Source organism: Salvia miltiorrhiza, chromosome 8 (assembly GCF_028751815.1).
Source record: "Salvia miltiorrhiza cultivar Shanhuang (shh) chromosome 8, IMPLAD_Smil_shh, whole genome shotgun sequence".
In the NCBI taxonomy this organism is placed as follows: domain Eukaryota; kingdom Viridiplantae; phylum Streptophyta; class Magnoliopsida; order Lamiales; family Lamiaceae; genus Salvia; species Salvia miltiorrhiza.
In genome coordinates, this window is record NC_080394.1 from 28411918 (window position 1) to 28483609 (window position 71692).

General features: G+C 35.7%; 6 protein-coding genes, 1 long non-coding RNA gene and 1 other non-coding gene across 12 annotated transcripts in view; 1 reads left to right on the forward strand and 7 right to left on the reverse strand.

The window, feature by feature from the left end:
• LOC130997469 (uncharacterized) overlaps positions 1-2427 on the forward strand; it is a 3679-nt gene extending 1252 nt beyond the window's left edge. The window contains exons 4-10 of one of the 2 annotated variants that reach the window (XM_057922782.1): positions 356-442; positions 707-763; positions 1124-1216; positions 1708-1780; positions 1858-1933; positions 2039-2129; positions 2200-2427. In XM_057922782.1, the coding sequence (XP_057778765.1) occupies positions 356-442; positions 707-763; positions 1124-1216; positions 1708-1780; positions 1858-1933; positions 2039-2129; positions 2200-2322 (600 nt within the window). In that variant the 3' untranslated portion in view covers positions 2323-2427. Of the gene's footprint in view, positions 1-355; positions 443-706; positions 764-1123; positions 1217-1707; positions 1781-1857; positions 1934-2038 lie in introns of both variants that reach the window. The other variant, XM_057922781.1, reaches the window with a different exon arrangement.
• A 1453-nt stretch (positions 2428-3880) lies between these two features.
• LOC130997471 (putative pectinesterase/pectinesterase inhibitor 22) lies at positions 3881-5863 on the reverse strand. Its single transcript, XM_057922783.1, has 2 exons — positions 4766-5863; positions 3881-4688 (listed from the first exon to the last, which is right to left on the reverse strand). Exons 1-2 carry the CDS (start codon positions 5715-5717, stop codon positions 4018-4020), a joined length of 1623 nt encoding a protein of 540 aa, XP_057778766.1. The 5' UTR covers positions 5718-5863; the 3' UTR covers positions 3881-4017.
• Positions 5864-13103: 7240 nt separating this feature from the next.
• LOC130997472 (glycine-rich domain-containing protein 1) lies at positions 13104-17241 on the reverse strand. 4 transcript variants are annotated; one of them, XM_057922784.1, is made up of 8 exons: positions 16903-17237; positions 16555-16669; positions 16069-16452; positions 15203-15463; positions 14313-14833; positions 14103-14233; positions 13829-13989; positions 13104-13769 (listed from the first exon to the last, which is right to left on the reverse strand). In XM_057922784.1, exons 1-8 carry the CDS (start codon positions 17070-17072, stop codon positions 13227-13229), a joined length of 2286 nt encoding a protein of 761 aa, XP_057778767.1. In that variant the 5' UTR covers positions 17073-17237; the 3' UTR covers positions 13104-13226. The 4 variants fall into 4 exon arrangements, 3 of the variants coding, with proteins under 3 accessions (XP_057778767.1, XP_057778768.1, XP_057778770.1); XM_057922785.1 differs by having other exon boundaries at positions 13104-13763; positions 16903-17234; XR_009093098.1 differs by having other exon boundaries at positions 13631-13769; positions 13829-13994; positions 16903-17241.
• A 255-nt stretch (positions 17242-17496) lies between these two features.
• Positions 17497-18273, reverse strand: LOC130998278 (exocyst complex component EXO70B1-like). The gene has a single exon (XM_057923710.1). The coding sequence runs from the start codon at positions 18271-18273 to the stop codon at positions 17497-17499; it is 777 nt and encodes a 258-aa protein (XP_057779693.1).
• A 17861-nt stretch (positions 18274-36134) lies between these two features.
• On the reverse strand, positions 36135-36696 carry LOC130997473 (uncharacterized). Its single transcript, XR_009093099.1, has 2 exons — positions 36641-36696; positions 36135-36550 (listed from the first exon to the last, which is right to left on the reverse strand). It is a non-coding gene; the product is annotated as an uncharacterized LOC130997473 (long non-coding RNA).
• Positions 36428-36534, reverse strand: LOC131002069 (small nucleolar RNA snoR69Y). Its single transcript, XR_009094149.1, has one exon. It is a non-coding gene; the product is annotated as a small nucleolar RNA snoR69Y (small nucleolar RNA).
• An 8128-nt stretch (positions 36697-44824) lies between the features above and the next one.
• Positions 44825-46754, reverse strand: LOC130997474 (F-box protein PP2-B15-like). Its single transcript, XM_057922788.1, has 3 exons — positions 46404-46754; positions 45626-45744; positions 44825-45542 (listed from the first exon to the last, which is right to left on the reverse strand). The coding sequence occupies exons 1-3, from the start codon at positions 46653-46655 to the stop codon at positions 45122-45124; spliced, it is 792 nt and encodes a 263-aa protein (XP_057778771.1). The 5' UTR covers positions 46656-46754; the 3' UTR covers positions 44825-45121.
• A 5825-nt stretch (positions 46755-52579) lies between these two features.
• Positions 52580-56087, reverse strand: LOC130997475 (uncharacterized). The gene is made up of 8 exons (XM_057922789.1): positions 55611-56087; positions 55443-55509; positions 55097-55136; positions 54865-54997; positions 54422-54493; positions 53931-54011; positions 53151-53212; positions 52580-53074 (listed from the first exon to the last, which is right to left on the reverse strand). Exons 1-8 carry the CDS (start codon positions 55893-55895, stop codon positions 52999-53001), a joined length of 816 nt encoding a protein of 271 aa, XP_057778772.1. The 5' UTR covers positions 55896-56087; the 3' UTR covers positions 52580-52998.
• Positions 56088-71692: the final 15605 nt, after the last annotated feature.

The following is a 71692-nucleotide window of genomic DNA, read 5'->3' on the forward strand; positions in this document are numbered from 1 at the left end:
AATTATGGCCTTAAGATTTCAGGTCTTTTTACATCTTGTAACTAGATTTACACTAGTGATCATGATGCTGCTGTTTTCAAAGTGAATGTCTACTGTTATTTCCCTGAAGTTCTTCGTTTGAATTGCCTTTTCTTTCATTGCTAAAGCTGAGGTGATTATTTTTTTCTCTCAGAGATATGCTAAATTAGATAAAATAATGATTTGTTGTGGATATTTTGATGCGCGGTGGAATCAGTAGTTTCTAAACCATGCATAACAGAAGTTTGATCGAGTATATTTTTGCTTTTTAATAGATTTCAAGTTGTGTTTTCCCCTTTGGATTGAGATGTTGATACTGTTTGTCCTATTTTCGCAGGATGGTGATGTAATATCTGTTGTGAAAGCCGGAATGCTGAGATTCTCAAAACCAAACAAGTATTGGGTTGAAAGCTCCCACAAACGGGTGAGTTAGATAGTAGTTTCTAGAAATTGTAAACACATATTAAGAACTGGTTTGCGTTATATGTTTGATTTCAAACATTTCATCTGCACATCAATCGTTGAACACGTAAAATATAACCTGGTTTAGATGTTTCCAAGTTTTTTTTCTTTGTTTTTTGTTTGTTTGTTTATTTAGGCCAGTAGTCGCTTTTGGTTCTCTAAGAATTTGGCTAATGTCTATGTAGAACTGTTTAATGTTTCTAATTCAATTCATTCATTTCTACAGTATGTGCCTAGTGCTGGGGATAATGTTCTTGGTATAGTGGTTGATGCAAGGTCTGATGTAAGTACTCTTGATCCGGAATGACCTGTTATAAAGATGGCCATTGCATTTAAATTTCTCACTACTTTGTAATGCATATTATTTTTAGATTGTGTTAATTTTGCTTCCATGTCACTGGATACCACGTGATATAATTCAAATTGGTTCATTTAGTAGGATGCAGATTTTTCTGTTATCTACTTTGGTGGTAGCCTGGTAGGCTGCTGATGGGGCTATGTTTCATATTGATTTGGGTCTTGATTGTTGTTGTTTCAAGTATAGCTAGCTTGTATATGCTAGTTCACTCTTGTTTGTTAATTTAGACGTTCATTATATAATTGTGTGTTTGGTATCTCTAATAATTGTTATGTGATGTAACAGAATTTTTTTGTGGATATAAAAGGTCCCATGCTAGCCTTTCTGCCAGTGCTTGCTTTTGAAGGTGGAACCAGGAGAAATATTCCCAAGTTTGAGGTTAATACCTCTACTCTACATAAGTTTGCATGCACTCTGGATCTGCTAACGTGCACGACTAGTGTACTTCAAAATTATGAATTGGGATGACGGTGCCTTTGATGATTTATATCCCATCTAATACTTTATTGTATACGGTAATGATTAAATCAAAATATCTTAGAAGAGTGGTATTCTAGCATTTTTATTTTGGGATATGAACACGTAAATCAAGGGGTTGTCTGAACATGGTTTTTTTGTAAATGGATATATCTAATTTTCTTGTCTCCGTTCTTCAGCCTTCTCCCATCTCTCTGTTCCACAGGCACAATAAGATTACTATTGAGACAAATAGATGATATATGCATTCACATTGTTCAAGAATGTTCACACTTTTGTTTCAAATGTGTAATTTTGAGATATATGTTCTACATTGATTCTGTGTTTTTTGTTATACTTGTCTGGATGCCTTGTACATGGCTGACTTGTCAGACCTTTGGTTTCATTTGCAGATGGGCACTTTGTTGTATGTCCGAGTTGTCAAGGCAGATACCGGCATGAACCCTGAGTTGTCCTGCATGGATGGTTGGTCTATTGACTTTGCTTCTTTACTTCTTTGCTGCCTCTTTCTTTCTTAATAAGAAGTTGCTTCTGCTCTGTAGCCACTGGGAAAGCGGCAGAGTATGGTCCCCTTAAAGACGGGTTCATGTTTGAAACGTCAACTGGATTATCAAGAACGTATGACATTACTCTCCATTAAAAGAAAAATGCACTAATCTTCTATTGAGTGCTTAACCACTACACCAGTGGATCTCGCTGACTTTGTGTTTGCTTGCTCTATAGGTTGCTGAGCTCTCCAACTAGTCCTGTTCTTGAGACTCTTGGGAAAAAGATTGCTTTTGAGATTGCAGTTGGCTTGAATGGCAGGGTTTGGGTAAGCCTCATGTTTATTTATGTCGCTCTTATAAACTTTTATCCACTTCATGTATTTGTTATTTGTTTAGGTGAATGCTTCTACTCCATCAATTATTGTACTAGTTTCAAATACAATCATACAAACGGAGTCGATGAGCCCTACACAACAAAAAATCAGGGTGGAAAGCTTGCTCCAGAAAATGCAGCAATGAACGAAAATGCACATCATATGATTTTGCCTTAATTTTTTTAACGTTGGATCATCTATGTTGTTTTGAATTTGATTTAGGTTAATCATACTTAATTTTAACATGAAATAGGATACAAGTACACAGAGGTATAAAATAAAAATAGAGGTCTTAAAAGGTTTCGGTAATAGATATTAATTAATTAAAATAGTAGAAGAGAATATAACTAATTTATAACTCCGGAAGTAGTAGGCATTCAGCATTCTATAGAATTCATAATAAAAGGGTTATTGGTAAATAAATATGCCAATTTTGGACCAATTTTAATTTTTAAGTGTTAAAAAATATATATAAACTTATTGATTTTAGTAATTTTAGCACATATTTTATTTCACTCAAATTGAAACTGATGTGGCATGTTGAAATGTTGATATGGACATTTAGATGTTTACAAAGATGACATCGTGTACATATTATCTATATGTTTTTTTTTTAAATAAAAAAAATATATATTTCTATGTTCAAATTTGATAGAATCGAGAGATATGATTGTTGTTTATAAAATTAGGTGATGGTTGGTATATAAGAATGGAATTAGAAGGCAATGAAATGGATTTTAGAATGGAATGACAATGACAATGGAATATTATTATTATTATTATTATTATTATTATTAGGGTTAAGTATCAAATTCCCCCTATCAATGGTGTCCCTATCGAATATAGGATTCTATAGTTAAGGTAAGCGTTGTTTACAACCTCAACGTGGTAAAATCGCACTAAATAACCCTGCATTTTAACGGCGGTTAACACTATTAGATTTTTTTTTACTTTTTTATTATTATTTTTTTTAATGGCGGTTACGGCCGTCCGCGACCCCACACACCACCTCCGCCTTCACCCTTCGTACCAGCAAGGCCTCACCGCAAATGTCAAATCTCGCTCACCCCTTTCTCACGTTGAATTCCACCCTTAGAAATGTGCTGAAAATCCTCATTTTCCTCAAATCGGCGCTCTCCATCGATCTGTGCCCCAACATAGTCCTCTTAGCGCAGCAGAAACCATCCACCACCGCCGCGCCGATATCTCCCTCCCGAGCCGATACCAGCGGCGTCTTATTCACCGTCGAAAAACCATGCTGTCTCGCCGCACCTGTTTTCCATCGGCCCCCGTCTTAATCACTTTTATTAAAATTCGTGTCACTTTCTCTTACGATTATTTTTACAGTATAAAGGGAGTATATAACATAAATATTTTTTTGGGAACCTTAATAACTTATTTGTAATCCATTTAATTATTTATGTTTTTATTTTTTCATATTTAATTAGCATATTATTTAATGTCGTTAGTTTTTATTGCTATTATTAGTTTTAGAAATTTTGAAATTGAAGATATTATTCCCTCTTTCCCATTTCAATTGGCACACTTACTTTTTCGTTTGTCCCATTTAAATTGACACTTTCTTAAAATAGTATATAGTCCTTATTGTCTTTACCCACATAAAATAAGTGGATCTCACTTATTTTACACTCTTAACCCTTTATTCTTAATCTCCGTGCCCATCTCAAAAGTGTCAATTGATGTGGGACGAAATTTTAACTAATATTACATGACTTAAAATATGTATTTAACAATCATGGAAAAAGAATTTGCTAGGCAATTTGCATTGCATCTACACATTATTTACGTAGAATCATTACAATTAATAGCGACGGCATTACTAATTGGATAAGCCGGACGAAAATTTGACGCCGGTAGCAGGCAACCACGCCATCCCATCAAGAAACCGACCGACCGTAAAGAAAGCGGCGGTGGCCGCATCCCTTATTATATGGTACCCCGGCCACCGCACCCGGCCTGAAAGCGCCGCCCCGGGTCCGTAATTCCGGTACTCACCGTACCAGAGAGTGGACAAGGCGAAATCCCCATACCACTCGAGCCAGCCCCTGGGCTGCACCATCGAGCTCATGTAGGTGTTGATGTACACAGTCCGCGAATACTGCTTCCACGGCCGGCCCAGATAGGTGGGGCGCGTCGCGTACACGTAGCTGTCCTGGATGGTGAACCCCGTGCTCTGGTGCGGGTCCTTCCTCCCCTGCGCCGTGATCGTCACCTTCTGCAGCGGCAGCGGCTCCCTCGTGAAGATCTTGCACTTCTGCAGCACGGCCGCCCCGTTCCCGAAGATGAAGTCGATGGTGCCCGAGATGCTGCACTCCCGGTAGAACTGCCGGAGTGAGTGGGCGTAGAGGGTGTCTTGATACCCCTCCATGCTGCACCGGAAGAAGGCCGATTGGTCCGAGTCCACGCGCAGGGCCACTCCTTGGTGGTTCTCTGGCCCCGCCGTGTTGCGGAATGTCATGTCCCTTGCGATGAATCCCTTCCCCGATACCGCTGCAATATAATATATATGATCATCGCACGAGAGTAAAACTAGTATTTTGTTAAAATTTCATTAGAAATTAATTTACCAACGGTGGCCGTCCGAAACGTAGTCCATCCCTGCATGAAGTTGCGGCCGCCGGTGATGACAGTCTGGCCGATACCATCTCCGACAAGCATAATATTAGTCTTCTTCTTCTTCATGTCGATATTCTCACGGTAAACCCCTTTTTTCACGTAGATCACATACCTACGGTTGCTATGATCCGGGGCCTCCAAAATCGCCTGGCCGATGGACCGGTACTGGCCGGTGCCGTCCAACGCCACGACGGAATCGACGTGCATCCCGGCTGGGCCGGAGACGAGGAGGTCCTTATCGCCGTCGGTCATCCATTCGGGGAAACCTGGCCTTGGTAATAAATGATCAGTTGCATTCTTCTCCGGCGGCGGTTTGAACGGCAGGCCGTGCATCTGCGTGTAGAGAGTGAGCACATTGCCGATGAGCTGCGTCACCTGCGCGAGGCTGCCGCGCACGAAGCGTTGGAGGCGGCGGTCGGTGCCCTCGAAGCCTTCGAGGCAGGTGTCCTGGTTGCTGAGGGCGGCGCTCAGCCAGGCCTTGAGGTTCCCGTCGGAGTGAGGGGTTTTGTGGCCGGCGTGGATGGCGTTCATCTCCGACAAGGACCACGCCAGCTCCGACACCGAGAAGTCGAGGAGCTCCTTGCAGTCCTCCACGGCCAGCTGCTCGCGGTAGGTTATGGAGAGGGTGTTGAACGCCGTGATCTTGTCAATGGCCGACCGCGCCTTGTCGATGGAGTTCCGCAGGGCGGCTCTGAGGACGGAGACGGCGGGGCTGCCGCGGCCGTCCACGTGGGATTGGAGGCTCGACAGGCATGAGTCTTGGTTGTTGATCTTGTCGCAAGCACCAACCATGAGGGTTTCGAGGGTTTGGTTTTGATCGAATACTAATCCATGTGAGAGAAAGTGCGAGGAAGATTGTAGTATCATGGAAAGAATCAGAAAATAATATGGGAAATTGGCCATTGGTAAAAATTTTGATATGCAGAGATGGGTGATTGTTTTTGTTGGAGGCGATGTATATTTATGTTGTGTGAGGAATGAATGATGGGATTGCTTGTCATGGATGAAAATAGAGGGAAAGGAATTTTGAGTAGATGTGTTGATACAAAATATACTTTAATTTTCTTTCTGGCAAAGTTGGAGTTTATGCTATCTTTTACTAAATGTGAAAAATTGATTCTCTTGAGATCAAAAGATGTGGACTATCATAATTAATTAATCTTGTCTGATTTGCTAAGGAATTAATTGTATGTTGAAGTGAGATGGGATTCTAAAGTGACTATCAAAGTCTTTTGATTTTGTCGGCGTTCTTACAGTGTGCTAGTGTATCAAGTGATCCACAAATGGTGCATCCCTCCAACTTAAAAGTTAAAACATGATACGATAAATAAATTAAAAAGAAAAATAAAACTTAAGCAGGAGGTAAAAAAAGTTCTTTAGGCCACTTTTTTATCCCACTTTCCGTTCTAATAGAAAGATTACGTTGTTTCAACAAATTAATTGAGATTTTAGTAATTATCTCTTGGCTATGCTCATATATGACACATTACAAGAAACCGGTCGGATACGGATAAAAAATTCTGCCCGTAATATCACATATTTCATTGGTAAGGAGAAATTCCGTCAATAAAATCAAAATTTCTATCGTAAAATCAAATCTTCCGTCGTAAATTCCGTCGATATCTGACTTATTTTCTTGTAGTGACGTGGTAATTTATAGGTTAATACTTTAATTATGAAAAATAATGTATAGCATAAAATAGCCTTGTTTTATAAAATTTGATTTGTTTATTATATCCTCATATATACTTAATTAATTTAAAGTTAATTATGTAATTTAATACTCCATCCGTACCAACTTTTAGTATCCATTTGAGAGTGACACATGTTTTAATAAAGTGGTTAGGTATGTTGTGAGTGGAATAAAGGTCTCACATTTTATGTGAGTGTTAAAATAATAAAAGTGGAGTAAATGTCTCACCTACTTTTACTAAAAATAGAAATGGATACTAAAATGTAGGATATCCAAAAAAGGAAAGTTAGATACTAAAAGCTGGGACAAAGGGAGTATATTATACATATAATAAATCTAAAATATATTAGGGTTTATGTTTTATATTTTAATAGTTATCTAAGTAGTATAGTATCCAAAATCGGGACTCTTCACCACATAACATAAGTTACTATTCTTTATCTGTAAATTTTAGTAATTTAGAATTACAATACAAAGAATTACTTTATGGTTTTATTAGAAGTTTAATTTTGCTAGAATTCTTGAAATTAAAATTAGTTATATGTAAATGAAACCTAAAAATAGACAGCGAAGCGCAACTCAATTGGTAAAACGCTCCCCTCCAATCAATAGATCGAAGGTTTGAGTCACTAAGGTGAGAAAGGGAGAACCATTATTGATCCCTGAAAAAAAAAAGATGAAACTTAGAAAATGAAAAATGATGGCAAAATTAGGTGATTCTTAATTAATTAAAATTAATTTTTTATATCAAAATTTAGATATTTTTTTTCCAATTTTATGAATTTTATAACATTATACGTTTCAAAGTTCATCCCATATTAGTTCGGAAAAATACATTAAAATAATAAATATTATTATAAAATAAAATAAAATATATATTTTCACTCATAAAATATTACTCTCTCCGTTCTAAACGAAATGTCTTGTTTTCCTTTTTGGGCTGTCCCAAACGAAATGTCCTGTTTTCTTTTTTGGCAATACACTCTCTCTCTATATTTAATATTTAAATAATTTCTATCAACCAACTTTATCTACTTTATACACATTTCTTAATCTCCTTGCCGAAAAGAAATAGGACATTTCGTTTGGGAGGAGGGAGTACAATTCTCTTTTACGTGCGAATACACGTCATTCATGCTGTTAACTTTAAATGAGAAAAACTTTGATTGTGACCAAATTATTTAATCAGGAAACATTAATTTGTATGCAATCATCATTTAAATTGCAATTAATCGTTTCTATCACAACACAATTTGAATAAGTGGATTAGAGAAAGTGACATCCACGTGGGTTGATCACCCGAAAAATTAGACAGAAAAGTTTATTACCTCTCCGGGTACGAAACCTTATTCAAGCTAACTAATTTCACTTATTTCTTAAAGCTAACTAGACATAATACTAAATATGACATGCAGAAAATTAAAGAATATCAAAACACATCATGCTCACATTACTTTATTGCTCAAGGTATTACACATAATTCTTTTGGAAGAATATAGAAAAAGCTCATGCCCACTTACTTTATTGCCTAAGCTAATCACATTTTTTCTTTGAGTTTTAATTTGTCATCTTAATTAATTATTTGAATTACTTTTCAATACACCGTATTTGTTGTTGGCTCCTGATCCAAAATAAATCGGTTATATTTAGTTTGGAGAGTTGGGAACTATTCGAAGTGTATAATAGGGTTTCTTTAGTTTAGTTTTTTCCTAACAAATCCTAATAACCGCGAATTCTTACAAACATGAATATCCTACTTCAATTCCATTCACAATTTCAATAATTATTAGACGACAATAATCGGTATACCTAAACCATACATCTTTTGGGTCGCATAAGGAAGGGAAAACTCCATTTATCACCTTATATTTCAATATTTGTTTTAACATAATAAAAAATCTAAATAAATAGTACTCCCTCCGTCCCAATAATGAAGACACACTTTCCTTATTGGGACGTCCCAATAATAAAGACACACTTCTAAATAAGGAAATAATTAGGGCTTAAGAATATCTAATTAATTGCACCTTAATTAAGGTATAAATATGTTACAAAAAAACCCTAATTTCTAAACACATCTCTCACTCTCTTCATCTCCCTCCTTCTCTCCTCCCCTTCTCGGCCAAGTCGCCGCCGGCGAGCCATGGCCACCGCCGAGCACCACTCCGCCGAGCACCCCACGTCCACCGTCGAGCCACCTGCAAGTCTCCTGACTCTTCCTCTGCCACCAGACCCGCCTCCTTCAGAAATCCCGGCGAGCGCAGCGGTCATCGACCGCCACCGTCTGTACCGCCGCGTCTCCACCTCCGGCGAAGTTAAGCCACACCTTTGGTCATCTTCAGCCCCCATTATTCTTCACCACCGCCGCGTCTCCACCACCTCCGTCGAATTCTTCAGCCCCCATTATTCAGAAACTTTTTGTCTCGCCTCTATCTCTCCGCCCTCTCCGAGCACAAAATCGACGGCCTCGTTCGCACCACCTGCAGTTCCATTTTTTGGTCATCTTTTTGGTTCGATTTTGAGTTTCATTTTTTGGTTAACATTTTGAGTTCGATTTTGAGTTCGATTCTGAGTTTCATTTTTTAGTTCGATTTTCTGGGTTTTCTTTTGGGTTCGATTTTGAGTTCGAAATTGGGTTTGATTCTGGGTTCTCTTTTGGCCACCACGTTGGCGGTGTTGGCAGGCGGTTCTCAGTGATAGTGGAGCACGGGATGTTCATCGGGCTGGCGAGCTCGGTGATCGTCGCCGGCGTTGATGGCGTGACGGTGAAGACGAAGAAGAAGGGGGGCAGGGGAGCTCGGTGATTGTCTGATTGTCAAAAATGACTAAAATTAAAATAAAAAAACAATTAAATTAATTAAAATATTCTAAAATAATGAATTTATAAATTTAAATTTTCAGTTGACATTTAATATAAAATAAAAAGAAATCACTAAATATTTACTAATCAAATACACTAATAAAGTGGACCACACTACTTTATTCTCTAATCTACCTCACCTTAATCTCCGTGCTCAAATGAAGTGTGTCTTCATTATTGGGACGGAGGGAGTATAAATTTTCGGACATCACCTAATTCTTTGGGGAAATGGATTATTTTATATCTAAGGCACCTTTAGGAGTGGATAAATATATTATTATTATTCAAATTGAATAAGATATAAAAATTATGATCCCTAATTTAAGTGATAAATTTATATCTTATTATATTATCTCTCTATTTAGAGGGATTAAAAAACAAATAATTGTCACCATCTTCGAGATCATTGTGGTAGGCGTCTACAAACTATGGTAGTTAACCACTATTGATATTGGTTTGGGATGCACGGATTCGCGCAAAATCACCCCCGTGCAGTATCCGATTCGCGCGGGGGGCGGGTGCGGGCGCGATTCGCGTGGGATTCGCACGGGATTCGCCACCTGGCGAATCCCCCCAAAAATCAAAAAAAAAAAAATTTGGATTCGCGAATCGGGTGCGCCAACCTCGCGAATCCGGTGGTTGGCTTCAATATGCCGCTGCGGTGGTCGGATTTCAGAGGGCGGCGGCGGTAGGGGCGGCGACCTCCTGCCGTTGTTCAATCGGTGTGAGACGTCGATTCCTGAAACGACGCTTGATTCCGCCGGGGAAGAAGAACGAGGGAGGTGGCGCGGAGAGGCGGCGCTTCAAACGACGGCGGCTCACCTTGATTCCGCCGGGGAAGAAGAACGAGGGAGGTGGCGCGGGCTGGCTGTGAGTGTGGGTGTGCGACAGAGGGAAAGAGAGAGAGAGAGAGGTCAGAGAGAAGAGAGAGCGGCTGTGAGAGAGAGAGTGTGCGTGTGAGTGTGTGTGGCTGAGTGTGTGTGAGTGAGTGTGTTTAGTGTGTGTATTAGGTTAAAAGAGAATTTGGGCTTGGGCCTTTGATTTATTAATGGATTTGGGCTTCTAGTTTTATTAAAAAGGAATTTGATGGACTACAAAATTTGGGCCTTTAATAAATTTTAATTCTTTATATATATATATATATATATATATATATATATATATATATAACATACGTATCCTTCACGAATCGCACCCTATAATTTTTCAAAAACCCGTATCCCTGCACCCGAATCGTATCGCTCCCGCACCCGCCCCCTCGCACCTATGCAATCTATGGTAGACCGTATTACATGTTTCTGTTATTGTGTGTTGATACATTCAGTTTATCATTATGTAGATATATATTCAATGAGGAAGGCCTAAATGTAAGAAAGAAGAGAGAAGTAATCTCATCCGTTGATCTTATCTAATTTAACGGACATGATTTGTTCACGCCATGTTCAACGGATTTTTTCGTTGAACATATGGGGGGTCGAAACCCATAACCCCCAAAAATATTGTATATGTTCACGAATGTTCAACGAAAAAATCCGTTGAACATGGCGTGAACAAATCATGTCCGTTAGATTAGATAAGATCAACGGATGAGATTACTTCTCTCTTCTTTTTTACATTTAGGCCTTTTTCATTGAACCTAACCCTATATATATATATATATATATATATATATATATTTTTTTTTCCCGAATGCTTTGTAATTTCTTTTTGCAGCATTTAGAAACTTTAGGTTTTGCGAAGCAGTTGTTGTTGATAAGGATCTTTCTTAAAGATTCTCAAAAGATCTGGGGATCGATTTAGCTTCGTTTCTTCAGTACGTATTCGTTTGCTAGGAAATATTCACTCGGTTGCATAGTAACATATACTATAAGATTTCTCCTCTTTTTTCACTCTTATTTACATAGTTTTCTCATAAGCATTCTAAGTGTTTGTCACTCTTTTGTTTTTCAATAGTAGAGTTGTAATTTTTGTTATGGGAACTTTTAGAGAGTTTATCTTTGTTTTGTTGTTGGGATTGGGTGGTGACTATTGTACTCACTTTCAAGCAGCGTGTGGTGTATATGTTGCTAGTTTTCATCGTTGATAGAGTCTTAAAAAGTTACATAGGATTTTGATTCAGCAATCATTATAAATTTTTTGTAATTCAATTTCAGATAGTGAAAAATTTCCTCTGAACAAGGCTCCTCGGACATAAATATGTTTACATTGTGTGCGTGTGTTTATTTATTTTGATAGAAAATTTTCTTCGAGTAGGATGAAATATTTTCTCGAGCAGCTCATTTTCTGTTAGATAATAATATTAACTTTGGGTATTCGTGTGAAAATATTTTTCAACATTTTCTTATCTTGTCATCTCTAGTAAACATATATGATAAAAAAAAATGAAAGAAAGAATGTGTGGTGGATTGAAGGGCACGAGTTTTAATAAAAAAATTGTAAAATGTGATTTTAATGTTAAAGGGTAATATTTGACCCACCAAATTGTAAAAGTAAATGGTGAGTATTTTGTAAATATTGAGTGTGAATGTGGTTTAAAGTATAAATGAGATTTCTAAAAGAAAAAAAAAACACACAATCTTTGTGGACGGACAAAAATAGTACTCCCTCCGTCCCGTTAATAATGGCACGTTTTTCTTTTTGGATTGTCCCGCTATTGATGGCACGTTTCCTATTTTGAAAAAAATAAGGGAGTGATTAATGTTAATTAAAATCCTAATTAAATGATAAAACCTAATCTCTCTCTCTCACTTGAACTCTCTTCCGATTACTCTCTCTCTCATGCTACACCCTCGCAGCCTCTCCTCCTCCACGGCGACGGCGCACCGCCTCCGCGTCCACCCACCCTCCTCCGCTGACTTCCCTCTGCCAGTCGTTGGAGAAAGCCTTCTCCTTCCTCTGGCCTCCCCTCGCGCTGCCGCCTCGCGCTCCCACCTCCACCCGTCGCGCCACCACCTCACGCTATCCTCGTCGCCGCCGCCCTCCCACCTCTAATTCTCCAGCCAACAGCAGTATTAAGTTTCCACCGCTTCGTTCCCCCAAACCTTAGATCCCTAAACCCCTTCCTTTAATTCTTTCTCTAATTCTCCAGATCTGGTGAGGTGAGGGTAGCTATGGAAATTAGACCTTTTCAATTCCGTTGAAGACCAATACCCCTCCGACTACAAGAGCGGCGTTTTCGGTGGCGAAAACGAGCAGCAACTGCTCATAAATTCCGGCGACGATAAGGCCAGAATTGGCGGTGGAGAAGCGATTCATGGGATAATGTTGATATTTTGTTCAGTTAATAATGTTGATGTTTTGTTCAATTCACCCTGATCAATTTCTTAAATTTCTTGAATGTAGTGAATTTCTTGATTTTCTTTGTTAGTTGCTAGTTCAAGAAAGGCACAAATAAGGTGAAGGGACGGCGGCGGTCTGGCCGGCGACGGTGGCAACAGATATATGGAGGACCAAAGGCCTCCTTTATCATATTTAAGATTCAATTAAACATGTGGGACCATATCACTTTTCTTCTAATATCACTCTCCTTAATATCCGTGCCGAAAAGAAACGTGACATTATTAACGGGACGAACGGAGTAATAAAACACAATCTTTGTGAACAGAGAGAGTAATATATTCTCATATTTTTTTATTCATCATTTTTCAATAAAAATTTCACAATCAAAATAAATGCCCTCGTTTTTCTTGTAGCGATCTTTCAAGTTGTCAATGTGCAAATTTATCAAAAGACAATCTTAAATCTGAAAAATATTTATTTCTAGGCAGATCAGCTCCTCTACAAGACTTTCAAACAGATTAAATATTACAAAATCACGCAAGGAATAAAAATGAAGGGGAAGAAAAATCTGAATATCTCTCTAAGGAATTATTCCGCTTCTATACAAGGCCTCCCCACCTTCTGCCTGTGAATAATTTGAAGCTGTTGGAGTAACACCTTGATGATCCCTAGCTTGAGATGCCGTAACCAGCTTAGCATTCCAATACCAAGGATGAAGTTTCGGAGACGAAAGCGACGGCGAATACGACGACGGATGCAGCATCACAGATCCCCAGTCCCTATCTCCGATCCTCGCCTCTCCTATCCTCCTCCGCACCAGCAGGCTCCCGACATCCTCCCTTCTCATCTCCGATACGCTCCGGAGTATAGCCGTGCAGACGAGAAGCACGAGGACCGCATCTTCTTCGGGCAACACCTCCACCACGAGAAGCTTCCAGTTGAGAAGAGCAGTAGCTTTCCCAGATGGGGTCTCCTCCGAGTACCTAACCATGGTCACGTACTCATCTTCTTCCTCCGTCCTAACATCTCGTTCAATTCCTTCTCCTTTCACTTCTTGTGTTTCTAGGCCGGACTTCTTGACCTCGTATTGCATATGCCTACCGTGCAAGAGCTTTACCTGCAACTGTCATTGTTGGATTACGTTGCATTATGTTTAAGTTGAGTGGGGGGTTCTGATCTTACCATTGGTTGAGAAGAAGCTTCACTTTGCAGATCAAATCTCAATCCTGAGATAGATTTTGATGAATCCCATTGTATTACCAATTCATTTCCTGTTGAGAATTTCCATGAAGCTTGGAGCCCTTCTTTTGGTTCTTTCGGTGTCGCGGTTCCAACCAATTTCTCTGCTCTAGATGGTACCACGCAACACACGAAAATACATAAACACGAGCAATCCGGATAGGCAATGGTCATTCTGTTATTGAAGCAGACGAAGTAGCGAAGAACAAGTGCATACCAGGAGATCTACCGATTGAGCTGGAGCCGATAACATAAGACCAAGAGCCCTCGCATATCTGTATAACGCGCTCTTCCCATTTCACAGCCTTAGGAGCTTCGCCCCCTCTTCTCCAAAAGCCTCCTCCGACTCTGTTGTGCAAAAAGCTCGATATCAGCTGTCAATTCAGTATAACGTACACAAGTTTCTCAACGAATATGCATTTCTTACCTCATTCGAATAACAAAACACTCCCTGCCTCCATGATCCAAAACAGTACGAGACAACCACCTCCCTTCTTGGGGCCGGTACTGATTCATTTTCAGAATAACATCCGATATCATTGCACCCGAATCATCCGTCACGCGGTCTGGCACACATTTCAGAAAGTAAGGTGCTTGTACCGGTGGAGTTACTGAAGCAACGATCCTTGCTCGTTCATCGATTTCTTTCTCTGATGCGAGAGAGGGCGCACGTAGCAAGTCGTTCCAAGAAAACAGTTTGCTATCTTGCACAGAGCTGCCTTTAGAACAGAAGCCACCACGGTGACGTAGATCAACTATTAATCCTTTGGTTCCGAATTCACAGTAGAGATGCCACGCTTTCTGCCATATTTCTGGCATGAAATCTGATATTGATTTATCCATTTTCAGCTCCCTGTGACACTTTGCTGTTCGAAGACGAAGGAAATCCCTAGAAGGATTTCTTTTTGCTTGCTTGATGTTTGAGATTACTTTTACTGCTATGCACACCTGCAACCACGGATGATTGTATAAGCATCTTTATTAATTCACTCATCTCATAAAATTGGTTTAAAATATGCTATAATCAAGCTAGATTTGGCAAAGATGATTACTTCAAAGCAACTTTGATTCCTAAAAAGCTAAGCCAGCAGTTTGAGATGCATTGAGTATCAAACCGGTTGTAAGATTTTTAATAATAATCTTCAATTTTAGGCTCAGCAGAAATTTGAGTTCAGAAACAATTTATAGATCTATCTTTGTATTCGAATCATTCTTTGATCTTTTCGGTCAGAAAACCACAAGACTTTAGACAGTCCTAGGTAAAATATGAATTGCTGTATTTCACTGTAAAAAAAAAAATTGCCATAATGAACTAACCTCGAACAAGAACCTGGGCACCAAGGACTTGTATTTTGTGTTGACATCGGTATTTGTAACGTCCCAGTAAAAAGGCGGCTCGACAATAGGCCTTGCGATGGCTGCACCACCTGCTTTCTCGTATGGTTGATCAAAAGTTCTCTCCCATAGCATCTTTGTTTCTTCTGTCTCTTCTTCTTTCATATCATCCCCTACCCCGACTATCTTCTGCACGTCCCCCTCCAACTCCTTAATGTCTACTGCATATACCGTTGGATAGCTCTAGTAAATCCAAGTAAAATATATTTGCCATCATTATATTTCTCAAGAACAACCATAACTTGTATATATTCATACACAGATGTGTTGCGCAAAGTATATATGTAAAGGCAAAACTTGACAATATTTCTCATAAACAATAGATGAGATGGATGCCTTTCAAAAGTTTGGATTCAAATTTTTCACTTTCTACTCACAAGGCACAACAAAAAATCTATCTGTTGATCCAAGTACTTCTTGGTATTATTTAGTCATGCATAAGAAAACAAACTAAAACCAACTGCCTAATTTACTCCAACTGATTGTTACAACACAATAAAAGCCATGTACTCTACAAAGTTTCCCTATTATTCCTACAACACAAATAATAAGGATATTTTTTCAATTTTTTCTCCGAAAGCAAATCATGCATATGTTGAAAGAGAACAAACAGAGAGGCAAAAAGCTACAGAAATTAAACATTAAAAACATAACCTTGCAGCAATGAATCTATGCCATCAATGTCACATTAAAATAAGCATTTCTATATCCACAACAACTACACAAAATAATGGGTTACTTTTCTACTTATCGCCAAAATTATCAGAGATCAAGTTGAAGAAAGTGACCTGATGAGTAAGCCACATTAGGTAAACATCTGAGGTGGGCACAATGCAAGAGCATTCATCGCCAAACCTATGAAGCATGTAGATGAAACCTCTGTATCTCTGCTTGGCTGCAACTAAATACACCATCTCACAATAGTAGGGCTCTGCATACATTCTACAAAGATTCCTACATTTTGACACTTGATCTAACAGATCCTCACTGAAACTAGACGAGTAATTTTCCACAATGTCGTCCGCCTCGTTTTCGAAGGGCTCCGATTGGAACTTGTGCTCCCAGATTTTCATGCATCTGTCCAATGCATACTCTTCATTTTCCTCATCAAAAATATTTGGTTTTCCTATGAGTTTTGAGAATCTTGACTCGCAGTAGTCTCTGTAATCGGCCTAAAAACAGTTTAAATCAGATATTAATTAAACAAAATAAAATCATCTCTTGGCAAAAAGGAATGAAAAATAATAATTGCAAGTGAAATCGACATTAATTACCCAATTAAGAGTGTGGCAGAACCAAACCCATTCAACATCAAGAGGTGGAAGAATCATTGGAGGCTTCGAGCCCGTTGTGAGATCAGCAATCAATGGCATCCATATCTCATCGTACCTGCAAAAATAAAAGAATCCCATCAACTTTAACACCTAAAAATCCACAAAAAACTGCAGAGCAACATCAAGAAATGCTAAAAAAATCAATCTTTTTTCACAAAATGGGCCTTCTAACAGTGGGTTTGTGACTAAGCCAGCAAAAGTAACATAATCCCATCAACTCAAACACCTAAAAAACGGCAGAAAAACGTCAAGAAATGCGAAAAATTCAATCTTTATCAGAAAACTGGCCTTCTAATAGCTTCCAAAATAGTGGGTTTGTGATTAAGGCAGTGAGAATCGGAGAGCGATCTGAAAAGAGCGAGATTTCTTCTAGCAGCAGCAACAAGGTCGACGCTGAAGCGCACAGTTTCGTCCTCTGATATCGCGCTGAGTGTTCTCATCGAAGCTGAAGCCGACATTTTCCTCTCTCCTTTTTCACGGACTTTGTTTTGATTGAGCTTCAGACTGGAGTCCCAGATTATTTAAATTTCATTCGTTAATTGAACAACATTTTTTATATTAATAGTGACACAGGTTGCTGTCTGATTCTCGGAGTGGGTGATGGAGACTTTGGTCTATGCGTAGATGCTATAGATTTTCTTTTTGGGTTAATTGCCGGAAAAATCATATACTTTTTGGAAATTTGGTTTTTTTTCATGACAAAAAAAACCTGAACAGAAATCCATGAATTGAACAATTTATTGCATTTTTTCCCCGCGTCTATTTTTCGGTGATCTCCGATGGAGGTCCGATCCAACGTGGCTGCCACCTAACCTTAATTTTCCACCTCACCCTAACACCTAATTTTCCACCTCACCTCAACCCAAAACCCTCACAGCAGCCCTAAGCATCGAAAATTCTCCATCTTCTTGCCACGGCCTCGGCGAATTTGAGGATGTGCTTGGTGATCCCGCAGGTGAGGCCGCGGAAGAGGGTCTCCGGAATGGTGGGGTGGGCCGGGAAGACGGAATCCAAGAGATTCCGCTCGGCCGGAAACTGGTCCTTGGCGAAGGTGGTGAATTTGAGAATCCACAATTCGATGTCCCGCTCGAGCGACTCCCATGGCTTCTTGTGGATGTTGTCGATGCTGAGCTTCTCCAATCCCAGCTGCAGGATGTGCTCCTCCAGCGCGTCTCTTCGCACCACGTAGTAGAGGTGGCAACACTCGTCCTTGTGGCTTCCGGCAAGCATGGCCTTGGATATTCGGATGAGATCGGAGGTGATGTCGGCGTCGTCGGCGGTGTATTCCTCCAGCAGCACCTTCAATTCCCCCTCCAAATACGACATGGCGCGCTGCACCACGCTGCCGGCGCGGTTGATCGTGTAGGCGTACTTGTAATCGGATGCCAAATTGGCCAGCGAATTCGACAGCGACGTCACGCGATCCACGGCGTCCAGGAACCACGCCGCGTCTTCCTCTCTCAGGCGCCTCCATTTCACGTGGCTCTCCATCGAATCGTAGCCGTCCATTTTCTCCTCCACGAGCATCAGGAATTTCTCCATGACGATGGGCACGGCGTCGCCGCCCGACTCCAGCGACGAGATGTAGCGGTCGATTTCATTGGAGATTGTGGGGAGATCGGGCGTTTCTGGGGGTGGCTCCTCTTCTTTGTCGTCCATGGGCGTTGAAGATTTTCTAATTCAACTGTCAAAAAATCATGAAACGATGTCGTTCAATTGCCGGCGATGACACGCTGGAATTCCGATTGCCACCTCAGATTCAATTTCGCCGGAAAATAGACGCGGGGGAAAAATGCAATAAATTGTTCAATTCATGGATTTCTGTTCAGGTTTTTTTTGTCATGGGAAAAAATCAAATTTCGAAAAAGTATATGGTTTTTCCGGCAATTAACCCTTTCTTTTATTACATTTTTATTTTTATTTTTTATTTTTTTAGAAACAGAGATGTTATAGATTTGAAAGAACATTTTATAGGCTATAGGCTCCCTAATATGGGCCCGCTTGAATGGATGTCTCGCACTAGCGGCCTCTTAAAAATTCTCAACATGACTTTTTTTTTTTGTGAAGAAATTATCAACTTGACTTAATAAAAATATTTTCGAGAGAAGCGATCTCTTGCAAATTGCAATACCGTTTTCATAATATGACTATGAGATGGTCTTAGTTACAATAGAATCTATTGTATAATTGAATTGTATTTCCATTTAGATCATAACTCGTATTCTAATTCGAACTCATATTTTAATTCAAAACTTAGTAGTAAATAATATTCCTTCCATCCTACAAATTTTGAGTCACTTTTTTTCGACACGAAAGTTAAGAAAATAGTATTTAGTGTGTTGTGTGTGATAGGTGAAAAAGTGAAAAAATGAATAAAGAGAATTTTTTGCCATATAAGAAAATGACTTAAGATTCGTGGGACGGATGAAGTATTATTTTAGGTGTGGGCCAATTCGATTGTACAGTACATTCGATTGTACCTACATTTTTGTGATATAAAATAAATATTGAATTGTTAGGTGAGATATACTTTGACTGATCTATTTGTATATTGAGGTTGTTGGTGTTTGATAGTGTTAAATTAATTTGAGAAATGAATATATTTTTGATTTTTTTTAAGTAACTTTTGAAAATTCTTTAAGTCAAAGAGATAAATAATTCCTTATCAAGACATATGTAACTCCTTAGTAAATGTCTTGTCTAAAATTGAGGGATTAACCCTTTGATTATGATTCATGAGATGCTTATTGAAGTTTCCCATTGCTTCACATATTCGTAGTAATGGGGTTCGGAAATTACTAGAAACATCTAAAACTCGAGCTTACGGGAAATAGTAAGTTAAAAATTTATTGAAAGTTCAATAATTTATAGTATATATATAATTGTATATAAATTATTAAAATTTTAACAAATTTTTATTTTTCATATCAATTTTAAATTTGTATTAAAATTATTTAATTATTAATTTTTTATGATTTTGCATACTTATTGGACTGTAACGTAGTGACATGGCACAAAAATGTTCACTTTGCATTAATATGATTGAATGAAAAATTTATCCTTATTTCATATCCCCTCAATCCCTAATTATCTAATTGAAATTGAAACGGCAAAAGACAGTCACATTTCAACAAAATATGAGCTTCCATTGATTTCTTTATTTCCTTGGATTCCTTCTCTTTTTTTTTCCCCGCTTCTCTCGCATTCTTTCGTCAGCTTCAAGTCTCTCGCTTTCTCTTGATTTAGTGCCCTATTATTGATTTATGTTCAAATCGACGTTGCTTTATATTATTCGACATATTTAAATACGTAGGATTTCAGACAATCATTTCAGCACAAAGTTTAGCCGAAAAATTGTTGAGTATGTGAAATTAGAAAAATATGAATAATTAAATTATTTTAACATAGATTTTAAAATTGATTGTAAAATAAAAATTTATTGAAAGTTCAATAATTTCCATACAATTAACCTAAGAATTACATAATATTAAATACGAGATAAAAATATTAAAAATAAAATAGCGACTAAATGATGGAGAGGAAGAAAAAAACTCAAAAAGTGAAGTTAAAGAAAAGTGAAGTTAAAAGAAAATTCTAGAGTTTTCAAAAAAAAAAAATCAGATATATAAGGACAAATGATTAGGCTTAATGTTCAATTAATTATGATTGTCTGTGAAAGTTTGACGGGTCAATATCTTTTCTATTGGATTATATATGTTTCAACTCTAGATCTGTTTCATTTTCAAATATTAGATTTAAAAGTTTTCAAGGGAACATTAAACGGTACGAATGTCTACGCACAGTGAAATTCAGGGATCAAACTCCACATTTCTTCCTTCCCTAAAAAAATAGATTTAAAATATACTCATGGGTTAAAAAATATAATTGCAACTCTAATTAAATTAATAATAAGGTTAAGCATACAATCAAAATTTGTGCACTTTGCACTATTTTTATTTCGATAAAGTAAATGACGAGGGGCCTCTCTCTTTCTAAATAGGAAATAAATTAAATTATCTGCTGCCATTAAAGTTTTCAGGATTGTGAGGTGATTCCATGTGGATAACAACTACTAGTATAAGCCAAACGTCAAATTAGGAGAATGCATGATTATGACGTAATTAACAACACCTATATTATGCTTATTGTTTCGTATCCATCTTTTTCCATTGAGCTTTTTGTCCCACCAATAGATCATTTACATATGATATAAGATGAATCAATGCGATATTTGCTTTTGCATAATAGAAGAAGTCCAAGTTTTTTACGTGGACGTTCGCATGGTGCCAATTATTTACACATTTTAATATAATTATATATGAGTAATTTGCATTATGTGGATGATCACATAAAAAATTTATATAAATTTAAAAGAGAGGTCAAACCAAGTATATTAATTTATTTCATTGTTGGTCATCTATGTGCTTTATGATACGTATAGGAAATTTGAATCTCTTAGTGATGAATTATGGGAGGCGTTTGAATATGCTTGCAAGAATGTCTACAAGTTTCAGCGTGAGCTCGCTAGTTTTTTTTTTTTTTTCTGATGATGTAATGATTTGAAAGTCGAAATTCCTTTCTTAACTTCTCGATATTATTGGATTATATTTTATAAATGAATTCTCTTTTTTCCTAAAAAAATTGTTTATTTGTTTTTGGGATGTTCTCTTCTTTCCTAAGCGTGCATATATTATTTGGAGAAGGTTACAAATGCATAAAAGAATATTATCCGATTAATAGTTTGGACAGCTTTAGGATAAGAGTTTTCCATTTATTTCTAAAAAACTTTAAGGTAGAACATTGCTTTAATGTTTCTGTATTAACATGTATTATCCTATACAAGGATGTGACACCTACTAATTACCTATATAGGAAAGTCACTATCGTAGCTTAATTAATTAATATACCTAACTGATTATTTTCGCAACAAAAATGAAACAAACTTCATCACTCTAAATCTAAAATACTACCGATTTCGGAAGATATTTGGAAAATAAGAAAACCTAGGCATTTTTCGAGGTTTTTTCATCGAAGACGACGAAAACGTAGGTGACTATTTCGCGTTCAAGCATAACATTCCAAATAAAAATAATTACATTAATTTTAATAGGCCCTAATTAAATTTGTTGCTTTTACTATTCTGAAATAGTTTTGTAAAATATCATTGTCATTAAACAGCAAGGAACTCACATGAGATCCTCTCTTTGAGGGATTACACAAGATTCTTTTCTTTGTGATTGAAGTTGTGCTTTTACTTTTACTTTTACTTTTACATTTCTAGGTTGAAGTTTGAGAATCTGTAATATTATCAAAAGTTAGATGTAGGTTACTTGATTTCCTCAACTGTAAATTTGTAATTAACCATAGATCATGTGAATCTACATCTTATCATGCATCATGTAAATAGCTATCTATGTTCTTCTCACTTATTTTCGTGTTTGCATTCTAGCTTAAGGATACGATACTTTCTCTATTATTATAAGTGTCCTTTTTTTTTTTGTAAATATCGTCTGATTCTCCCTTCACTGTTCACTATCATACTTTAATTGTATATGTTCAATATATTTGATGAATGTTCAACGAAAAAATCCGTTGAACATGGCGTGAATAAATCATGTCCGTTAGATTAGATAAGATCAACGGATGAGATTACTTCTATCTTCTCTCTTATATTTAGGCTTTCTTCATTGAACTTTGGCCTATATATATATATATATATAGGGTGTGGTTCTAGAGAAAACTACATTATTTGTGAGAACGTGAGAACTATCAAATCCAATGCATTTACTGTAAAAATTAATGCATTCGCTGTTAAAATTAATGCACTCAAAAAAATAAAAAAAAATTGTTCCCTTCAAGATTCGAACCCGGGATCTGCATTCATCCAACAAGATGATGCATCCACCGTAGATCTTGACGATCGAATGGCTAAAAATGGTTCTCTGTTCTTCTTTTATTTAATGGTTCTTTCTTGAACCTCTCCCCATATATATATATATATATATATATATATATATATATATATATATATAGGGAGAGGTTCTAATAAAAACCTCTATTAAAATGAGAACTAAGAACCTAATCTTAGCCTTTTAAATTTTAGATCTATTGGTTGGGATTGATTCTATTTAAATAGCCGTTTTTTTTTTTTTTTGTTTAGTTCCCTTTTTCCGTTTTTTTTATGTTTTTGATTACTAGAAAGATATTTAAGTCTTTGTATATTATTCTTATTTAACTAAATACTCTAAAATAGTGGATTAAGTTGTTAGTGCCGATTTTTTTTTCCTCTTGTTTTTTAATTATTGACTCAATAATAGATAAGACTAAATGTGCAACATACAAATACAACTATGCAATCTAGCAACTGTGTAATCAAGCTAACTGTGCAACATAATAAGGCAAATATGCAATCAAGCAACTATGCACTTAAATTTTTTACTCAATTTCTCAGCAATATCAAACGACAATTTACACGACGCATACAAATTCAGGTGCATTGTGACAAACTAAATTAACGCGTATATATTTCGACATGTGCAACACGCTATATAAACTATGGAATTTCATATCCGAATTTGCAACTCAACACAATAACTATATTAATTTCAGAACAACCCTGCAACACAATCAATCAACTATGCAAGTAAAATTAACTTCAGTTCATAGCAAAATCAAAAAACAATATATACAGCAAAAATAAATTTAGAGGAATTGGGATTAACTATGCAACACACTAAAACAACTATGCAACCACATAAACAATTGTGCATCACATTCCAACAACTATGCAATTACAATTGTTAAGTGTGAAAAACTGCTGGAAAAGTGAAATATTCGGACACCATCGCCGCCGGTTGTGAAACACACAAAATGGAACACCACCGCCTTGTTTATATCGCCAGAGTAAACTCTGAATCGCCGTAGCCGCCCGGATGTGAGGAATGCCTTTCAATTTTGGACAAAACTCCCATAACCGCCTCATTAACTAAGACGCCGACAACTTCACAAAATCGTCGTTGCCGTTGCCAGATTTCACAGAGAACCATCAGTCGTTGCTTCGTCGATCGCCTTTGATGCACAATTTCTCAGATCGTCAGAACCTTACTTGCACAGAAGGTGACACCTTAGTTTTTTGAAACCCTAGGTGAAAGCTTCACAAAATCGCCGCCGCCGCTACCGAATTTCATAGAGATCCACCGGCCGTTGCTTTGTCGACCGCCTCCGATGCACAATTTCTCAAATCGCCGGAACCTTACTTACACAGAAGGCGGCTCATATATGCAACTATGCAATTAACAATTGTTAGAACTAAGCATTCTCAAATAATAACTATCCAAATAAAATGGATATACCCATACAATTGTAAGTCCAACTACTTAATTTTGAATCCCTACTATGCACTTGATTCTTTTAAGTTTTAACTATGCAATTAAAACTGAATCACTATGCATCTAATTTTTTCAATTGTACATCACCAACCCATATATCATCTATGCAATTCAGATAACAAATATGCAAGTACAATATATGCAACTATGCAGTAACAACCCTTACAACTAAGAATTTTCGATCGAAGTTGTGCGATTAAAATATAGTACACCTACACAATATCAAATCCAACTACTCAATTTCAATCACTACTATGCAACTCCTATGCAATTATTCAACTAGAACATTATGCATCTACATTTTTCATTTGTGCAACACAAACAACAACAACTATGCAATTCATATATCTACAATGCAACTATAATATATGCAACTATTAAAGAAATTCCAACACCTATGCAATTACACGATTTATTCAACCAAATTTTAAACACATGGTATATTAAAGAAAATCCAACAATTTATTGGAGTAATAATATCAACATCCACGGTATATTCATCAAGTTATTACAAAAACGAATCAAATGCATAGTTCTCAACAAAGTGTGCAATAAATTCGCTCAACTATGCAATTTAACTTTGCAAATAGGAAGCAATGTAGCAAAATTGATATACCGGATTCCGTGGCAACCTTCTTTTTGAATCGCCAGAAAAAAAAATCAATTTCAGTAAATATTTCCTCCGTCGCCGCCTTGCGCAGATCGCCCCTAAAAACAAACACAACCGCCTAGTTTGAATCGCCGAGGAAAAACCCATTAAGTAAATCGCTTTGCCTCCGCCTCCACCGCCACCTTGAACAGACCGACGCCTAAGTCTCCCCCCCGCTAGAAACCGCCTTCGTCTTGCACAGTTCGACGTCAATCGTCGGAAACTTCGTTGCACAGAATTTGTCGCCGCCCAATAATCCCGCAACCAAGTCGGACCTTTTTCCAGATCGAGGGACCCCTTAAGTAAATAGCTTCGCCTCCGCCACCACCTTGCTCAGATCGGCGCCCAATTCTCCACCGCAACCGCCTTTGTCTTGCACAGTTCGATTCTACGTCCAAAACCTTCGATCGGCGTCTAATTCTCCCAAGTCGATTTTTCCACAGAACTCGATTCTGCCGCCGGAAACTTCGATAGGCGTCCAATTTTCCCAAGTCGGCGGATTTAGGTGCACAGGTGGTTCCTCTAGTTTTAAACCCTAGATAAAAGTTAAAAAGTGAAACTGGATTTGGAATGAGAGAACGTGAGAAATATTTAATTAATGTATTACATTTCTACCCTTTGAATTTCAATTATATTTAAATTAGTAATTAAATTGTGCATCTGTAGTTTAATATCAGCCATCTATTTTTTTTAAATCAATGGTTTAGATATGGTTCCTAGTTTTCATCTTAAGAGGGGTTTCTATATTAACCCCACCCTATATATATATATATATATATATATATATAGAGAGAGAGAGAGAGAGAGAGAGAGAGAGAGAGGTGGGTGCTCAATGGAGAACACTAAATATTCAAAGAATAGAGAACAAATCTCAGCCGTTGATCTTATCTAATTTAACGGTTAGCATTTATTCACGCCATGTTTAACAAATTTTTTTGTTGAACATATAGGGGGTCGAACCCCAAAACCCCCCCAAAAATTAAGTAAAATTTGATGAACGTTCAATGAAATGACTGATATGTTCAATATAATTTGATGAACATGGGCGTGTTCGTATTCTTCATTGAACGTGATCCTATATATATATATATATATATATATATATATATATATATATATATATATATATATATATATATATATTAAGTGTACTTATATCATATCTATTTTTTTGTTTAAAGTCTATATAGATTAGCAATCATTTTTTTTTTATATATAGTATGTATATATATTGAGATATGCGAATACATATATATAATTTTCTAGGAAGACGTGCGTCCATTTTTCTTTAATTGTATGCATAACGTATGTTATTAATATTAACATTTTGTGAAGTTTGACATGATTAGTATTAATTAGATGTCTTTTATTTACATATAATATATACATATATATATGTATTTCTTTTAAATATTTTTATTAGTAAATATAAGTACAAAAAAATATTAAAGTTTATATATATATATATATATATATATATATAGGAATGAGATCATATAGATCCCAATGCTTATAATAGATCCCTAGATCCAAATCTTGACCACACATTTATGACATGTGGCGCATCAAGATGGTGACACGTGGCAAGGAGCTTCCAAGCATTCCAAGGCAAAATCTGGAGGGGTAAAATTGGAATGTAATTTTCGGATTTAATAATTAAAAAATATATTTTTTTTTTTAGATTTTCTCAAAATAAATATATTTTAGATGCATATAGTTTCACACAAAGATGCATAAAGTTTTCACATGAAATGCATAACTTTGAACAGAAAAATGCATTTAATTTTTCCAGTTTTGGTATTTTCACCACCCCGCCCCATACCACCCCCCAATCCAGCCCACACCACCCCCCAACCCTCCCCATTACCACCCCCCAAAAATAGGCATGTTTCACATGCATATAAAATCAAACAAAAATGCATAAAGTTTTCACATAAAAATGCATTAAATTATACAAAAAATGCATTTCATTTTAATAAATCTGGTAGTTTCGCCACCCCACCCCTGCCCCACCCCCACCCCACCCCCCCCACCCCCAATTTTTTTTTTTTTCAAAAACTGATTTTCTGATTGCTGGCCCACCCCCACCCACCCCCCCCAAATTTTTTTTTTTATTTTTTTAAAAACTGATTTTCAAAAAAAAAATTGGGGGGTGGGGTGGGGGGGTCAGTGGTCAGAAAATCAGTTTTTGAGAAAATAAAAAAATAAAAAAAAATAAAAAAATTTGGGTGGGTGGGTGGGTGGGGGGTAGGGGTGGGTCAGTGGTCAGAAAATCAGTTTTTAAAAAAATAAAAAATAAAAAAAAATTTGGGGGGGGGTGGGGGGGTGGGTGGCGGGTGAGTGGGTAGGGGGTGGGTGGGGGTGGGGTTCTGGGGTGGGGTGGTGTTCAGGGGTGTGGGGGGTGGGGTTGGGGTGGGGTGAAATCTTATGCATTTTTATATGAAACTTTATGCATTTTTATATGAAAGTTCATGCATTCTCGTATGAAACTTTATGCATCTAAAATATACCTATTTTGAGAAAATCTAATTTTTTTTTTAATTTCGAAAATTACATTCCAATTTTACCCCTCTGCAGATTTTGCCTTGAAATGCCTTGTCACGTGTCACCATCTTGATGCGCCACATGTCATAAATGTGTGGTCTAGATTTGGATCTACGGATCTATTATAAGCATAGGGATCCACCGGAACCCAATCCTATATACATATATATATATATATATATATATATATGTATATATATATATATATATGGGGCGCGCTCCAGTGAGACCCCCTATTTTTCGTGTAACATGAGTACAATGAATAAGACATATAATACTAATGAACAAAACGTATATCTAATGAACAAGATGTATATACTGATGAAAAATAAAATTTAAAAAATTCGTAATGAATAAGACATATATACTGATGAACATACCCGTATATACTGATGAACAATACAGTATATACTGACGAATAACAAAATTTAAAATATTCTGCTCCCTCCAGGATTCGAACCCTGCGAAAAAAAATCACCCTCCAGATACAATATCAGCCATAGGATTGATAAAATAAACGCACCAGATCGTGTCCTAGATCTCACTAAAATTAGAGGGTCTCATTGGAGCGGCCCCCTATATATATAATCATCTTCATGTGCACTCATCGATTAAATATATTTTAATTATCATTTTATAATTCACTTTAAGCAAGGCGTGCAAGACTTAATCTTTAATTATTTTATGTGTCAAGGAAAAAAAAAGGCGGGGTGATTTTAATTATGCATTTAAGTCATTTATCCTTATTATATGTTCTGCTCAATTAATTATGTGAGATGCAGTTGAGAATAAGCTCATGACATACGGGTTATGTGATTTAGCCTACGGGCTATCAAGAAAATAAGCTCATGACCTACGGGTTATGTGATCCAGCCTATGGGCTATCTTGAGAGTAAGGACATGGCCTACGGGCTATGTCATGAATGTTATAATCATGTATTTTTATTGATGTATTTCATATAATTTGGATAAATGCTCCCCCACTGAGTCTATTATATTCACCCCAAAATAATATTTTTTTCAGGGAACGACTCGGGCGATGAAAGGCGGGACGAGTGATGATGGTCAAGAGATCAAGAATAAACATGTTTTATTTTAATTAGAATAAAGACTCAAGTTTATTATGTTTTTATTTAATATTTTTTCATTGCAAATGAGGTTTGAGTTATTTTAAATGTTCGAATCTTATTTTTTTGGGCAAAGGTGCAGATTGGTCCCTGAACTCGACCCCCTAGAGCGTTGAGTCCCCCCATACTCGAGCAAGGCGCGTTGACCTCCCTGAACTCCCGAGAAAAATGTGCAACTAAACCCACGAGTTTAACGGCGGTTTAACACCGTTAAACGTTTTTTTTTTTTTTTTTTTGGTCACCTTCTCCGCTAGATTCCTTCAATTTTCCGGCGACATTCATCTATCGAAAGGGAAAATCTTGCCGGCGCCACTTCTTCTCCGACGAGCGTCCTACCCCAACCAAATGTGAGGTGTAATCGGAGCAGATCTGCAGCGGCGGCTCTCCCTTGGCCATCCGCTGCCGAAAACGCGAGAGAGAGATGAGGGGGAGGCGAGCGGCGGCGGCGACGCTATTAAAGATGCGAGAGAGAGAGAGAGAGAGAGAGAGAGAGAGAGAACAGATCTGTTGCCGAAAACACGAGAGAGGGATGAGGGGGAGGCGAGCAGCGGTGGCGGCGCTCCATCCTTGGCCGTCCGACACTATCGGAGATGCGAGAGAGAAAGGGAGGACAGATCCGTTATCGAAAATGCGAGAAAGGGATGAGGGGGAGACGAGCGGTGGCGGCGACGTTTCATCCTTGGTCGTCCGCTGTCAGAGATACGAGAGCGAAAGGAAAGACAGATCTGTTGCCGGAAATGCGAGAGAGGGATGAAGGGGAGGCGAGCGGCGGCGGCACTCCATCCTTGGCCGTCCGAGCCGGTGGTTCTCGCCGGAAAATTGAAGGAATCCAACCGGAGAAGATGACCAAAAAATTAAAAAAACAAGAAAAAATGTTTAACGGCGTTAAATCGCCGTTAAACTCGTGGGTTTAGTTACACCTTTTTTCTCGGGAGTTTAGGGAGGTCTACGTGCCTTGACCGAGTATGGGGGGCTGAACACTCTAGGGGGTCGAGTTCAGGAACCAATCTGCACCTTTGCCCTATTTTTTTTTATTCAAAGCATATTTTATTATTTAATAAGGAAATTGGTGCGTCACAACTTACTTTCAAAGCCTTTCGCTAAAGCAATACAAAGTTCAACGTTTCGACGCTTTTTTCGTGTTCTTGTTGCTTTCTGTTACACGTGTGATATTTTTGGGCACAACACAAGGTATTAATCTTTAAATCCTAAATTAATATGTTATACTTCAAATATTTTATACCATAATTCAAACTAATACTCCCTCTGCCCCATTAAAAGTGGTTTGTATTCCATTTTGGGCCGTCCCACTATAAGTGGCCATTTTGGGTCGTCCCCACTATAAGTGGTTTGTTTCCAAAAGTAGAAAAATTTAACCCTTAAAAAAGTATCGGCTCTATCACTTTTAACCAATCTACACATTCTCCTTAAGGTGTGGCAAATAAGCAAAGATGAGAAGGTGAAGGTGAAGGTGACTAAGGTCAATGTGAAGATGGAGAAGGGCGTGGTAAATGAGGCGAAAGTGTAGGCCCATTTTGCGCCATCCCACTATAAATGGCCTGTTTCCGAAAGTAGAAAAATTTAACCCTTAAAAAAGTGTAGGCCCCACCACTTTTAACCAATTTACACATTCTCCTTAAGGTGTGGCAGGAGAAGCGAAGATGAGAAGATGAAGGTGACTAAGGTGAAAGTGAAGATGGAGAAAAGCGTGGTGAATGAGGCGGAGATGAAAGGGGTGAAGTTAGAAAATGAGAAAGTAAAGATGGTGGAAAACGATCGAGATAGAGATGAAAGAGGTGAATATGACGGTGGTAGCCATAAGTGGTGGACATGGAGGTGGTAGTGGTCGTGGGTGAAGGTGGAGGTGAATGTGAAAGAACCATAACAGACAGGTCATTCGGTGGAGGTGGACCATCTTCCATATCTGATTGAGCCTTTGAAAATAGCCTAACCATCTCATCGTATATACCTCTAATCTCCATGGCAAGGTATATCCAAGCGGCTTGGACCTCGCCACGGTAAAATGAGCAAAATACGAGTCCCACAGAGATGATACAGAACTCTCTTTAGAAACTGTCGCTGATAAAGAACTGTCTCCAAAAAATGTGGTTGATAAAGAACTCTCTCCCCAAATCTCTTCATAATATTGCAAATAAATCAAAAGCAAGACCAATGATGGAGAGAATGATACCACCGACAAATCGAAAATTGAGCCCTCACGACCTCTTTTGTTTGACGTGGAATATTGCAAGCAGCCAAGTCACGACTCCGGTGCTCACCAACAAGTAGTCTATCATCGGGCGGGCGATGTCATCATTTCTGCTTAGGCGCCAACCTATGAATTGTAAAACTAAGGAGAGGTACAATTCAAAGGCTTTGATCATTGTTGATCTATCACAGAAATTGAAACATAATCACTTCAACAGGTCATATATAAAACTTTTATAAAGAGGATCAATGTTATCAATACCAACATGTGGTCCAAATAAACTAAGAAAGCAAAAACAAGTAAAATGACATTTGCAGATACAAAAAAAGCCCAAATGCAACAAAGAGGCAAGTTGCATATAAATCATGGATGAAGCAGTCATTATAAGAGTAACATAGTATCAAAATTCAAAATGAAACCATTAAGAATCAAATGCATATAATAAGATGTGGTGAACGTTGTACCATAAGAGTAAATTCTTTCCAAAGGTCATTATTCTCTCTCTTTCCCCTTTCTTACTTTCCTCGTGGCGGTAGAAAAAATATAGGACGAAGAGATAGAAAAGAAAATTACCTATAAAGCATAGTTTAAGGCATGCTACAAACCTCTACCCCACTATTCAACGTATCTACTAAATGTTACATTTGATTCAACATCTTGCCAATAGTGCTAGACCTATAAAGTATAGTTTAAGGCATGCTACAGACCTCTACCCAACTATTCAGCGCAACTACTAAATGTTTCATTTGAGTCAAAAACTGGCCAATGGTGCTAGAACCTATAAAGCATAGTTTAAGATATGCTACATACCCCTACCCAATGCAGTATGACAAAGATGAATACTTCAATAAAAATGCCAGCCACATTTAGGATTGTAAAAGAAATTATAAATTTTATGATTCATGCTCCATGATTAGCCTAACCACACTAAACACCTCTTCGTTTGTGCTCCTAATCTCTGTGGCGGGGTATGTCCAAGCAGCTTGGACCTCAGCATGGTAAAATGAACAACATCCTAGTCCACTACAAATAGTACAAAATTCTATCCAGAAACTGTACCTAACAGGGACACTAATGACTGTTGTGTGTTGCAGTAGTTGTCCAAGTAATGTGATTTTGTTGATCTTGCTGGATTATGTTTAACTTACAAAAATTAATTAATCTAAAGTTTTTCTATTTATTCTTGTAGAGAATGAATCCTTTCGGGTTATATGTGACACTAGTTTCCTAGTAATAGGGCTGCGGTTGAGTATGAATGATCATATCTCAAGAAAGATAATAGACTATCTACTTGAGACAGATGCTATTACTATATGCGTAGTCGTAATATGGGCAACTCTCCACCAGCCGAAGGAGAGTCCGAAGTATTGGGTCGGGTTAATAGGATCTGTTGTGGTATTGTGTGCGAGGGTTGTTCGATTGGTTTTGCTGGTTATTAGTGTGTGTCGTGATACCATTATAGAGAGTGCTTTCATTATTGGGGTGGCATGATATATTCGTACGTGTTTGGAAGCTTTTAAAAAAGGCTGGCAACGTGTGCGAAATGTGATTAAGGATGTTTTGACAAAATGTTGTTTATCACTTGTTTATTCTCCAGTTACATGAGCAATCGAAAATTTATATGAATTTATGCTTGCTGTATTGTGAATACACCTATAAAGAACTTCAAAATTCAATGAGACATGAGTAAGATATTGAGAAATAGTTATATATGTCACGTGGAGGTGAATGAGCAAGATATTGAGCAAGGTGGAGGTGAATGAGAAGGAATCATAACAGACAGGCCATTCGGTGGAGGTGGACCATTTTCCACATATGGTTGAGCCTTTGGAAATAGCCTAACCATCTCATCGTATATACCCATAATCTCCGTGGCGAGGTTTGTCCAAGAGGTTTGGACCTCGCCACAGTAAAATGAGCAAAATACGAGTCTCGTGGAGATGATACAGAATTTCTTCCAGAAACTGTCACTGATAAAGAACTGTCTCCAGAAACTGTGGTTGATAAAGAATTCTCCTTTGCAAGAACTGTCTCCGGTGGTATGGAGAGAATCATACGACCACCGACAAACCAAAAATTGAGCCCCCACGACCTCCTTTGCAAGACGTGGAATGTTGCAACCAACCAAGTCATGACTTTGGTGCCCACCAACAAATAGTTTGTCATCGGGCGGGCAATGCCATCATTTCTGCTTAGGCGCCAACCTATGAATTGTAAAACTAAAAAGAGGTACAATTCAAAGGCCTTGACCATTGTTGATCCATGATTACCCCAACCACCTCTTTGTATGGTGTCTTTGACTTGATCGACTTGTTTAGCTCATATAGTAAGTTCTATTATCAGAATTCATACGAAAACTCTCTTCCATCACATTAAAAGTGGTCTGTATTTCATTTTGGGTCGTCCCACTATAAGTGGCATGTATTCAAAAATAGAAAAATTTAACCCTTAAATACGTGTAATCCCTATCACTTTTAACCAATTTACACCTTCTCCTTAAGGTGATCGAGATAATTGTGGTAGAGAAAGCGAAGATGGCAGTGGTGGTGGAGATGGAGGAGGTTAGGGGTGAGCAAACCCGAACCGGACCCGCCGTACCCGCCCGGACCGACGGGTTCGGTCCGGACCGGACCGACCCATTGTATATGTATGGTCCGGGTCGGGTCTAATTCTTAGGACCGATTTTTTTTCGGTTTGGTCCGGGTCGAGACTCGGTCGAACCCGGACCGACCCATATCATTAAAAATTAATTATTTATTTTATATATTTAATATTTATAATAATATTAATAATATTAAATTTCAAAAATTTCTAAAACCTAAAGGATGAATGATTTTGATTTATGTTTTTTGTTGTGATTGTGGATTGCGAATGATGAAACTATGATATTGATATGTGTTTGTATCGTATTTATTATGTTTTATGTATGAAAATTAAGTGCGAAAACAGGAAAAAAAATAATTTTGGCTTCGGCGGGTCGGACCCGGACCAAACCGGACCCGTTGCTCGGGTTCGGTCCGGGTCCGGGTCGACCCGCACACATTTTTCGGTCCGGGTCGGTCCTTCATTTTAAAATTTTCGGTCCAACAAACCCGGCGGGTCGGTCCGGGTCCGACCCGCTGCACACCCCTAGAGGAGGTGAATATGACGGTGGTGGCCGCAAAGTGGTGGACAGGGAGGTGGTAATGGTCGTGGGCGTGGAGATGTGAAAGAGAGAGAGGACCTAAGGACAGTAGCTGGCCGGCGGCAGTAATTGGCGGCGCGATGGCGGTGGGGCGCGGTTCCGACTACTAGGGTGGGGGGGTTAGGCTGGGGGCTGGTAGCGCGGCGGGGTAGGCTGAAAATGGGGAAGAATGCCTTAATTTTAATTCAGAAATGTCACCGCTAATTGGCGACCCGCGTTCGTAATACCAGTGGTGTGCCACGCCGCCGGTAATTAGTTTAGAATAATAAAGTAATTGATTTAACATATACTGGCGGCAGTGCTACTGGTGATCACCGGTGGCTTCCACGCCGTCGGCATTCTAGCCGGTATTTTTAAAAATCGAGTCATCTTCTCCACCGTCGATGAGCCACCGGTAATTACCGGCGGTGTCGTTGCTGCCGGTAATTATGGCCGGAAATTCCATGGTTTTTGTAGTGATTGTCACTGTGTACACAATTCTCACCATTATATCGATTTCTATTATTTTCTAATATGTATTTCCAGTTTTGCTAATACATTATTTTTTTTGCACTATAGTATAGTTTTTAAAAATAATCAAACAATGTGGTTAGTGTCTGACACTATCCTTACTAGTATTACATTGAGTCATTTTTTTTAATCTTTATTTCTAATTTCACTAATACCTTATAGTAGTACTATTTTTACATTATACTACAGTTTTATAAAATAATCAAATAATATGGTAAATGTGCAACACTACTCTCACCATTATATTGATTTTTATTATTTTTATAGTCTATATTTTGAATTTAACTAACAATACCTTTTATTATCTATTACATTATCATTTTATAAAACAACCAAACAATATGGTAGATTATGATATTATAATACATTATCATAGTAAGTATAGTCAATTTATAATTTATAGTGTTAATTGTACTATTATATTATATTATATATATATAGATACCCTACTATAATATAGTATCATTTTTTTATGATTAATAATGAGCTTGAAAATCGTATAATTAATTAAATATATTCATTCAACATCTCCCACTAAAATATTTTCAAAAAAAATATTATCCATCATCCAAAAATCAGCCAACATTAGTTCAACAAAACAATTTTTGGTGTGGAGTTGGGGTAGAATTTTTGGTTTTGTTAATGATGGAGTTGGGTTTCATAGGTGGATGTCGAATGATGAATCCCCGATGATTTTGTAATCTTCTTGGTACTACTGGTGCCTTATCGTTCTATAATATTTACTTTCCTTATCAAAAAAAAAGTTCAACAAAACAATTGATGCTACTTGTTAATGTTAGTTAAATTTTTTCAACCCCTCGAGAAAAAGTTGAATTTTGTTAGGAACCAATCAATAATCTATTTCTTAAAATAGTTGTTTAGGGGGGGAACCGTTCATTGCAATAGAAATCATTTCCTAAAACAATACTCCCTCCGTCCCCAAAATAAGTTTCTCCTTGGGACGGCACGGATTTTAAGGAAAATGTTAAAGTGTATTGATAGTAGAAAAAAATATGTTATAATTAATATTGGGAGTGATGAAAATGTAAAAAAATGTTATAATTAGTATTGAGAGTGGTGAAAAAGTGAAAAGTAAGAATAAATAAAGTATTATTAGTGATGGGGTAGTTGTCCAAAAATAGAAAGAAAGAAAGAGAAACTTATTTGGGGACATTCCAAAATGGAAAAAGAAATACTTATTTCAGGGACGGAGGGAGTATTATATATTGTTACTATTGTATAGTATAAAAGTAACCCCGATGGTTAAAAATTTAATAATTAATTATTTTAAAATATATAATATATTATAATAATTATTAAATTTGTCTGAATCGAACTGCATTTTTCAAATCGAATCCAAACTGAAAAATAGCAAATTTGAAATTTTTTAAATCAAACCGCATCGTTTTGTCTATGAAAACCAAACCAAACCGCCCAATTTGGTTCGGTTTGGCAGTTCCAATTAGATTTTGCTCAGCCCTAAAAAGGTTTATAGTTAGGATTTATTCATATTGATCCAATTAAATTTTGAAGATTAAATATATGTGACAGAATAGCCAAACTTGCGTGCCATTAATTATGGAGAACAAGCATTAAATATCTGTTTCCTTAATGTCTGGGGAAGAGGAGTCGCTACCACAAGCATAGTCTAAATATGATAGCTGTCATAAACCTTCTCCCCTAAATGTGTTTAATTAGAACATAGAATTATTTTATTCTTTGTTTCTAAACTCAAATATTAACGGATTGGGCCAGTGGAATTTTTTACATAATTGGGCCAGGAATTAAAGCTGCTCCATACAACCAACCCAATAAATTTTAAATTTGGAAAATGAAGCCAAAAATTTCTAGGTTTGATCTCTATAAACCCGCCGCCAAAATCAATCAAAATATCCACAAACAAATGTATAATTACCTTTAGTCTCCATATATTGGAGTATTTAAGAATTTGAAGAAAGCTTCCAACATGTAATTTCCGATGACTATAATTAAAAAGAAAATATAATTGCGGCGCAGATAGGAAAATTGCATTAACTGGTGTGTATAAATTAAATTAAAAATGCAGAAATGAAATTGAAAATGAAAATAAAAACGCATTTGAAAAGGGGAGATTTTTTTACTGGCGATCAAAATAATGGAAAGAGAGTGAAAAATAAAATAATTGATGAAAATTAAAAACAAGATAATGATGAGAAAGAAAAAAATGGAGCGGCTCAGACGAGACGTGAGAAAAGAGTATTGTCCCTGACCTCCATACAAAATGAAGGTCTCATAGAGCTGGGATTAGTAATCTAATCATCACTGCCAAACACCATTTTCTTTCATCTGTAAACAAAAATCTAGATGTTACCTTACACAATTCTAATAATCACTTTGATCAGATGAAAAATATCTATTCTAAACTCGTGGATTTACCACCATGTACAAAAGAGGGGCGAGGGGTGAAGAGGGGGGCTGCACTCTGTGATAGTGAGAAATAGAGATGAGAGCTAGGGTTTTATAGAAGAATCCTTTTAATAAATTAGGTTTTATTCTCATTTTTCAAAATCGAAAATAAACCCTAGGTGACGATAATCTACGTGGGCCGCGAATGAGTTGGCCCAACATATACGCAAATGGACTACAGAGAAGGCTAGGGGTTAAAACATAATGCCAATGAATAAAAATAGTTCAAATTTATTTCAATATACGCAACCAATTAATGCTAGTCACGCACTTTATTTATTAGAAGAAAATTCTTACATGATCGGAGTATTTTGTTGGATGGTTTGTGCGATGCGGAGCTCATTGTATTGGTGAAGCATTTTTGGTGTTGCATACTTGCATGTCATGGAAGATAAAGAAATCATTTCCAATAATAACTTACAATGTTCTTATTGAGGGATTAGACATTGATAATAAAGTCAGAGAAGCAAAAGGTATGTTCGATGATTTTTCATTCAAAGGTTTGCAATCTGATGTAACATATAATATTCTGATTGGTGCATTTTGCGAAGAAGATCAGATAGAGGAGACTAATGTTATGTTCCATGAGCTCCATCCAAAAGTATACAACCCTACATCGTAGCATATACAATCCTTATTGGTGCACTTTTATGAATAGGGGTGGGAATCGGGTCGGGATCGGGTACCCTACTCGAAAAAATCGGGTATCCGATCCTGAATAGGCCGAAAAAATGATATCCGATCCCAAACCCGAATTTTAATCGGGTACCCAAATACCCGAGTCGGGTATTCGGGTACCCTAAATTACCCGGTCAAAATGAAAATTTTCAAAGTCAAACTGTGAATTCAGGTAAATCAAGTATTAGGATGCCCGAATTACCCGATTTGACTTAATAGGGTATTCGGGTACCCTAATACCCGATTTTTTTAAAACAAATCGAAAAAACAACAAAAAACAAAAGAGTCATCTGTAAAAAAATCCAAATAAAATCCAAATCAAAGTTTGTCATCCCTTAATTGTACGTGTGTGTTGCAGCTTGTGTGGCTGAATATTTCAGCAATGAAAATCCAAATCATAGACATCAAGTGGCCAAAGGGTCATCTGTAAAAATAATTTCAGTATAGTAGGGTTCAAACTTGAAAATGATTCTTAATTTTAGTTTTTTAATTAAATTTAATTAAATAATTTAAAATATATTTAATTAAAAAATCGAGTATTTCGAGTATACCCAATACCCAATTTATTTATACCCTTAGTACCCGAACCCGAACCCTAATTTTTCGGGTATCGGGTACCCTATACCCGATTTTTTCGGGTCGGATAATCGAGTACCCTATACCCGAACCCTATCTTCCCACCCCTATTTATGAAGATGGGCAGATAGAGGAGGCTAACGGTTTGATGACACAAATGATAAACAACGGTTGCTTGCCTAATAGTGTGACATACAATTTTATTGTTCGAGGTCTTCTTAAAAGAACAATATGCGTGATGCAATGCCACTTTTGGAAGAGAGAGATTCAAGGGGATTCACACTTGACAAAACTGCATACTCGATGTTGATTGAACTTGTGAAAAGGAAAGGTAGAGATAGTGTTCTATTTGATAAGATTAAGAAACTCGTACCAAATAACCTCTTTTTCATATAGGTGTTATGTGGTGTTTGAAGGTAAAAAAATATTTTAATGGAAAATAATGAAAAAGTACAAGTGTTTATTTGTTTGTTTAATCTCTTTGTTATGATAATTTATCATCATCATCACAGCCGTTGATTTTCAAGAAGTTGAGACAAGGAAACTCACCGTTAAAAGCGCTCCACTCAGGGACGGATCCAGAAATTTTTTATTGTGGGGGCACAAAATATAAACATATATAAATATGAAATACGTTAAAAAAAAATTACTAGTAAATAGAATAAAAATCTACGCATTTTTATTGATGGAAATATTTGCATGATCAACTATCAAAAATCTCTTTTTATATACAATTAAATTATCATTCATTTATTTATCTCTCATCCGATCATATATTCAGTTCTTTATGATATTTATTGCAGAAAATATTTTTTCAAATTAAGTAATACTTATATTTATTGTGGATTGAAGATTTAAGAATTTGCTTATTTATTATACACTTTAATTATATATATATATATATATATATATATATATATATAATTAGTGAAAATAAATAAATAATTTGTGGGGGCACGTGCCCCCATAGCAATACATGTAGATCCGTCTCTGGCTCCACTCGCCTCCCAAGAAAGAGCTGCATGTGTTCTAGCTCGAGCTTGTAAAGAGCCGAGATTGTGGAGATATTTCAGGATGACTCTATATATACTTCCCTTTTTATTCAGTTATAAGTTACTATAACTTAACTATTTATGAAAATATTATAAGTATTGTCAACTTATTATTTTATCTCAATTGCCCTCAATTTAAGAAAGGGTTAACTGTGTTTTGTGTTTCAAACTTTTAATATTTTTCATAAAATATCTCGTCATCCAAATTTCAATAACAAAAAGATTATTCCTGTTCCAAAATTTGAGGTTGATTCTTTTTCCAACTCACTATATGGAACGACTTCGTGTTATTTTATAATATATATATATATATATATATATATATATGAGGGTTAAAATAAAAACACTTCTTAAAATATAAAATAAAAATAATTTTTAGTCCTTAGATCAGCAAGATCTACAGTTGATTCGTAACCCTGTTGGATGAATTCATACGTGTTCTACATAAATTTCGTACATTGAAAAACGTTTTTATTTTTATTTTAAGAAGTGTTTTCACGGTAGCTCTTCCCTATATATATATATATATATATGTAACAAATGTATATATTTTTTCATATAAAGTTCTATATTTTAGTGGGACCCCTTATTCGGTCAATATTTAAATATACTGACTTACTAATTCATTACCAAAAAATATTTTAAATATAGTATTAGCATAAAATTCAAAACCTGAATTTAGGATTTTTTTTTTAAAGACAAACACCCGAAGAGTGAGAGGTTAGACAGATCCTCAACCTGTAAATAAATATCAACCAATATCTCATACATGATGTTGTCAAAAAGTGACAACTCTCAGCAGAAACCACAAGAACCTGAAATTAAGAGTTAACTTTACTTCTCTTTTGTAAAGTCCTATTCTCTTGGATTAGTTGAGCTATTTTATTTTATTTTTATGTTAGACAATTGCTAAACGTACACAATATGTACAATCATAATGCCCTTGAAATTGAATCAAATTTATCTATTTTTATAATTCGGTTCGAATTATGATCATGGCTAAATTACGTACCCTTATTTTGGAAAAAGGTTCCTAAAGATATGTTTTTCCATTTTTTCACTTCAATGATTTTGGGAAGTTGTATATTTATTTGTTTCTTAAACTGTTGCCGATTTATTTTGGAAAAGATATTTATTAATTTTATTATTTTTTTTCTTTCCTTTATCTAAGATACAAATTAAGAATTTAATTAGAAAATATGGTTATACAATGCATTTGTGTTGATGGGCAAAAATGCCCATATTTATAAAAAAAAAATCTTGATTTTATACCCAAATTAAAGTGAATGGTGGAAATTGTCATTTGATGTTGATGGTATTACATGATTTTTTGTATAAAGTCTTACACTATTCTAACACAAATACAATTGTATAAGAAAAGTATAAGAAAAAATAGTTGCTGTCAAAAAAGTAGGTTGTCGTCCGGACTACAACCTACTTTTCCGACCAACAACCTATTTTTTTGTAGTAAATTAATTTTTTCAATCGAAAAAGTAGTATGTCGGTCGAAAAAGTAGGTTGTCGTTGGGCTGCTCAGATGACAACCTACTTTACTGACAACAAGCTATTTTTGTCTCTACAAGTACATTGATTGAGACATTATGGATAATTTAGTCAATTTAGACATAACCATAATAATTTTATAAAAGTGGACATTTTTCATTACAACTTAATAAATATGAGCATTTTTTATCTTTACTAAATGCATTTTCCCACTATAATGAATATATATCATGATAGAGTTCAATTTAAGGTGGATGATCTAACTGAAATTAACGCCTTTTATGTCTAGATATGTACACGGTAGACCCATTGTAGTGACTACAAGTACATCTGAAAAGGAAAATATTAAGCAAATTCAATAATATCGTCAACCGTGGGCATATTAGGAAACTGAGTTGTGACTACATTCAAAATAAAATTTATTATATATATATATATATATATATATATATAGGGTTGGTATCAAGTGAGAATTTAGGATTCTGTGACACCTAAGAACAATCATAGACCAATGATTATTGTTAATCCAATGGTTCTCATTAATAGATGATAATTAAAAATTATATTACCTACCAAAATATAAGCTGACGATTTATTAGAATAAGGGTTAATAAGTAATTAGGCTTGTGAATAAAAAAGGAAGATGCTAGAGATTTAATGAAATCCCTGAATTACCGCATTGACATTCCGTGGAAGAATTGCTTGGGTGAATATTGTGTGTTTTCACAGTCCATTTACCCTTTCATCTTCTTCTTTTTTCGTTCGCCACTATCGAGGAAGAAGAAGTTGTTCAGGCTATCATCTAAATCGGTCCAAGCTTCGGCGATTCATCCTCAGAGGAGCGCTATTCATCTAAATCGGTCCACGTTTCGGCGATTGAAAAAGGTTTGAGAAATTTCCGTTACTTTCGTCCGCCATTGCTTTGATTTTTTTTTCACACTTTATGTTTGGATGAACAAATGTTTTGAACAAAACTTGCAAATCCGGTGATGTTGAGGTAGAATTGTTCATCTGTGTCGGTTGTTTTGTTTTGTTTTTTTTTCTTCGGTGGATTGTATGGAGATTTGTTAATATGAACATTATATCTTTATTTTTTGAAATCTTTGATGAATATATGTATTTGACACCTGAGAAAGGGGGGTGATTTTTTGATTTGGTAATATGAACATTATATCTCTATTTTTTTATTTTTTTATTTCCGGCGTCGCCGAAAATGATTTATTTCCGGCGAGAAATTTTCATATTGTTCTTGTTTGTGTGTGAATATGACGATCTCTGCGTGTATTTTGGTCTTTTACAATGGGATTATTGTGTGTAAATGTACATAATATTGTGTTGGTAATATAAGTAGTGTTCATGTGAATATTGTTGTTCATGCCACTTGTTCGTGTGAATATTGGTGTTCATCAGAATATTATAAGTATTACTAATACAACATAGTTTGACTTTGTAAGTATTCGTGTGAATGTTGTAAGTATTCGTGTGAATATTGTAAGAATTCGTGTGAATGTTGTTCATGTGAACATATTAAGTATTCGTGTGAATGTTGTAAGTATTCGTGAGAATATTATAATAATTCATGTGCTTGTTGTTCAAGTGAACTTAGTAAGTTTGTTCATATTTTTTGTCTGAATGTTTTAGGCATTACTACATATCACTTTTTTCATGTTTTTGTTTTGATGTAGTCATGTTTTAAGGATTATGAAATATGGATTGTTTATGTTTATTGCTACTTGTTCATGATCACAGCAAGGCCACCAAATCGAGAAATCATCTTGGCAAATAAGTTGATAGAGGTCGAGCAAAATGGTATGCATTAAGTAACTCGAATGTTGAATACACTTTGTATTCGGTGAAACTAACTTATGAATATTTTCAGCTACAAAGTGGAGGAATAGACAGAAGTTATATGGTGAATATATGGCTAAAAAGCAAGACTTGAAGGTGCAGAGGTTGCAGCTGGAGAAGTTGTCAAGGATAATAAGGATGGAGGTATAGCAAAGGCTGCTGCTGGACACGTTGTCAAGGATAAAATTATCGATGCCTCAAACAAACAATTGCCTGAAGGTGGTTCGCCTACATTTCAAAGAAAGAGAACGCAGAGTGCCACTCGTTCAGTCCTTAAATAGATTGTATTTAATTTAGCATTGCTTTCATGTAAATTGCTATTATTTTCTAGTTCACATCTAGATATTGGATGAATAAAAAGAAAGAGAACGCAGAGTGCCACTCGTTCAGTCCTTAAATAGATTGTATTTAATTTAGCATTGCTTTCATGTAAATTGCTATTATTTTCTAGTTCACATCTAGATATTGGATGAATAAGTTTTGTTCAGAAATTATAATATTAAAACTAAATACATAGTAGTATATGACAATGATATTCAATATGACATCAAAACGATCTGTTATGGTAACACACTATTATTCAATTTGATTAAAATATTAATTAATGATTAGCTTCAATATTGGTGCAAAGGATTGTGAATGTGTCACAATTAATTCAAACATTGTTAATTGATTATAATATAGAAATATTAGGAAATATGCGAACATGAACGCTGTATCTGCGGTCGTTAATCAAATATATTCAAACATGAATAGTGCACAAAAGAACACAAACAATTATGTGGTAATTACACTACATGAATAGTGCATATGCAAACATGAATAAGTGTTCACATGGGATTCATGAACAATTTCAAAAGTTTGATGAACTTTGCAATTTTTAGTTTTTTTATCTTAAATTTTGCGTGATTTTGTTGAACTCGTTGGTGAAATATAATGAATAATTTTGCGTGATTTTTGTTGAACTTTGCAATTTTTAGTTTAATGAACAATTTCGAAAAATTAAATGAACAATATTTCATACAAACATATTTCATCCGTCCACAAAGAGTGTGTGGTGGAGTGGAGGGCATATGTTTTAATAAAAAAGTTGGAATATGTGATTTTAATGTTAAAGGGTAGTATTGGACCATCAAATTGTAAGTAAAGAGTGGGTATTTTGTAAAGGATAAATATCACTTTATATCCCAACGTATTAGCGTTTTAACGAATATGTCTCATCGTTTGGATAAGTGCAAAAAAGTACCCAATGTGTGAAATTTTTATTATTTTTGTCCCGTAAAAATTTTTCGTCGACGAAACAGTGACGTGGACGGACGAAACAGTGACTTGGCTTTCATGGCCCGAAAAAAAAAACGAAAATAAAATTACACCTCACGCTTAAGTCAAATAACTAATAACTAATTACACAAAAAAAAAAAAAAGTTTTTTGAACTCTCGCGCTATCTCTCAAAATTTCCCCAAGAACACAAATTTCCCCAAGCCCTTGGCGTCATCTCTCAAACCCTCAAATTTCCCCCAAATTTGAAGTTTGAGCGAAAAAAGAACAGGTATGTGTGGCGTCTATCTCCCAACCTTGTTCGCGTCTATCTCTCGCTGTGTCTGTGTGATTTAGTTTGTCGATTTCAGGTAGGTCGGCGATTGAACCGACGGAAAGGAGAGGTGATTCAGTTTGGATATCTTGAAAAAAAACTTTGGTATCTTGTCTGACGTCGTCACATCGTTTCCATATCCAAGTGCAAATTAACAAGGTAATTAATTCCCTTTGTATTGATATCTGGGCAGATTTGATTTTATGTTGTCTGAATGGAAATTGAGTGCCTATTTTCAATCTTGATATTTTGGAGATATATTTCATTTATAATGCTATGCTTGATTTCGTGCATTTGGAAATAGAATTAGGGATTTTGAGGTTGTTGATTTTCAAATAAAATCCTCTAATCCATTTCATTTAACATGGAACAATTCTACTTCAAAAGGACTTAAAATGACCAAAATTTGAAGATTCAAGTCCTTGACTTAAAATTCATAAAGTTTCATATATTGGGTACTTTTTTGCACTGTTCCGTTCGTCCACATCACTGTTCCGTCGATGGAAATTTTTAACAGGACAAAAATGTAAAATTTTCATACGTTGAGTACTTTTTTGCACTTATCCGAACGATGGGACATATTCGTTAAAACACTAATATGTTGGGATATGAAGTGATATTTACTATTTTGTAAATATTGAGTGTGAATGTAGTTTAAAATATAAATGAAGTTTCTAAAAAAGAAAAATACACATTTTTTGTGGACGAAGGGAGTATTATAAATATAGATTAGTACAAGGGGTACTCAATCTAACTGTTGGTAAGACGTTTCTCCTCCAACCAATAGGTCGGGGGTTCGAGTCACCCTAGGAGGAGCTAGAGAGTGTGAGTGAGTTTTTTCCTTTCTTTGGTTGTAACAAATTTTTTTAGAAAAAACAAGGGGTACCCAACCCTTACACCATGAGTGTATCAAAATTAGAATTTACACGAAAGACAATCTTTCGACCGACTACATCAATCAAACAACAAAAAGACCAAGGAAACATGGACCAATTTTTGTCCATGTTTCCACAACTTCCATCACAGTTTCCACAACTTTTGTGGTACATGGACCAATTTCATTAAAGATGAAAACACTTCATCTGGTGCCAACTCTTGGCTGAATGAAACATATTCAATCAATTAAAAGACTCGGTCACACAACATGAACACAATGATTCTCCTTTGCTCAAAAAAAAAAAAAAAAGTGATTCAATGGATTATCAAGTTTTGGGTCTAAGCTCAATGCCTTCAACAACAATGCCCCCTTTGAGATGCACACCCTTTGTTTCTCTAAACCAAATGTTGACTTCCTCTTCTTCCTTCCTCCCGTTACTGTGGAACTCTCCCAATTCCACCTCCAACCATCCGTCGCCACGTGGACGAATCACGCTATTTTCCCCTTCCTTTAATTCGTTTAGTCCCTGGATTTTATATTTGTCCACATAAATCGTTCTCTTCGTTTTGTAATTTCCGATTTCAATTGAGGCCTCAGATGCCACCACATCCAATCCAAAAGCGCGATTCACTAATTGAAGAATGAGGTATGCTGCATAAGTCGTGTTTGGAGACAACGTTCCCATCTTTACTTTTGCATGTAGTTCTAGCCAAGAGACCATTACTAGCTCCGCCGCCTCCGAAAATCTGATTTGATGCAATCGAAAAAGAAAAGGAAAAATAAATAAATGAAATAAATAATAAAATGATGAGATGTTGAATAAATTAACCTTGAGTGCTGCACGGGTTTCCATGACCAATATAAAGAATTTTTCGACCAAGCAATTGAAAGCTCCCTTGCACTCAACATGTACCGTTTCTTGTTCGTATTCTTGTCTATTGAAAATATCTGCATTTTTTCACACGTTAAAAACGCTTTAGGCAACGATTTGTCTGTTTCGTCTCATCAATACATGACATAATTATATTTAATGATCCAACTCACAAATTAAAATTATATTTAATAATATTATTGGTTTCGTGGATGAGATTGATAAAACTAATAATATTAGAGGATGATTAAATAATTCACCTTATTTTAGAATGATAAACAATCGTTCAATTAGATTATTAAAATACGGGTCGAAAAATCAGATCATGCAATTCAAATACTTGATTAAGATGCATCCTTAAATTATAATACGTCACGTCAATTCATTTAACAATAACCCCTCTGTATAAAGAGAGAAGTCGAACACCATCCTCTTCTCCCAACTCTGTTCTAGAATAATAAATATTCTAAAACATCGTTTGATTTGAAATTTAAAGTTGAAACCTTTAACCTTGTGTATTACACAACTACACACCCTCTTTCCCCCCACTCACAAATGACCATGATCACTTATATAAATCTACCAATATTGACTAGAAGAGTTTAGCTAGGAAATAGAAACATCGATGTAGACCCAAACGGGGAAAGAATTGGCATACCAAATGTCTAAATAGTTTTAGATATTAAGTATACTAAGAAATTTAATTTGGAGGCATGAAATGAAGTGGTGTAATGACCTTTTTGCCCCCGTCGATGAGAAGCGGGGTGGACGACAGGCGGCGAAACGCATCTTTTTTGGAGGAGAGCTCCACCGGCGAAACCGATCTGGATATGATATCGCGATAATCAGGCGGCAGAAAACTCTCCCAGACGACGTCGGAATCGGCCGCGCCGCGGAATGCGGCGGAGACCGCCGCCGACGAGCAGGCGTCGCATGGAGAAGTGAGCGAGATGACGAGGGACAAGCAGTCTTCCGGCAGGGCCTCCATGAAATGACGATTTGTTTGTTTCAGATGATGATTATAGTGCTACCTACAACTCCATGGTGAGGTCATGTTGTTTATAGTCTCGGTTTCGTGAAGAAAATGACGACATTAATTTATCACATGACCACATCTTTTTCATGCATGCCTCAAATTCCCTTTTTGCCCACCTTCTTTTTATTCTATTAGGTGTCTTTTCTTTTTTCTTTTTTTATATTGGGTATCATTTTTTTGAAGTTTCCTTACTTGCATGATTAATTTTGGTTAGAACTTAGAAGTGCTATATGAATAAGATGGTGAAGATGCGACGAATAGAGGTATACATGGTCTTATTTTGAGAAAGACGGATAGGAGATGGGCATCCCAAGTATGATGTTAATCTATAATATTATAACTATTACATCCTCTCATGCGAGCACCGATAATAATGGTAAGTTAGATTAATTAATAACAACAAAAATCATGTTAATTTAAATATTAGTATTTGATTTAGAATAATGTATAATAATAATAATAATATAATATTATCATCTTAATGAGTATACTATTAAATTTAATTAGTATTTGTATAATAATAATTAAATACTATGTTTTATATTAATAATTAAATTTATAGATTGTAAAGAAAATAATTATATTCAATCTCATTTGGAGAAAAAATAATACTAAACCATCTATATAACAAAATTAATAACCATCATTTAATGTAACAATTTTGGGCTCTTGAAATTTTAAACTATATTTTATTATTAAAATTTCATAGTTAAATAGCCCAAAATTAATTTAAATTTAAAAAATCAAGAAAAATAGGAATAATATAAAAAAAATATATAACACCAAAAACGTTTATATAAATAAATATAAAATTTGTACGCATAATCGAATAAATCTATATAATATTTTAAATTCTATTTTTTAGATATACATAAATAATTTTTTATTTACAAATTCAAATTAAAAAATTAATAGTACAAATTTCCTTCTCCTTAATCGCATTAAAAACTATTGTAATTTAAAACTATTTAAATTTATATTTAATTATAGTTAAATAATCATGTAATTTTATTTTTAAATGAAAATATAATGACATCTATTTATTTTTTCACCAACAACTGAAAATAAAATTAAAAATAATATAATGTTCAACATAAGAGATAAATGAGATAGAACAAAAATTAATTTTAACATTTTAATCAATTATAACTTATTCGTTTCAAAATCTTTTTTATAATTAATTTCTATATCGAATTAATGATCTTCTCGTAATCTCTGATTTAACATCCATATTAAATATCTTTTCATGAATCAACGTTAACAAATTTTTGAAAAAGAATTAAATAGCAAAAAGAAAAGAGAGAAAAAATTGGTGGGAAAAATTAAAAGGAGGGAGAAAATTTAGAGGTAAAAACTCATCTTTTATAGTATTACTAGTACGTCCATCCGTGCGATGCACGGCGAACATTGAAATTAAACGACATATTTAAATAAAAAATAAATATAAATATTAAATAGAATAAAAAGATAAATAAATAAAATAAACACATCAATTCCTCTAAATTATTTGATATATAAAGAAAATTAACATTATACATTTTTATTATAGAGTATTACACGTCATAATAAATAAATAAATACTCCTTCCGTCCGCCAAAAGTATGACACAATTACTATATCTGGCGTACGCAAATAATGTACCACTTTCATTTTTAAAAAATGGTCACATCATCCACTTTAATTTTTTATACTTACAAACACTCTTTATTTTAAAAAAACCAACCTCAAATTCAATCTCAACCACACATCTCATAAAGTGGTGGGACCATTTCTCTACTACATCAAAATCATCATCAATTTTATTAAATCACGTGCTCGCCCCACTTTTAGCGGACGGAAGGAGTAAATATTTTCATATACAAACATAAATAAAAAGTTGTAAAATTTTAAAGAAGAGAGAGAAAATAAAATATTTTAAAGTTTTCATATTAATTAGTTTTAAATTCATTTTTAATGATTTTTATACCATATTAAATATTTTGTCATGAACTTATATATAATATGTATATTAAATATTTATGTATAAATTAAATTTGAGGATGTTTAGAAAAGAATTAAATTATATAAAAAATAGAGATCAAAATTGGTGGGAGAAAAAAGAGAAAAAAAAAATGAGAGAAAATATAGAGGGAAAACTCCTCTTTTATATATAGATAGATTACTTCAGATCTTCAATGACGATTTCTATTAATTTTGTTGGATTTCTATTGATTTTCGTGGCCTATAACTTGGTACAATGAATTGTACCAAATATTGTAACATTTGAAAAATCCTTGATTGAAGGGGAAGAACGGCAGGAGAAAAGAGATGGTGAAAGAAATACGGTCCAAAAAAAAATTGTGTGAGATTATATTTATAAGTGAATTGTGTAACTGAAGACGTGTGTAATTTAAATAAATTGACTGCTTTATTTATTTATAGATATTTTTTAAGTTGGTCAATGTTGTGGGTTAGTGGGATACATATGTGAGTTAAAACTACCATTCAATGATGTGAATTAAATTTGCCGTTAAATATTTAATAAGATTATGTTAAAAATTTGACAGATAAATATTTTCCGTCAAACTGCTTCTTTATATATTATATAGATTTATAGATTATGAATTATTAATCTTTTTTTTTTTTGACTTGGGTGAGTTGGAGAGGGGGAGCAGTGGGGTTTGAATCTGAGACCTCACTGTTCACATACAGTAGATCGCACCACTTGGTGTCCGGTGTCCCCTTGGGAACATGAATTATTAATCATAAAAAAATGTTATTGTTCTTTCAAAATCATTTACCCTATTAATGTGTCTACCAAATGGTAGAGCGATTAATTCCTAATGTCGAAAGTTTTGTGTTTGAATCCACTGTGGTGCGACCTTTAAGTTTGTTTGTTTAATATTATTAATTTTTTTTTTAAAATGCATAGACATGGGACATTGCTAGAGTAAAATAATAATGATGATTAACTAAACTACAACTGCTACAATATAAACGTGACCCTACTAATTAATTAATTCATGCTACTAGCATTTGCATCTCGTACAATACACAAAAATCATTTTTATATTTCTATATTTATAAAATTAATATCAACTATAAATATAATTAAAATTTATTTTTAACTAAATATATTTGAGTTGAATATTGAAAAAAAAAGAAGAATTCACAATAATAATAATTGATATTATGAAAAGACAAAAAAAAGTTAAGAAAATGAAAATAACAATAAAAATAAAAAGTATTGATAAATAAATTTATTCAAAAAAAGATGATACTGTTTTAAATTTTAATATTTAAATAAATATAACTTGTACATTTAAATTAAAGATCTTATCATGATCCTTAATTTGATATGCATATTAAATATTTTATAATTATTCAAATTTCATAATTTTATAAAGAAATAAAAATAATAATAAGAAGATAAAGAAAAATGAAATAAAAAAAATACATAATTTATAAATAAACCTTCAATTTTATTATAACTACAAATTATCACTCGATTTTGAAATTGGTTTCAAATTAAAAATTACTCCCTCCGTCCCAGCTTTTTGTATCCACTTTTAGTTATATTTACAACTAAAAGTGAATATAAAAAGCTGGGACGGATGGAGTATCTTTTTAATATATTATAGATTATGGACGTCAGGCACCGATCAATAAACTAAGGAATTGAAATTGAGTGTGTTATTATTATTGGGATTCAAAGACCACATATTTCGTAATAACATACGTTGACATAAATTTCTCTAAAATTTGTCATCTTTAATACATGAAAGGGTTAATAGCCGAAAAATACACGAATTTTCACCAGATTTACATATTGCACATGACCTTCAAAAATAGCTCCAAAATACATCACCTTTTAATTTAATCGCAAATTGCACCCGCGTTGACTAACACCTTGATCGGTGGTGACGTGGCTGTCGGATTTTGTTGACGTGGACAATTTTCCGATGTAGTAAAACGACGTCGTTTTGTCAAGCTCTTTTAAATTTAAAAAAAAAATCAAAAAATGAAAAAAAATCATTTTGTTCCAGTTTTTTCAGAGCGGCCTTAATCCAACTGCGTCGTCTGCCTCAGCCAACCTCTGTTCTCCAGCGTCTCCAGCCAGCGCGTGGTCCGTCGACCACCGCGCACCGCCTCTTCGCCCACCCCTCTCATCACTCCAGTGCCACCTTCTTCCCCAGCCAGCCGCGAAAGGCGCGGCCTTGATTTCCGACACCGAGCAACTCCACCGCCACTACTATTCCACCGCCATTCACCACCACCCTCCGCCTGCTGTACTACGACCACCGCGCTCCTCCAATCGTGCCGCCGAGATTCACCACCCTCTCTTACTTCATAATTTCCAGTTTTTCGGGCTAGGGCATATCAGCCATTTTCGATCACTCCCTTCAATCTGGGTCCTCAGATTTCAGAGGCATGACCATCTCCCAGAAAGTCACACCCCAAAATAAAAAATCCACCACCGTCTCTCTCTCATTGTTCCGAAGATATTAAGATTCGAGGTGGGAAGTTTTTCAGCGAGATTCCTCCAATTCTTCTTGGCAATTTTCCTTGATTTTCGTTCAATTTCCGTGAGATTCGAGGTGGGCTGGGGATGAGAAGGGAGGGCGGGGAGAGGATGATGGCTGCGAATCACGCCGGCTAGGGTTTCATTCAGGCTGCGAATCGCGCCGCCTAGGGGAGACGATGGAGCAATTGAGGGAAATGGCGGTTGGATTGGAAAATTCAGGCTACAAATTTCTTCGGGCTGTGCGAAATCCGCCAGGGAAGGGTGCGGAGGAGCCGGATCTGGAGGCGCTGCTGCCGGAGGGGTTCCTGGAGAGGTGGCGCTGCCGGTAGAGATGGCGCTACTTGGAGAGGTGGCGTTGCCATGATTACTTGGAGAAGATGAACCATATTACTTTGTTTAATTAATTAATCATACTTTGTTTAATTAAAATAACCTTTTAATTTAATTTCTGGGCAAAACGACGTCATTTTGCCCACGTGGCTTACCAGCGTTTAAAAAAAAGCCACGAGTAATGCCATGTCATCGCCGGTCAAACTTAAGAGCTGTCGGAATTTTCGCCGTGTGCAATTTACAACTAAATTAAAAGGTGATGTATTATGTAGTTAATTTTAAAGGTGATGTGCAATATGCAAATTCGGTGATAGTTCGTGTATTTTCCGACTATTAACCCTACATGAAATACTTATACTGTTTTGTAGCTATTAATGATTGGGCAATTTTATATTTAGTACTATATTATATCGTTGCTTAATATATTTAAAAAATAGTTATTCCCCCAAATGCCTTTTTCTACATCCGCTCTTGCTCATACATACATGGATCCAAATACAAACAAAATTACAAATATATTACTCCGTATAAATTTATATCCAAAATGAGTATCATGAATTTGATTCTATCAGACAAGCTGCCGCAAGTATTTATGAACTATGAATGACCAATTGTTATGTCCTAATTACTAGAAACCATGATACATAATATAAAAATTAAAGTGTTACATCACAATCCCCCCCCAACCCCTAAATGTAGGACCTCCAAACATAGGCTTCGCCTAATTTTCGTTTGTGGTTCAGGATTGCTCCACAATAAAGGATGATTTCTTCCTCACCCTCAAAATTGTCCAAACTAAACCACATCAATCCCTTTAACTCGTTTATATTTTTCAATTTCAACTAAATTATTGTGATGGCCAAAAAAATGACATAGAGCAATGAGGTCGAATCATATCGTCGAAATATATTGTGTTTTGCTACCAATCGAAGAGTAGTGTTATTATTACAACAATGCATACCTCTTTCAATTGAATCCCTACCATTCTATTTCTAAAATTTGAGTTCATCTACTTTTATCTAAAGTATTTATGCTACACCAATAGTAATGACTTAAATTTGACATAAATAAAAGCACATGAACTTGGTTTTTACAAACATGTTCAAGAACTCAATGTTTACAGCAAAAAAAAAAAAAAAAAAAAAAAAAGGACAAAGGAAGGATATGGTTTATTCTTAATGTAATCCAATTCACAGACTAATCTGCTTTTTTTTTCCCCCTGAGAACATACAACTTAATCTTATTACAGCGAAAGGGAATAATTTAAGTGGTGATATGTTGTGCTGCTATTTTTCAGGTTTTAGAAATGGGAGAATGATAGATACAGAGTCGAACAGACATATCTAGGATATATAGGGTTTCTTCTGTTCTTTTTTTTTTAGTATGAAATCTAGTTATTTGTTGAAATAATGATAAAAGAAATAAACAATATACCCATCTTAGCAGATGAAAGCTGACCTTTCAAGTGAGTGCACTGAGTGGCCAATTTCGGCAAGAGCAATGAACCTTGGCGAGCGATGCCATATAGTCATCGGACCTGGGAATTGGATTATGCATTGTTAGATTGAATGAAATATAAGACCTTGCTAACTAGAAAAACGCCTAAAACAAACCTTGAACCGTAGGGAGATTTACATGCAGCAATTATGTGGTGTTTAGCTTCATCACTTTTATTCTGCAATCAGAGATGATACTCAGCTTATGTGTGCATCGCATAGATAAAATATCACATAGTGTTTCAAGTTCCAGATCAAGCACTACTAAATACTTTCGAATAGGCATCTAAAACTGCAACCTGTGCAAAAATAGCAACATTGTAGAAAAGGAAATGCAATAGATCGGAGAAGAGGAAACTCTAATGCAATTAGAGTAATTATCAGACATAAACAATATATGAAAGATTTTACATGTACAATTCAACTAAAACATCTACTGCAATTAGAGTAATTATCAGAAATAACTAATTCATATCTGTTTTTTTAGAGTTCAAATAGATGAAAATTTCATTTTTATTCAAGAGAATATGATATTTGTAAAAGAGATAATTAAGTTTTCATTAGGTCGAGGTTTACTGAAATAAATTAGTCACGCCTATATGTGTTTTAAAGCCTTTATTGGGTTTCCATAAATAGATTAAACCTCTTTGCCAGTCTTTGTAACTAACAGATTATTCACTTATGTTAAGACAAGTTGCAATAAGGATAACTTCATGTGTATCACCCTTAATGCCGAACAAATGCTCTTAAGGAGAATACTGATATGATATTGCAAGAGTAAAAAGAAAACATATTAGCAACTCTCTTGTTCTTTGCATACTCTCTTTATGACTCAGCAATAATCACCCTTCCTAACTGCAAGGAATAAGTCATATGCAAAAATGTTCAGAAGAAAACCTCAGATTCGTAATAAAGGCCAGCATATAAAGAAGCATAGAAATATTCACTCTCCCGACCACTTGAAAATGCTGCAACAAGCTGCAAAGAAAAAACCAATCACTACGTATAAGGGATCACTCAAGAATCACCAAGAAATACATAGTCAAGGTCTGCACCTGTATCATATTTATTAGATGTAGTTGTGAAGAAACACATTTAGCACTTGCATAGACTGATTATACAACAAGTATGCTGTATAAGTACTACAGGAAGATCGTGTTTACATGATAAGTGGTAGTAACTTATTAATGGGCATATTTATTAAATATTAAATAGTTCTCACTTAACTTTCATGTGACCTACTAAGAGCATTTAAGAAGCAAGAAGCAATTTCCAACTAAATCAAACTTCATGAACACTAGACAAATAAATGTTGCAATATAGTGGCGATAGAATGACTTACAGAGCTAAAAAAGTACAAATATCGTATAAGAATTTACACAAACTACCTTTTCTGGGTCCCCGCCATCTTTAAACATGCGGTAGGCTTCTCTCATGACAGGTCGTGGATCTACACCAACCTGAATGTAGAAAATGAGCAATTGAGATGTCCGTGATCATATTTTTCAAACAGCAGCACCAGAGTATGGTGGTAATTCTTAGAGTTGGCACAATATGTCCTAAAATCTTTAAACGAGTTATCAAATAGCAGAAAATCCTAATGGAAACGTATGTTCTTGACAAAGTTCTCAAAATGCTGAGTATCATCTTACAAACTCCCCCGGTGTTCTGAACATTAATAAAGAGAAAATCGTCAAAAAGAAGTTCAGTTCAGAGTTTCCAACAGAAGCAATACAAAAGAAAGTGATATCAAGTTGATGGAATAACAAATCTCAATCACATATCCAGTATCCATCATTTGCAAGGCACCACAAACACCCCTAGTCATTACCTCCAAAAATCGTCTTCTAGCTTCATCAACACCATACAATCGAGCCTCACAAAGAAAGCACCATATTGACTCTTCGGTGTCATTTGGGTTTTGTGCAACATCTAGTCGAAATTGCTCTGCACCTTCTTCAAATCTGATGGAAGGAGACGGAATGTAACCACCCAATGTTAATTTAAGACCAACATAACATCATAACAACTCAAAAAATGGGCAAGAATGGAAAAATGAGTACCTATCGAGATAGTATAGCGACAACCCTCTCTGCCAAAGATCTGATTACCAAGAAAAGAAGTTATTCTTATCACTGAACAACAGCAAAAAATTGTATTATAAGTGTAATTAACACTGTCTTCCGCGATTAAGACGACTACATAAATTCTCAAATCAAACACCATGATCAAACCGCAGTTATGACTATCCCCCAACCACAAATTAACGTGAATTACTGAAATTTGACTGAACTAGAAACACCCTAGAGAAGCATCATGCATTCCAACTGTCGTATCTATTTCCATTAATACCAACAATAAATGGGATTGCTTCAGCACATTTCGTACAATCAAGTTCCACAGACTTACATACTTTCTGACGAGGATCGAGATCAATAGTCTTGTCAAACTCAGCTAAGGAACCTTGAACATCACCCTTCACATAACAAACAACTCAACATCCACAGCAATATAGATAGATGGAGATGGAGAGAGGAAATACTACATTTAATTAACCTCATGATTTGGCAATTCTACCTGTCTAAATAGAAGCATTCCTCGCCGAACAGCGGCGACGGCTTCACGAGCAGAGTCGCCGCCGGTTAAGGCGTCCCAGAGTCCAGCAACTGAGGTGAGAACGAGCCTTTTTGACAGCGTCGGGGCCGAGTTTTGGTAACCACTAATTCTAGAAAGACTGGCGCCGAAAAAATAAGAAACGTTATTGTTTGGGAGTTTTGCAGAAAATGGAGGTGGCGACGAGGTACACAGCAAGCATAGTAAGGGGTTTGGATTCGAGATTTTTATGCTGTGGGTTGCCGCCATTGTAAGAGAGAAATTCGGTTAGGAATGGGGGAGAAGCAAAGAGAGGTGCTAAACTACACAGGTATCGATATATTTATTTGTAGCCGAGCTTCTTCTCTTTCTTTTTATCCCTTCAGTCCTTCACCTTTTAAGTTTAACGGTGTTTTACTTTCCGGATGGGATCCTCTTCTCCACAGTTGATTGTGTCACACTGTTAGGATTACAAATGAACAAACGTATTCGCAATATATTCGAGATTTGATTTAAAAGATATTCATTTGAAACTCGATTCAATAGTAAATGAGTTGAGCTCGAGTCTGATTTTGAGTTCGATAATTTTATCAAATCGAGCTCCAACCTAACAGTATTTGGCTCGTTGAATTCGTAAACATGTTCGAATTCAATTGTTCACGAGTGTGTTTGTAAATCTGTTCACAAACCTTCAGTCGAGCGGCTCGAGCCTTCAATTGAGTTAGTGCACAATATTTGAACGAGTCGAGCTCAAGTTCGAGTAACATTAATTAAAAAAAATTTCCTAAATTTTTAATGAGTTCAAGCTCGAACATCGTGTATACGAACATCTAACAAGTCGAGCTCGAGCGAGCTCAAGCTCGAATTCGATATTATCGAGCATCCCCTGAACCGAGCTGAACTCGGTGAATGGGTGACGAGCCGAGCTCGATCAACAATATAAAAGTTCGAATCGAGCTCGAACACCCGGATATTTATACGAGCAGAGCTCCAGCCTGCTACTATTCGGCTCGACTCAACTCGTTTATAACCCAACTCATCGTGTCTCACACTTAATTTCTCTATTTTATAATTGCTTATTATCAAAATAAAAAAAAATATTATTATATAACAAACTCTAATTAATATTTATCACTAAAAATATAAATTTAAAAAAATTATATATTCCACATTTGAATTAATTAATCCAAATAATCCATTATTAATTGAAATAAATATAAAAAGTAATTATAAACCCTAATTGAATAAGTGAACCCTTGTTAATTATTTTAAAATCGTATTGAAGAAAAATAATTAAAATTTATAACAAATTGAAAGTAGGACACAATAAATTATTGGATAGATGATCCCATCTGATAAGCTAGTGATAAATATTAATTAGAATTCATTATATAATAATATTTTTATTTTTATAATAATCAATTAGTATAAAATAAAGAGATTAAGAATGAGACATGATGGAACACGGTCAATAAGGTACAGAGGATCTCATCCGACTTACTTTGATTGTAAAAAATTTATTAGAAAATAATAAATAAGAAAAAATGATATTATTTTTTTTCTATTTTTTATCATTTGTTTATTAGAGATGATTTTTTTTTTATCATGTACTACATTTATCTTATACACTTGTTTACTTTATTGAAAATGGATGAATAAAATGTTGTAAAATATTTTCACACCACTATCCAAAGATAATACTCCAATATTGAAGATAAAAACGAGTAAAAAGGAGTTGTCCGAGAAAATTTTCTCTAAGAGAAAATATTCCACACTGCTCGGAGAAAATTTTCTATCATAATAAACATGTGAAAATAATGAAAAAAGTAAAAATATATATATTTTCTCATTTTCCATCAAAGTAAACGGATCCTAAGAATTATAATGGCGTATATAAATAATAAAATGACAATAATATAAATGTTAATAAGTAAAATGCTCACTTTATTAAAGATTAGTCACTCCAACTACACTTAAGCCCCTAACCTAACGTTAATGACAACTAATACCCTAAAATTTGTTAAGTACTACAATTAAACCCATACACAAACAGTTTATTCATAACCCTTAAAAAATTTATTTATTTTATTATTATTAAAGGGGGCTCACATGTATCTAACGATATAAATAGGCGCAATTTACATAGAAAAATCATTGCAATCCAGGGCACATGTGTGGCAAATTATGGAAAATATTCTAGCCCAGTATTAAATTATTTTTGTCAAAATTAAGAAGAGAAAAATCAGAAAAATACATATATATTACAGTTGAGACATAGTAGCAAGGAACAAGCAAAACGCATGAGATAATCCAAAAGCAACATGGTTTAGTTCAATAAATATTGTTTTTTGGGTAAATATCACTTTTTGACCCATCGTTTGAGCGTTTTCTCAAATATATCCCACCATAAGCATATTTACAAAACAATACTCATCGTTTCATTTTTTTCTTATTTGTGGCCCGCAAATTTTTTCTGGCTGCCGGTAAATGACGTGTTCCGGCCAAGTGCCATGTAGCTACACACGCAGTGGCGGATCCAGGATTTTTAAATTGGGGATGCAAAAAAATCTTATAAACACTGGTGGAGCTAGGATTTTTTGAGGGAGTTGAACTTCTACTGGTGGAGCTAGAATTTTTTTTGAGGCCTTCAATACATTTTAGACATTTTTTTTTACTAAAATACAAATATAATAGTAATAACTTTGCATTCCAAATGCAAAATGTATACTTTCAACTTTTTTGTTTAATTAAGAATTGAGGTAATTGATTGATTAAATGATGGGCTTGATCAAAAGAATGAAAAAGAAAGAGATGATGAGCTCTCTTTTTAGTTGAGCCAATGGAATTTAGGATTTTAAAAATTGAATTTCTCTTTTATTTTGGATTAAAACTTTTAATTGGGGATGCAAAAACTAAATCTAAAATAATTTATATATGAATATTAATACTACTAACAAATTTTTTTTTTTTGGGGGATGCAGATGCACCCCCATGTTCCTAGCTGCATCCGCCAGTGTACACACGTCAGTATTTTTAAAAAGAAAAAGAAAAAAGAAAATACACATCAGAAGTTAAAGAAGCGTGTCTTGCTTCTAAAAAAAAGATTCAAACAGGAGTGATATTCAAAATAATTGAACCCTAACCTGGATTGCTCCTTCGGTTGCTCTTCCACTGCCGATTTCTCCCACCCCAACCATCTCCTCCGGCTCCTCCTCCCTCCCCTGCAGGTAAGGCGACTTTATTGTTGATTTTTCGATACGTTTAGTCCATCCCTTCATCCATTGTGACGTCCCCATGGCCAATAGTGACGAGTCGATTTATTCAAATCCAAGAGAATATTGCATTCATGGAGCATGTTATTTGGTGAGGTCATTTACCCACCATAATCCGGGTAGGAGGTTTTGGAAATGCCCTCTTGGAGATAAGGTTTGTATTTTAGTATTTTTTTTTCCTGTACTTCTTCGTCAATCAATTTGAATTCTATTTTTCAGTTGTTAACAAATTGTTGTGTGAATAGCCAAATGGTTGTGGCTATTTCCGGTGGGCAGATGTTGCATTTGAGGGAAGAGCGAAGGCAGCGCTCATTGATTCAATACGAAGAAGCCATAGATTAGTGGAAAATGAAAAAAAAAGGAAGCTACCGAAAAAATTGAAGAATTGAAAAACGAGCTAGAGGCGAAGATAACCAAATACCAAGTGGAAAACAAGAGGTTGAAGCAAGCGGTAAAAGAGACGAAGCGTAGACTTCACAAAATGTATTGTCTATTGATTGTGACATACTTCATTTTTTTGGTTTAGATTTTTAAAGACAACGTAGAGTTTGCGTCGTCTAATAAACGTCGTCTAGCTTGAGTAAGTTGATATTGTAGTAGGCAAATTGAATTTTTGTAGCATGCTTGATGGAAAGATGAATTATGCCTCTATTGTCTTTTACTTGCAATTTGGAGGATTGGAGTTGAATTGCTTTCACTTACACGAATTGAACAAAATAGGAAGAATGGGAAATACAAAAAGACAGTAATTGTTTGATTCATACAACTTAAACTGGACAGCAACAAAGTAAAAGTGATGAGACGTATCTTGCCCCAAAGTGGTGAATACCTTTCATCCAATTCATCCACAAACATACAAAAACACATCTTACAAACAAATCATCCAATTAGAGGCAACCAAAAGCATTAAATAAGTTGTTTCAAGGCTTAGCAGTCTCAAAATATCAGTTTAAATTGGTGTTTTCTAAAGAACTTCGGCACCCTCATGCATTCAAGATGGTGTAGGGTTGTCTACTTGACTGCCTCCGTGGCTTTGAGATTCCTGAGTGGTTCCCTCTGATGCCCTCTGAAGTCCACTAATGAAATGGACGCGACGTGATCTAGGGTCCTACAAACAACATTTATTCAATAACAAGATGGAATTTTGGATCATTAAAAATGAGTGAAAGTTAGAACATTTACTCGGACGTAGATATTCCCTGTCTCAGTGGATATCATTGCACCATAGCCTTTACGTGCCTGCATAACATCTTAAAGTTCATAGAATAGTCGAAAAATCGATATAAATCAATCAAAGTGTTTTTTATTCTAAATTTACTTGTCTAATCTCTTTATTTACTTGCAAGTTACTAGGGTTACTTTGCTGTGGAGCATGTGGCTGTTTTGGAGCCGATGGAACGTTATTTGCAGCCGATGCATCCTTCTTTGCAACCGGTGGATCCTTTTTCTTTGCAGCCGATGGATCCTTCTTTGGGGCCGGTGGCTGTTTTTAGAGTTAATAAAAAATGAAGAAGTATAGTGGTCAAAATATGCAAAAAATTGTGAAATCTCAATGTAGAAATTCATAACAAAAATTTACCTTCGGAGGGGCCTTACAAATACGCTTATTATGATCAAATCCACCACAATTTTTGCACGACATTCGTAGTCCACGCATAGATAATTTCTTGTTGGAGCTGTTTTGTTCATCATTAAGACCCCTACGCCTACACTTCTTAGGTCTTCCAGTAGGTCTAGAATATTGAGGAGGTAAGATTGGAGGATCCTCGACTACAGGCCAAGCCTTATATCCAAGCAGCGGATGTAACCCAAACTTATAGCATTCTAAAGATTTGGACTTATAGTAAAAGAGATCAATATATGCAATTGGACCTTCTCTATTATGAAATATACAGCTTAAGGCATGCACACATGGTATACCAGTTAACTCCCATGATCGACAAGAACAGACCTTCCCAACAACATCAACAACATAAGTATCATCTTTATGATGTACTTCAAACTTTCTCCCAACCGCCGGCCTTACATTACAATACCTCACACTATTCTCAATTCTAATGGGCTTCTTTCGAATGTTAGGACAAAATCAGATGAATCCATGCTTTTTTCAATTCCAACACTCAAATCATATATCCTAGTCATGATACTCGTCCTAATATCTTCTAGCATATCAATCAAAGGCTTATTTCTTGATTTCAAAATGTAACTGTTGAAGGTCTCACACACATTATTGCCAATAGTGTCGGTCCTCATGAAAGAGTTTATGAGAGCCTTACAGAAAGACGAGGGTCCCCTGCTCATGAAATCTTCGGCTGCCTGTGCATTCACTTGACGCATATCATTCAAACACCATTCAAACTTTGTCTTTAAATTAGCTTTTGCAATGTTCCAAAACAGTACCTTGAACTTCGGCCCTAGGAAATTCTTTTTCCAGTTCGCGTATATGTGTCTTGCACAATGTCTGTGCTCACTAAGGGGAGTGAGTCTCTATATGCCATTAATCAACCCCTGAAAATCAACAAAACGCCACATTTACATGAATGTGTAAAAATCAATTATTTCAATGGATAAACGCTAATATATGAGGTCCGATAGTGGGGTGTAAACATATGAGCAGTAAATGTTCCATTTCTATATCAGTAGTTGCTACTCAATATTCTTAGTGCATATATCATCAAGTAGGAGTAGGAGTAGTAGCAGCTTTCTACCACACAATTTATTTCTACTTGAGAACTTATCAATGAACTTGTGAAAGATAACAAAACCGGCCCTAGTGCATAAATCATCAAGTAGCAGCTTCCTACTGCATTGATGCCTTGCTCCCTATTTTAGTTGGACCAGTGAATAAAGATAGAGTTATAACTCTACAGTAAACTACAAGGGACGTGTAAGTTTGACTAGAGGAATCTGTTAATGAGTAATCTAAACAGCAAAACTTTACCTTTTGCTTGTCGCTCATGAAAGTTCATCCTAGTCCGTCATTGATATTTAAACCTTTGAACAAGCGCTAAAAAAACCAAGTCCAGCTTTGCTCGTTCTCATTTTCCACGATAGCCCAAGCAATGGGATACATCTTGTTGTTGCAATCCTTTGACACAACAGCTAGCAATGATCCGCCGAGGACGATCTTCAAGAAGCACGCATCAAATCCGATATACTTCCTACAACCTTGTAGAAATCCCTTTCTCAATGCGGAGAAGCCGATGTAGAAGCGTTCAAAGATTGGTCTTCCTTGATTATCCAGAAAAGTTTTCAACTCAAAACGGCCCTCTTTGTCATTCCTCATCAAATCCAGCACATAGGGTCTAAGATTGGCATAATGATCATGAAATGTGCCCCTAATCTGCTCTAACGCCAACCGTTTACCCCTATAACATTTCATTGGTCTAACTTTACAACCATATGTCACCTCCAAATCAGCAATCATTTCTTTGACAGTTATATTTGTATTGCTTCTAAGTTTCGGTAAGAAATGGGCAGCAACGAACTTCGCATTCACTTGCCTATTAATTTGTGCTCTTATGCAAGAGTGTGTCGCATTCAAAGTTTTAATTATACACGTGGGTTGCCCATGTATCCTGCTAGCATATAACCTCCAGTTGCATCCTGGTGCACAAACAGCTTCAACCTTACCATATGAAGTCTTAGTCCACTTGATATTGTAGCTGTTTGCAACAGCCCATTACCGCACTACATCTTGGCACTCTTTCGCATCCTTAAATCTCATTCCAAGCTCCAACTTCAAATCATTGAAAGGGATATTCTTGGAGTATAGTTTGCTCTTTGATGTTCTGTTGCCCTCTTCACCCAAACTCTCACAAGAGGCATCCAAATCAAACTCATCCTCATTTGGTAAGATAGTCGTAGTAGACGGAATTGTAGAGCTTTCGTGTAGAATAAGCTTTCCTTTGTCTTCTACAATCTTCGCTTTTCTGCTTGTCCTTTCCTTTGTTAGTCTAGCTTCCAAAAACTCATCATCTTCATCAGAGAAATCACTCTCCCCAAGCCCATCATCACTTGGATCAGGCTCATCTTCAACAACTTTTTCGTCAAGCTCGCAATCACTATCCTCCAGCCCTTCATTGGGATCATCTTCAAGATTTTTGTCATCAATCTTATCGGCCATCTTTTCTACCTCTGCAACAGCCGTATTACACTCACAGAAAATCTCCAAATCGTGTTTCTCGTCCACAAACTTCAATGCTAGACTAATAAAGTCAGTTTCTTTATCATCAACATTCACAAATGTGAATTCACCATTGTCTTTATTTTTCAATGCATACCTAGACATACTCTCACACCCCAAATCAGCACCCAACACCTCATGCACAAATGCCTCCTCAAACTCAAACACATCATATTCAGGGATGTCCAAACAATGTTTTCCTACATATTGAGTATTGCCAACAAACTTCTCATCATACCATATCCTAAGTCTAACCACCAGACTAGGCATACTTTGCAATAAAAAATGACCATAAACATAGTATTAGAACATGTCATGATTTGAATTTAAACACAAAGATGATGAGACCACAAAATATTATGATCAAGTGGCAGAACACGGCAGAATTCACCAATGGCCCAAATAGAAAAGCTCAATGGACTATATATTAGGTAGGCTACCCAACTAGCAATAACAAAAACTGAAAATCTCTAAATCATCCAACACAATTTAGAGCATCAGCATACTGCGAAAATTGTTTCATATCAATCAGATATATTCAATTTGCTTAAATATGTTGGTTATATATGTGCAATGTATATTCCTATCTCAAAATTAACTTTGAATGTATAGTGGACATCCACTTAGTTTAAATGAGCATTGACTAATTTTTGAATACTCATAAATAACACTTTGATGTAGCTTTAAATTTATACGTGTCTTTAGCTTAATCTTAATGATTTTTCGATTCAAGCGCATATCAATTGATAAAATATTTCTATAGAAAAAGTGATTATGAGTTCAAAAAGTGGAGAAGAAGAAGCAGACAAATGGCGGGGAGGAAAACTTAACCAAAATCCCCACACAACTGTAAACAGTCTTGCAACAAATTTTGAGAAAACGACGGCGAGGGATTTGAGCAAAACACATAACATATTTAACAAAATATTTTACTCACTTGTCTCTGCCGGCGGGAAGTGACAGCGGGGGAGGGGGGAATCGAAGGTGGAGGGGAAAGCGCCGGAGGAGTCACGCTGCTGGGATGATCGGAGGTAGGGTTGAAGACGATGAAAGAAATACACGCGCTGAAGAGTCCCGCAATTTTGAAAGATGATCTGAAGATGAAGCGTTGTTTTAACTTTTAAAAGTGGCGTGTTCTTACTAATTTTCTTTTATTTTTATAGTTTACACATAAATTATTATTTATTTTTTTAATTCCACGTGTACTAGTGACATAGCACTTGGTCGGAACACGTCAAAGTTCGGTCACCGGAAAATTTTTGCGGGCCATAAAAAAGAAAAAAATAAAACGATGAGCATTATTTTGTAATTATGCCTAGGGTGGGATACTTTTGAGAAAACGTTTAAACGATGGGCCAAAAACAAATATTTACCCTTGTTTTTTTTTATCATTCAGAGCAAACAAAAATAAAAGTTACTAAATTTACAATGAAACAAGTGTAAAAAATGGATGACTGACACACACCCGTCGTGCGGTGCAGAAAAAATACTTGTGTATGCCCAGTACAGACAATACACGCTCCTACTTCTCACAATAAGAACTTAGCCTTAGCGGTAAGTGTAGGGTCGAATCCCACAGGGAGTGAGGAACCACTTTGTTCTCCTACGACAAACTGAGGTGTCACAATTCTCAATCTGTATACTCTGCACAAGAAATAAACAAGATCAATAATAACAAAGGGGTGAGGTTATTCGGTTAGGTTATAACTGTTGTTAACATTCGTTTCGGTCATAGGCACACTGATGATCCATCTATGATCCATACAAGCCCAAGGCGTGGCCCAAAGACATTGGGGCGTTTCAAGGGGTTATACTTCACATGTAGGATGGTTGATCTCATTGTGGTCACTTGGTCCGAAGGTCACACAATCCCCGGTCACAAGGCAGTGCTTCACTTCTCCTTAGATAGTAGCCATACCCGTTACTCAACAAGTATGTCCCTCATCAACCTTCTCTCCCGAGGTCCCCAACTCCACGCTTTTAGTGACACATGCCTCCTGGACTCAACTATTTCCGACTTTGTCAGCCGACCAGTCATAGACATGCTACGGCGCCGAGATTGCTTTCCCCGTTTGATAACCATGGCTTTATGCCTCGTCACAGTTGGTGGATAGTCTCTAGAGAAGCCCAAGGCTGAGGAAGGGCAGTGTATCCCATCAACCCTTTCCCCACCTTCTGGATCTACAACGCCTTTTGTTGACGCTGCTCAGCTACTCGGTCTTGGGCATACCGATTGTTGTGCCTTGGTATACCCTGGCCTTTGCTTGACATGGGCAGCGTTTTACCGAACGGAGATCACCCGTTAGGCCCCTACTGCCCATGGTTTCGAACAGATCCTTCCGGAACCACGAGATTCAACCGAAAGAACAAGTGCCTCACGAATGTTTACATGTTAACAACAATTATTTCCACCCCTAAAACCTCACCAAAGGGATTACTCACACATAGCACAATTCATAAATGCAAAAGTGATTAAACACATTATAGAATAAAAAGAAATACTAAAATAGATAAATTAGTACCTAGGCTTCAAGCCTTCAAACTTGTTCAAAAGTAGAAAACAACGGAATAGGGAAAAGCACGGAAATGTAAAAATGTTTCGGATGCCACACACGGCGAACTTAAAATGATAACTAAAGTAAAATAAGAGTTTTTTAGGTGCCAAGAGCTTGTGCACGCTGCACACTGTTTTCCTTTTATACTGCCGGATGGTAGAGGCCTAACCCTAGCCGCGCCGGTTCCAAATCTTCGCCGGGATCTTCTTTCCTTAATTAGCCCAATCTTTGATTGATCCGATTGAAGATGGCGTCCAGCTGCAGGCTTAGTCAACCTTTCCCATTCTTTCGATCCTTCCAGTTTCTTCTTCCACCTTCCACTTGTTTCTTCGAGATCTCCGAGATTGACCTTCCTTTTATGGCTCTGGCTGTCTGCTTCTCCTGGTAACGATCAGATGGACTGCTCTTATCGGTATGACTCATACCATGTGGTTGCTCCAGGTTCCCATGCCCCAAGTTGAATTGGAGAGGTACTTGTTGGCCGAAGCTCCATGCTGGTAAACATGACTTAGCAATCTGGGCTCGGTAATGCCCATCCTGACCGCATTTCTTCCGTTTCCGCTCTACTGACCTTCCTTCCTTCTCAACTTCGTTTTTCCCCCAGACAGACCTGTACTGACACAAATAAAGAGAAAAATATGGCCAAATGGCCCAAAAGTCGAAGACGCATCAATGACAGTCACCCAAAGTGCTTAATTATAAAATGGATAGATACATAATATATACTTATTTCAATTTCTTTGCCTTTATCATGAATGCAATCTATATGATCAAAGTTCTCAGCCAAATTCCCATTATTAAAAGCCTTTGTTTTCTCAAATGAGCAGTTGATTTCACCCACTTTCACCAAAAAAGTCTCTGCTTCGTCAATAAAAGCTTTGATGCAACTCTTTCTAGATGAGAATTGATATCTGCTTACAGTAGCAAGATGAGGCTAAAACCGTTCAAAATAACAAATAAACTATTCAAATTCGAAAAACAAGCAGAATTCAAAATTCATGGAACAAAACAATTAAATATTTTATATTCATATAATCTTCCAATATTAATAGATGCAATAACAATCTCAAAAATCTTAATACCCATTAGAAAAAAGGAAAGTTCATTCTTCTTAATAATAATAACCACTTCTAATGGAAGTTCATTATTCCCAACAACAAAAGCATAAATAGAACACCAAGCAATTTGTGTAGCAGTATATCCATTTCAACTTGTAGTAGTAGTAGAAGCACTTGTTTTTTATTGGATATCCTCAATTTCCTCTTCTTGATTTTCTTGTTTGTTGCTCCAAAAGTTGTCTTGTTGTAACAAAGGGTGCTCCGTTCCACTTTGACCTAGGCGGTTTGAATGGCAGTAATGTTGGTTGTCTAACTTTCGACCACTCCCCACTAAAATTTATGCTTTGTCTTTGTTTGCTTATTTTTTTACCACCTCAAGTGCACGAGTGCAATTGTGTATAACAACAAGCAAGATCGTATTCCAAAAGGATTGATTCTTAATTATTATTATTCTAAGCTATCGTCCTCTATCTGAATGACATAAAATAAAGGTTGATTTAAACAATTAAAATAAATGAAAGTAGAAATAAAATCCACACAAGTAGGAAAGCAAGAAAAACTATGTAGAATAAATATCTCAAGGCTTTGGTTTCAACAGATTCAGGAAAATAGATGAATTCAATTCAATCAATGACAAGTCCTTCCTAAGACAATTTCAAAATTAGTCTATATCCACTCTTGTAGCATATTATAGTCCTCAGATCACTTTTAAACACGTAACTCCTACAAGTTCCTAAGATTAAAGTTCTCACACAAGTCTCAAGTTCATTTGACTAATATTGACAAGCATGTTCCATGTTCTTAGTTAAGACAATAATAATCATCTCCCGATATTAAATTCATGCCAATAATCATGTAAAATTAGTGGCCAATAAATAAAGCAAACAACAAGCACAATAACATGAAAAGAATAAAACAAATCTTGATTAATTGAATCAAATAAAGTCATAAAACCACCAAACCCTAGGATAAAAATGTACTAGTCACACATAGACATATGAACTAGCAATGAATAAGAATAAATCATCTAACAATAAAATCCGTAAAGCTATGATGAATCTTTAGTTCTTGCTTCCAATCTTTCAATTTTTCGTCTCTTCAAGTTCTCCAACTGTAAATATGAGCAAAGGTTAAGGCTCAGTTATTTTTCTTGAAGCTTTCAAAGGGTATTTATAGGGCAGGGTATCAGATACTGAAGAAAACAAGTGAAAATCGATTTTTGGGTCAAAAATACGTCAAAATGCGGTCAAACCCAACGAACACGCGGCCCAGGGCGGAGGCGCGCGTCCAAAACAGCAGGAAACGCAGCACCACGCGGCTCTGGCACGCGGCCATGCGTCTAGGCCGCAGGCTATTTCAATTTTGAACAAAATTTTATTTTGACACGTTCTCCCTCGTCCGAAGTCCTATTTTCGATCCGTTTACGCTCACGAACTCGTATCAAGATGAACTTCAACTTCTATTTAGATTATTTTGCCAAAATATGCTTCAATATTCCTGAAAATTTGCTCAAACAATGAAAAAGTGATAAGTTCTCGACAATAAACCAATATACGCTCAAATAAACCATCAAACACACAAAATTCTCACAACTAAGCATCAAATATGACACACCAAGAGGCAAAAATGTATATTTATAGCCTTATATTTCTCTCTTTTAGTATTGCACCTCGAACGATTGGATGACTATTGTGCGGTGTAGAATGCTCACCCTCGATGACTATCCTTTGATGAGATAATCTCGACTGCATAAAGAGAACCTCAACATGAATAAAAATAAGTTTATACACATTAAATGTGAGAAAAAAAAATGAAACATGTGCTTACATTGATACTGGTTTGACCATTGCTTAAATTCACACGACATCTAATTCCAACAGTCTTCGTACATGCAGGCATTTTTGTAAGACTTCTTGATGTAGAAGATTGAGAGTTTCCAATTACCTAAGAAGACGTGGTTGGACAAAAGGTCTTTTTATGTCCTGTATCCTTGCAAATGCTACACCGTTGTATCAGTCCTTTCCTAAAGAGGCGAGTACTTGATGATTGTTCATTCTAGACTCGTATCTTGCTCTTCTTGCAAGTCATATTCTCTATAAGTGGAGGTTCAATTGGTGCATGAAATTTTTTCTTAAAGAACTTTATTCCAGTAACATGTTTGATTGTATACATACAAACCTTTTTTTTTTTTTTTTTGATGAAAATACATTATAAATAATACAAACCACACACACCCCACCTAGTGATTATTGTGGCCGAGAGTACTCGAACCTGTGACCTCTTGGACAACAGGCAACCACCCCAACCACTAGGCCATCCCAAGGGGACACATACAAACCTTTTGATACATAGATTTGTGGTACCAATTTAAAATTATTGACATGAGATCTATTTTGAAAATACATATGGCAACTATGGCATGACAATATAAAATTCCAGTCAGTTCCCATTTCTTACAAGTACACAACTTTTTATTTAGAAACAGAGTACGCTTATATTCACCATATCCAACCTCATATTCAGACTCACATTTTGAAGAACCCTACACCCAACTTTTCATCCTTTGGCATCAAAATAAATTTTCATAGCAACAGGTGACCATTCACCAATCCATTTATAACATACTAATTTTTTTCTATCTTTAATCCTAAGCATCATCATCTCTCTAATATCTTCTAGCATGTTTATAATAGGCATATGTACCTTGCATTTACTAAACTAGAACTGAAACAAAATACGAAAAATTAAAAATTACATTATTTAAGGACTATGGATTATAAAGTATTTAAGTTGGGGGATATGGGCTATAGAATTAAATAGTCAATTTATAATTATTTTATTATTATTATTATTATTATTATTATTATTATTATTATTATTATTATTATTATTATTATTATTATTATTATTTGAGATTATAACGAGTAAAACGGGAGTACGAATAGAATTATGCGCAATTGAAATACGTTTTAAACTTACGTTTCATGAAAGATACATATTACTAAATATATCTTGGGCTGAATCAAATTTGAGCTTAATGCATAGTGATAGGTCCAACGTTAAGCCCGATTTTGTCGAAACTATTCAGAAGTTCAACAATTGAATTAATTAATGTTGGGATGTACACTTGAGTTAGTATCAACAGGTTGGGCTGTACGCTTAAATTAGTTGTAGTTATCATGTCTTAAGAGAAATATATACATTTAAGATGGTTGTGACTAGTGAGTCTACGTCATATAATTTGAATATTACTCCAAAAATGATGTTTTTGTGCAAAATATGAATGCGTTGAGCTTTCTGTATCGACCAATTAACCTAAAATACTTGGTTTGATTGGCCAATGGAATGGGTGTAACCACATTCTACCTTTTGTTAGTTGTATCATACGATAAAAAGGATCTTAATTTTTTTTTATAGGATGTAGTTGTATTGAGATTTTTATTTTTCGTTAAAATTAAAAATATCGAATAAAACAAAATATAATGAAATTGATTAAATTCAAAATTAGTATATTAAAACATAATCTTATTTGAAAAATAAGCTAGGATGTCTTTTTTTTCTTTCAAAAAAAAAATAACAACTTTTGAGGAGTTGTTCAATAGCAACTTACAAGCAAAAGAAATACTAATATCTTATAAATTTAGGCAGATGTAGTTATGCAAAATAAGATATTGTGGTTGATCCGTGCAAGAAATGGACAAGGTTTGTGAGATAGTAATTTTCATAACCGTCGAATCAGAAAAAAAAAAAAAAAAATACTTCCTCCGTTCCAATAGGTACGTTTTTATTTTTGAGACGTCTCACTAGAATAGATCCATCTTTTTATTTTGAGTAAAAAAAATGTACTTCCTTCATTCCACTAAAAGTGACTTGTACTATCTCATTATAAATTACTTGTTCCATAAATAATAGCATCCACATTGGTGTTACATGATAGCTTACTTTATGGGGGACCACATGGTGTAAAGAGGCTGCATTGGGGTTAAATGATAGCCTACATGATTTTTTTAGTTTTGATTTTTATGCTTTTCACTTAAATTTAATTGCTCAAATTTAAATAATTAAAATTCCATTAAAATAAAAAACCTAAAAATTACATAAAAAAAATTAAAATTACATAAATTAAAATCCTAGTCTAGATAAGCCCACGACGCTTGAGCATTTCTTGGACCATGTACTCGTGGGCCATCCTTTGTGCATCGCTCATATGCGATGTATCCAGACTGAGGAGTTGCATATCGAGCTCCCTCTCCTTGAGCTCGTTCTTTTTGGCATACTTGGCGGTGATTTTTTTCAAGTTTTAATTTAAAAAACACGGAAATCGAGACAGTCAAAATTAAAATTCGAATTTTTGATTTTTTTTTTTTAAATGGTTGAACGGTCGATCGGGCTACACGTTAGAACGTGTGGCCCTCGTGTAAGAGAGGGTTGCATCGCCTTACACGAGTAGGCCGCTGTCGTGTAGGCGATGCGGATGCTCTAACAAAATTTAACACAAAAAAAGTAGGCTTTGCCACTTTTAACCACTTTATACCTTCACCTTATTTTACGTGCAATAAAACAATCTGTCACTTTTAATGAGATTTAGAGAGTACTTTATTGATGTGGACCACACCACTTTCTTTATAAAAATTAAGTTTCATAATCTCGGCGCTAAAGAGAAGTCGGCCTATTAGAGTAAGATGTGAGAGTACTAATTAATTAGTGACACGTGGGACCCAACCTAATCATAGGTATGGTATTGTGTTGTGTAGCATATTCGCATGGGGGCACCATACCACTTTGGATATTCTACCAACGATGCGATCCACTTGCCAGATCCATTTCTAATAAATCATCGCCCCTCTCTATCCAATATTACCAAACTGCATCTCAACATATTTGATTTTATCTATTTCATTCATTAAACTCCTTTGCTACATAAGTTTTAGTATTTCAGTATTGTCATATTTGCTCCGAAAATTCCAAAAATTTACTACAGTTAAGTTATTTTGAC

What these genes read in the sequence shown, in the direction of transcription:
- LOC130997471 (XM_057922783.1), bottom strand. Translation starts at nt 5,717, where the DNA reads ATGGCCAATTTCCCATATTATTTTCTGATTCTTTCCATGATACTACAA. An exon ending in GTTTCGGACGGCCACCGTTG is followed by an intron (nt 4,689 to 4,765) that starts GTAAATTAATTT and finishes ATTATATTGCAG; the next exon opens with CGGTATCGGGGAAGGGATTC.
- LOC130997472 (XM_057922784.1), bottom strand. Translation starts at nt 17,072, where the DNA reads ATGTCGGCTTCAGCTTCGATGAGAACACTCAGCGCGATATCAGAGGAC. An exon ending in TAATGTGGCTTACTCATCAG is followed by an intron (nt 15,464 to 16,068) that starts GTCACTTTCTTC and finishes TGGATTTACTAG; the next exon opens with AGCTATCCAACGGTATATGC. An exon ending in CTCAATCGGTAGATCTCCTG is followed by an intron (nt 13,990 to 14,102) that starts GTATGCACTTGT and finishes CATCTAGAGCAG; the next exon opens with AGAAATTGGTTGGAACCGCG.
- LOC130998278 (XM_057923710.1), bottom strand. Translation starts at nt 18,273, where the DNA reads ATGGACGACAAAGAAGAGGAGCCACCCCCAGAAACGCCCGATCTCCCC.
- LOC130997474 (XM_057922788.1), bottom strand. Translation starts at nt 46,655, where the DNA reads ATGGAGGCCCTGCCGGAAGACTGCTTGTCCCTCGTCATCTCGCTCACT. An exon ending in TCATCGACGGGGGCAAAAAG is followed by an intron (nt 45,745 to 46,403) that starts GTCATTACACCA and finishes GAAAAAATGCAG; the next exon opens with ATATTTTCAATAGACAAGAA. An exon ending in AAACCCGTGCAGCACTCAAG is followed by an intron (nt 45,543 to 45,625) that starts GTTAATTTATTC and finishes GCATCAAATCAG; the next exon opens with ATTTTCGGAGGCGGCGGAGC.
- LOC130997475 (XM_057922789.1), bottom strand. Translation starts at nt 55,895, where the DNA reads ATGGCGGCAACCCACAGCATAAAAATCTCGAATCCAAACCCCTTACTA. An exon ending in TCGCTATACTATCTCGATAG is followed by an intron (nt 54,998 to 55,096) that starts GTACTCATTTTT and finishes TCCTTCCATCAG; the next exon opens with ATTTGAAGAAGGTGCAGAGC. An exon ending in GCCTTTATTACGAATCTGAG is followed by an intron (nt 53,213 to 53,930) that starts GTTTTCTTCTGA and finishes CTCTGATTGCAG; the next exon opens with AATAAAAGTGATGAAGCTAA.